Source organism: Mercenaria mercenaria, unplaced genomic scaffold (genome assembly GCF_021730395.1).
Source record: "Mercenaria mercenaria strain notata unplaced genomic scaffold, MADL_Memer_1 contig_4987, whole genome shotgun sequence".
Taxonomy (NCBI): Eukaryota; Metazoa; Mollusca; class Bivalvia; order Venerida; family Veneridae; genus Mercenaria; species Mercenaria mercenaria.
This window is the reverse complement of record NW_026463261.1, coordinates 3751-65342: the sequence shown is the minus strand read 5'-3', so window position 1 is coordinate 65342 and position 61592 is coordinate 3751. Positions and strand designations below refer to the sequence as shown.

The 61592-nt window shown below is 32.4% G+C and overlaps 1 protein-coding gene across 1 annotated transcript; it reads right to left on the bottom strand.

Moving 5' to 3' along the window:
* Nucleotides 1–858: 858 nt before the first annotated feature.
* LOC128554378 (protein KTI12 homolog) lies at nucleotides 859–18023 on the bottom strand. The gene is made up of 8 exons (XM_053535663.1): nucleotides 17817–18023; nucleotides 12155–12206; nucleotides 11091–11143; nucleotides 10491–10546; nucleotides 6704–6783; nucleotides 5877–6036; nucleotides 4249–4380; nucleotides 859–1068 (listed from the first exon to the last, which is right to left on the bottom strand). The coding sequence occupies exons 1-8, from the start codon at nucleotides 17965–17967 to the stop codon at nucleotides 925–927; spliced, it is 828 nt and encodes a 275-aa protein (XP_053391638.1). The 5' UTR covers nucleotides 17968–18023; the 3' UTR covers nucleotides 859–924.
* Nucleotides 18024–61592: the final 43569 nt, after the last annotated feature.

The following is a 61592-nucleotide window of genomic DNA, read 5'->3' as shown; positions in this document are numbered from 1 at the left end:
GTCCTTTAGCAATTTCATGTCTGCTCTGCAACTCTTGAACCCCTTTAAGGATTTCAAAGAAACTTGACAAAATGTTCAACACACCGAGATGACATGCAGATTGCATGTTTTGGATGTCTTGCTTCAAGGTCAAGATCACACTTACGAGGCAAATGCCATATCAGTTTGTTTTGTGTCCACTCTGTAATTCTTGAACTGCTTGAAAAATTTCAAAGAAACTTTGCACAAATATTCACCACACCAAGACGAGGTGCAGAGCACGTTTCGGATGACTCTTTTCAAGGTCAAACAGCTTATTTTGAAACTTTTATTATTGGCAATAGGGAAAAACCGAGACTACTTTTCCATGGTACAACATAAATGATATCGTTACATCCAATTTTTAGGTGTATTTTCACATACCTTTACCTGTTATGGATTTTTTTGTGGACTTTGGACCTTTTTTTTGTATTTCTTCCCTTTGTTGTTCCTGTCCTTTGGGCTTCAACAGTCAAGTTCTTACAATTTTGCACCCATCCTTTGATGTAACCCTTAGGGCGGATATTGCTCAGCTTGGCAGAGCTCTTGTTACAGTCTACGAGATATCAAATTAGCCTACCCTGAGCACTTTTTCTCCGGTCCAAGCTCAGCAATCTAAATTTGGAGACCAGTCTCAGATCTTCAGCATCTGACTGGTTGTTACTGAGAACAAAGATTGAAACTGACCAATCACAAGGCTGCATTCTGAGACTTCTCCCCTAATTCCTGTTAAGCTAATGCCAAATTTGTTCTGGGTAAAGACTCTTTTCTTTCCTCTATATATAGATATAATACTTTTTCAGAATCCCTTCTCTTGTTAAAAGCTACAAACCAACTGTAAATGTTTTACAAATGTATTGATAAGGAATTTCATATAAAGATAAAAATCAAGATAATCAATAAAATTCACTTCAATGTATTGTTTAAATATTGCACAAACATATTTCCAATTTTTGAAGTATCGTCCACAGGATGCATTTTTGTGTATGTTATGAACTGTCGTTTGCTGCGTTGTAATTCTGCCAGAGTAAACGGTCTGCATAAATTCAACTGAGACTGTGTTAAGGAAATAAACTTTCTTCAACAGTTAAAGGTAAGAAAAATACATGTAGGAAGACAATCTACTTCGTCAAGTCAAATAATTTTCATTACGTCGCATAATTTATCTATTTTTGAAAATCTTTGAAGAAAAAGGGCAAATACATTGCAGGGAGGGGGCACATACCTCTAAAATCTGGCCATATGTTTTTGATGACCTAAACTTCAGACGTCTCGTCATTTAAGTAAAACTTTTTCAGTCCACTCTGCTTTTGAAACAGCTTCAGTAGTAACTATAATTGCTAGAGCTGTGGGATCCGAAGACAGTCGAATAAATAATAATAAAAAGCTATCAACTCTGTCAAATTGTTTCTTTTAAAAATTAACAAATTTAAAAGATGACATTGCCTCAAATATTCATCCTCAAACTATGTCAGACATACAGCAGATTGTGCCATTTGAATTGTCAAAAAGTTGCTATGAGGGCATGCCAATATTTGATTCAGTAAAACAAAAGAACATATATAGATTTATATCTCTTTGGTCTTAGTTCAACACCTTTAAAATTCATTCAAGACAAGTTCAATTTACTGTTTATTTAAAAAAAAAGTAGTTGTGAAAAAATATTTTAGGGCCTGAATAAATGACCCTTTTCAAGCTGACACCACTAGAGGCATTAATGTTATTTAAAGGTAATAGGGTAAAAACGAGAGCTGTCCGTAAGGTAGCGTGCTCAACTTTTTTCATTGTTTGACTAAATTAGAGCTTTGCAAGTAAAAAAAAATCCAAGTTAAAAAGGGATATAACTCTGTCAAATTCAAATCAAAGAGTTATGGGAATAGTGTCTCCTGGTGTAGACTTTGATAGTATGTTAAATAACTCTTGAGTTTCAAGTCAAAAGCTTTAATAGAAACAGAGATATTTGACATTATCAAAAAAATTAAAAATTCTAAGTTAAAAAGGGATATAATTCTGTCAAAATTTAAATCAGAGTTATAGGGATTGTTTCTCCTGGTGTAGACTTTGATGGTAAACAAGTATTTTAAGTTTCAAGTCAATAGCTTTGACAGTAACAGAGATATCTGACTTTATCAAAAACTTTAACCAAAAATTCTAAGTTAAAAAGGGGCATAATTCTATCAAAATTCAAATCAGTGTTATGGGGATTGTTTCTCCTGGTGTACACTTGGATAGTAAATAACTTAAGTTTCAAGTCAATAGCTTTGATAGTAACAGAGATATTTGACTTTATCAAAAATTTTAACCAACGGCAATGCCAACGCCGGGGCAGGTACAACAGCTCTTCTTTTTCTTCGAAAAGAGCTAAAAATCTAAAGAATCCTATTACCACCCTAAGAGACCTTGAACATGCCAGAATAGTTTATATCTGGATCTTGGAAAAATTCAAGAAAACCCCTCAAACAGATTCAGTGAATCAAACAGTAAAATACTGCATATTGTGTTAACCCATATGTTTAACATGATTACCATATATTTTCACTTATAAGACACATTATTAGGAGTCATATTTCCAATTCAAAAGTAGGGAGCATCTTATAAGCCTATATTACAAGGGAATTAAAAACAAGAGGGTCATGATAACCCTGGATCACTCACCTGAGTAATATGAGCTACATGTTTCAAATGTCAAACTGATGATAAAATATTAAGAAAGTCAGCAGGTCACATTCATGGTCAATGAAATTCAGTTTTACGATTTGTGTGCAAAACTGTGAATGTCATCAAAATTTCAAGGCTGTATCTTAAAATACAAGAAAGTAGGTCAGTAGGTCAAGGTCACAGTCAAGTGACATCACCAGGTAATTATAAGTAAACAGTCTTGGAAATAGGATCAGATGATTTTTTAAGTATTTTTTCCTATATAACTCACATAATAACTAAAGTGACCCCAGGGCCTCTTTTAACCCCAGGGACATAATTCGAACAATTTTGGCAGAGGACTACTAGACAATGCATCATACCAAATATCAAAAGCCTAGGTCGTATGGTTTCAGACAAGAAGATTTTTAAAGCTTTTTTCCTATATAAGTCTATATAAAACTTTGGACCCCCAGAGCAGGGCCTCTTTTCACCCAAGGGGTACAATTTGAACAATTTTGGTTGAGCACCATAAGACAATGCTACAAACCAAATATCAAAGGTCTAAGTGTTGTGGTTTCAGACAAGAAGATTTTTAAACTTTTTTTTCCTATATAAGTCTATGTAAAACTTGGGACCCCCGGGGCAGAGCCATATTTGACCCTAGGAGGATAATTTGAAAAATTTGGTTGAGGACCAATAGATGATGCTACAAACCAAATATCAAAGCCCTAGGCCATGTGGTTTTGTACAGGAAGATTTTCAAAGTTTTCCCTATATAAGTCTATATAAACCATGTGACCCCCGGGGCGGGGCCATATTTGACCCTAGGGAGATAATTTGAAAAATTTTGGTAGAGGGCCACTAGATGATGCTACACACCAGATATCAAAGCCCTAGGTCATGTCGTTTTGTACAAGAAGATTTTTAAAGTTTTCCCTATATAAGTCTATATAAACCATGTGACCCCCGGGGCGGGGCCATATTTGACCCTAGGGGGATAATTTGAAAAATTTTGGTAGAGGGCCACTAGATGATGCTACATACCAGATATCAAAGCACTAGGCCCTGTGGTTTAGGACAAGAAGATTTTTAAAGTTTTTTCTTTCGGTTGCCATGGCAACCAGAGTTCTGCATGGAATTCAATTCTTTGAACAATTTTGAAAGGGGGCCATCCAAGGATCATTCCTGTGAAGTTTGGTGTAATTATGCCCAGTGGTTTTCAAGAAGAAGATTTTTTTAGAAATTGTTGACGGACGCACTACGGACAACGGACATCAAGCGGTCACAATAGCTCACCTTGTCACTTTGTGACAGGTGAGCTAAAAAGAAACCCTAAACTGCATATCTGGTTTCCGGGTGCCTCTTATAACTCAGTGTGTCTTAAAAGCCAAAATATATACCGGTAGTGATTCTGTCATTGCTACCAGATTAGATACTAATCAGCCTGCATATCCGTTTAGTCTAATCATGACCTGCACTGTTGGCCATTCAATCAGTAAGCTTTTTATATGCACTCCTTTTAACAGTTAATGGCACTGTCCAACAAGTTCATTAAAGAAATTAAGCAGGTTACGGGTTAATGAAGGATACTTTATCTGTTGAGCTTGGTATACTGATCTGGTCACCAGGAACGTATGTCTTTAAGGCAGCCATTATGACTTGTAGAATATCACTTGTTACTCGGTCTAACTCATATAGGAAGTTGGTGGAAGACAGTGGTTGCTGAAATAGAAAATCAGATACACATATATATACAGAAATCAAACAGTATAATATGACACGTGCTATGAGAAAACCAACATAGTTGCTTTGCGACCAGCATGGATCCAGACCAGCCTGCGCATCTGCGCAGTCTGGTCTGGATCCATGCTTGTCGCAAACCCACTATGTTGGTTTTCTCATGGCACGGCTCAAATAAAGGAATCAATGCTTCAGTGGAGGCATAGTTGTCACTCAACACTGACCGAGGTTACAGTAGTTCGAATCCCTTGTGGAAATGATGACACATCCAAGAAGGATGCCAGCAAAACAGACTCGTGAAATTCAAATAAGCCCCACAGTAATACACATAACTAGCAGGATAATACACATTTCCAGTCTTATTGTCTTAGCAGAACTGACCCTTTACTGACTTGCAAATACAACAAAACGATTTTCCAAGGTGACACTTTCATCAACTAGAGCTATATGTTTGTTTGTATACTGCACCAATTTCACCTGTCAATTCAAGGCTCTCAAACTAGGCCTAAGATTTCAATTGTATTTCACTTTTATAATGTCACCTCCATAGAATGTTGAACAGTGAAACATCGCTTATCAAGCATCGATGGCTAGAACAACTGTGCTCCCTCGAGATATTTTCCAGCCAGTATCCTTATATTTATATATATTTATATATCTCTGTATGTATATCACTTTAAAGCCTGCATTACTCCTGCCTCTCCTGCCTTTCGCACATGTCACTGTGACCTCAAATGATCATTTGTCGACAGTATTACTGAATAATAACTGACTTCAGAGTTCAGTCTCAACCTGCCCGCTTAGCTCAGTAGGGAGAGAGCATTGGTCTTCTGATCGTGGGGTCGCAAGTTCGATCCCCATTCCTCCTCCACCTCTGATAATTCCTGTTGGGAAGTTGGCAGTTACTTGCTGATAACAGGTTTGTACTGTTACAGAATCCAGAAACACTGGTTAGGTTAACTGCTTGCCGTTACATGACTTTTTTTCTTTTTTTTTTGTTTTGGATTTAACGTCACACCGACACATGATAGGTCATATGGTGACTTCCCAGCTTTAATGGTGGAGGAAGACCCCAGGTGCCCCTCTGTGTATTATTTCATCACGAGTGGGCACCTGGGTAGAACCACTGACCTTCCGTAAGCCAGCTGGATGGCTTCCTCACATGAAGAATTCAACTCTCCGAGTGAGGCTCAAACCCACATTAATGAGGGGCAAGTGATTTGAAGTCAGCGACCTTAACCACTCAGCCACGGAGGCCCTGTTTAAATACTGTTAAATATTGGTGTTAAACCCAAAACAAAGAGTCTCAACTTGCAAATTAATACATGTTGTCGCTAATCAGTGGTTTCCAGAACAGCACAGTGAAAAGTGAGAGAAGAACCCTTGGTTCCATTTTTTACCAGAAGTAGACATGATCACAGAGGATACTACAGCTGATTATGCTTACCGGTAATGATTGCCCAAGCTCTGTTACTTACCGGTAATGTAGATGCATTCTGTGGTGGGGGTTTCCGCTTCAGTAACGTGTCTGCTATAGCTTCAAATGGTAATGTATCGTCTTTCTGTACAACAAACAACGGTGAATCCCATCTGTTAGATCCATTAGGCTCCTCAAACCTCATCACTAAAGCATCAAAACTGTGAGAAAAATGGAATAAGTAAAAGCTGTTTCAGTACTGTTGAAAAATATGAAAACTGTGTAGCTAGCCATACACTTAAATTAGTATACATAAAGGTTAGAAAATGAATTCTAGCATATGTATATAAGAGTGGAGAGAACCTGTTTAATCAATCCTGCATACAATCAAATTCTGCATGACCTGAAAAGAAAGATCCATTGGGACATGGAAGAGAACACAGCCGCAGCCACATTATATAAGTAAGTGCTTTTAAATTTGCAAAAACAGAAAAACATTGGGGCAGTCATGTGGATAAATATTATCCAGTCTGCACAAATTGGAACATTTTAAAACATTTGGAAATCTTGAACAATAACTGTTCCCTGTAAAGTTTACAGTGTAAACTCAAAATCCTGGATGCATGCCTCGAAGGTGACATTTCAGTATACAAAATTGTTACAGAACACATGCAGATGAACACTACAGCAGGTATGAACTAGTAAACAAAAATTCTAGACAAGTAAAACTGAAATTAATAAAACCATGACCAGTCTAAAGGCAATAATATCTGATTGGTTGCTGCTGAACACAATTTTGAAACTGACCAATGGGAAGGCTGTATTTTGAGACTGGTTTCCAAGTTTAATTCTATTACACTGGACCTAATACTACTATGAAAAACTTACATTTCTTGTGAATACTGTTCACCAGGCTCCCTGCTGAGATTCCACTGTGATGCTGTCACTGCATCTGTGTTACAGTGTATCTGTCAGATATAAAAACATACGTCTGTGTTACAGTGTATCAAAGATAAAAGCAGCATAACATGTGTTACAAAGTATATGTCAAATACCATGTGTGTATTCTGTATTGCAGTGTACATTGTATCTTTCGAATACAAACAAAACTTAAAAGTTCAACTGTCACAAGAGCGACGAATAATAGCCCCACAATACGGCCTTGTCACAGAATTATGGCAAAACTTATTAAGTTGGAAAGGGGCCATAACTATGTCAAAAAAGAGGACCATGATGGTCCTGAATCGCTCACCTCTTCCCACATGACCCAGTTTTGAGTATGACGGCATTTTTTCTATTATTTGACATAGTGACCTAGTTTTTGAGCTCATGTGACCCAGTTTTGAACTTGACCTAGATATTATCAAGATAAGAATTCTGATCAATTTTCAAGAAGATCCATTGAAAAATATGGTCTCTAGAGTGGTCACAAGGTTTTTCTATTATTTGACCTATTGACCTAGTTTTCGAAGGTACGTGACCCTGTTTTGAATCTTACCTAGATATCATCAAGGTGAACATTCTCACTAATTTTCATGAAGATCTCATGAAAAATATGGCCTCTAGAGAGGTCACAAGGTTTTTCTATTTTTATACCTACTGGCCTAGTTTTTGACCGCACGTGACCCAGTTTCGAAACTGACCTAGATATCATCAAGGTGAACATTCAGATCAATTTTCATGAAGATCCATTGAAAAATATGGCCTCTAGAGAGGTCAAAAGATTTTAATAATTTTAGACCTACTGACCTAATTTTTGACCGCAGTTGACCCAGTTTCAAACTTGACCTAGATATCATCAAGATGAACATTCAGACCAACTTTCATACAGATCCCATGAATAGTATGGCCTTTAGAGAGGTCACAAGGTTTTTTTATTATTTGACCTACTGACCTAGTTTTTTAAGGCACGTGACCCAGTTTCAAACTTGACCTAGATATCATCAAGGTGAACATTCTGACCAATTTTTATGGAGATCCATTCATAAGTATGGCCTCTAGAGAGGTCACAAGATTTTTCTATTTTTAGACCTACTGACCTAGTTTTTGACCGCACATGACCCTGTTTCAAACTTGATCTAGACATCATCAAGATGAACATTCAGACCAATTTTCATACAGATCCCATGAAAAATATGGCCTTTAGAGAGGTCACAAGGTTTTTCTATTATTTGACCTACTGACCTAGTTTTTGATGGCACGTGACCCACTTTCGAAACTGACCTAGATATCATCAAGATGAACATTCAGACCAACTTTCATACAGATCCCATGAAAAATATGGCCTCTAAAGAGGTCACAAGGTTTTTTTATTATTTGACCTACTGACCTAGTTTTTGATGGCACGTGACCCACTTTCGAACTTGACCTAGATATCATCAAGGTGAACATTCTGACCAATTTTCATGAAGATCTCATGAAATATATGGCCTCTAGAGAGGTCACAAGGTTTTTCTATTTTTAGACCTACTGACCTAGTTTTTGATCGCACGTGACCCAGTTTCGAACTTGACCTAGATATCATCAAGATGAACATTCAGACCAACTTTCATACAGATCCCATGAAAAATGTGGCCTTTCGAGAGGTCACAAGGTTTTTCTATTATTTGACCTACTGACCTAGTTTTTGACGGCACGTAACCCAGTTTCGAACTTGACCTAGATATCATCAAGATGAACGTTCTGACCAATTTTCATGAAGATCTTTGAAATATATGGCCTCTAAGAGAGGTCACAAGGTTTTTCTATTTTTAGACCTACTGACCTAGTTTTTGATGGCATGTGACCCAGTTTCGAACTTGACCTAGATATCATCAAGGTGAACATTCTGACCAATTTTCATGAAGATCTTGTGAAATATATGGCCTCTAGAGAGGTCACAAGGTTTTTCTATTTTTAGACCTACTGACCTAGTTTTTGAAGGCACGTGACCCAGTTTCGAACTTGACCTAGATATCATCAAGATGAACATTCTGACCAATTTTCATAAAGATCCCATGAAAAATGTGACCTCTAGAGTGGTCACAAGCAAAAGTTTACGGACGCACGACGGACACCGCGCGATCACAAAAGCTCACCTTGTCACTTTGTGACAGGTGAGCTAAAAATGGTGGTTTGTTGCAAAAGTCAAACTTGACCTGTATTTTAAGATGTTACACCTGTGTACCAAAAACAATTAAAATCTGTCATGCCTTTCATGAGTTATTGTCCGGAAAGGCGGAAACTATAACAAGAGCACCGCCTTGCAGGTGCTGACGCTCATCTGATTTTTTTTTTGTATAACAGAAATATTGTCCTACCCATGATTTTGTAAGTCTAAAAAGGGCCATCATCCTTGCATTAAAGCAGGATAGAGTTATGTTTCTTGATGTACAGTGTCCACTTATGATGGTGAAAAACTGTTGCAAGTTTTAAAGCAATAGCTTTGATAGTTTATGAGGAAAGTTGACTTAAACATAATACTCAACCAAGAAAATGATTTTCTAAGTTCAAAAGGGGCAATAATTATTACAAAAAGCAGGATAGAGTTATGTTGCTTGCTGTACAGGGTCAGCTTATGGTGGTGAACAAGTGTTGCAAGTTTAGAAGCAATAGCTTTGATAGTTTAAGAGAAAAAGTTGACCTAAACATAAAACTTAACCAAGAAATCTGATATTTTCTAAGTCCAAAAGGGCCCATAAATCTTGCAAAAAGCAGGGTGGAGTTATGTTTCTTGCTGTACATGGTCAGCTTATGATGGTGAACAAGTGTTGCAAGTTTCAAAGCAATAGCTTTGATAGTTTAAGAGAAAAAGTTGACCTAAACATAAAACTTAACCAAGAAATCTGATATTTTCTAAGTCCAAAAGGGGCCATAAATCTTGCAAAAAGCAGGATGGAGTTATGTTTCTTGCTGTACAGGCTCAGCTTATGATGGTGAACAAGTGTTGCAAGTTTAAAAGCAATAGCTTTGATAGTTTAAGATAAAAGCTGACCTAAACATAAAACTTAACCAAGAAAACTGATTTTCTAAGTCCAAAAGAGGCAATCATTCTTGCAAAAAGCAAGATGGAGTTATGTTTCCTGATGTACAGGGTCTGCTTATGACGGTGAACAAGTGTTCCAAGTTTCAAAGCAATAGCTTTGATAGTTTAGGAGAAAAGTTGACCTAAACATAAAACTTAACCAAGAAATCTGATATTTTCTAAGTACAAAAGGGGCCATAAATCTTGCAAAAAGCAAGATGGAGTTATGTTTCTTGCTATACAGGGTCAGTTTATGATGGTGAACAAGTATTCCAAGTTTCAAAGCAATAGCTTTGATAGTTTAGGAGAAAAGCTGACCTAAACATAAAACTTAACCAGGCAACGCCGACGCCGACAACCGCCCGAGTGATGACAATAACTCATCTTTTTTTTTCAAAAAATCAGATGAGCTAAAAACCAAAGGATCGAGAAGAAGTTTTTTTCAGGCTGGAACAAATAAGCAGCACAATGACTAAATAAAATATAGAATTAATTTAATCAAACACTAGCATTTTATCATTTGTCACCAGTCCTGTGAGCATAATACTGCCATATGCACTGAAATACAGATGCATATATCCACCTTTTAGACTGTGACGATATGGTACTGGAAAAAAGGCAGTTAGTAAGATCTTGCAAAACCTCACAACTATATAACAAAATCTTACTTACAACACACTGAGTAGTCTGCGATTCTTTGGTAACACAATACAATTCATAACGAAACCCTGGAAGTTTAAGAAACAATGTTTAAATTAATATTATATTGGAATAAACCTTTTAACTTAACCCTGCTTAATTTCTATTATAAAGAACTTTTCTATCTTTCAGTTTGGACAGTACCATTCACTGTTAAAAGAGGTGCTAACCAAAAAATTACTGGCTGAATGGCGAACAGTGTAGATCTTGATCAGACTGCACGGATGTGCAGGCTGATAATGATCTACACTGGTTGCAAAGGCAGAAACAATTGTGTCCTGGTGAGCATGATAAGAGGTAAAAAGATTGAAATCTATCTGGCATCAATACATTTTTATGTCCAATTAATCATAACACTATTCTTGTATTTCTTTTTTAACAAACTAAATGATGCCAAACAGCAGTAGTACTAAATTTCAGTGCGGGTATCCATTAAACAGAAATGACTTGACAGGACTGTGTAGCCCTACTACAAATGTACATGCACAAAGTCAATGTAAACAAGAATCTTCATAAGCTATTAGATATTCTTGTTAAGCACAAAATGTTGTTTAGTTAGGAGTGTAAACAAACCTTTTATATAATTTAAAGAATCCAAAATTGTAATGCTGTCTTTATTCAAACATCTGCAAAATATAAAGAAAAAAAGCACATTTAAAATGTTTTGTGACAGATCAGAGCATTAATTATATGAGAGGAAAAACTTTTATATTAAAGAAAAGTTGATAGTAACAAGGAGCTGTGTTCAATAAATGCTTGATGCCTCCAGTGGCAACCTAAGTCCAATACGAGGTCAAGTTCATGGTCAAGTTCAAGGTCAAGTGATGTCTGAAGATGAGGAATGGTCACAGGTTACATCTGCATTAGTATCAAGTCATTCTAGTTAGGGGTATTGATGCTAGATGAAACGATCCCATTTGGTTAACCTCGAATGGACGGACAGGGCAATCACTATATGCCTCCTGCATCAGTAGATGCCAGGGGCATAAAAACAGTCATGCCTGTTCAAAAATGGCCTGTCCTAGTATGAAGTGTGACAATTATAGGGGAGAGTTTACTTCAGTTATGCTTCAATTGTAAGTCGGAAATTGTTTAAGTTTCCCAGCCGCAATAACCTCGAACTTTGTTTTCTGCTAACCTCATGCAACCATCAAATGAAATCTGACCACTGCAGGCCTACAGCGATCATACCATAGGTTTTACAACTGTACATCAAAGCAGTTTTCAGTTACCAAAAGCATCTTTTCACCCGCCCCCATCACCAATTTCTGTCAATTTGTTTTAAATTTTATTAGAAGTGCAAAGACTGATTAGGTTTTTAAAAAAATTAAGTGCTCTTAATTCGATTTATTAACTGTACTTTATACCATAGAAATCTTAAAGACAAATGAATAACCACCATGAGTCCTTCTTTATTAAACAGATTATTCAAAAGATCCCAAGTTACAAAAGTATTGCATTCAACCCTCCAATTTATTATTTCATGACCCTTTTACTTATTCTACATTTTTAGTTCTTATAGAAAACCACGTTAATTTTCTGTGTCCATCAAGAATCATGCCCAGTTAAATACGACTTTTATCAACTAATATATATAAAAACATCCGTAAGTGTCTGGGATTCTGACAGAAATTTACCTTTGCACTGATGATTTCAAATTCCCCCTCACAATCTTTTCTTTCTTGGAATCTGAAATATCAGTTAAAATAGAGATGCTGCTTTAATATATAAACGCTGGAAAATGAAAATTTAATAACATTTATTTCCTGTACTGAGATTCTGTATCACCATAGTAAAATATAGTTAAACCTGTATTTAACAGCCATTTAAGCTTTACCCTGCAAAATTTCTAAAATGGACTGGTCCATCATTCAATTTGACCAGTACTACTTTTTAATATTATTCAAAGGGATGTTCAGTTGTTCACTGAAAATTTACTATCTGAGTAGTGAACAGTGCAGACCATAATCAGCCCGCACAGATGTGCAGGCTGATCTTGGTCCATACTGGTTGCAAAGGCAAACTCGCTGCTAGCAGACTTAAGTTTATTGGAGTGATACAATCTGGCTGCCTTTAAGTTAGGCAAAGTTATACTTAATATATAAGTGGATACTTAAACAAACAAGAGCTGTCCATAAGACAGCCAAGCTCGACTATTCGAAATATTGTCCAAGAAGCAGGAAAATATTACCCAAAAAGGTTAAATATCAAAAGAGTTTAAAGTTCAAAAGGGGATATATCAAAAGAGTTGTAAGTTCAAAGGGGACATAATTTTACCAAAATGCATATCAGAGTTATGCGACTTGCTGCTATCAACTAGTTTTATAACCCCGAAGGCACATGTGAAGTTTCAATTCAATATTCTGCATTAGTTTTGGAGATAGTAACTTGCATGTAGAACTTTAACCAGAATTTTTTAAGTCCAAAAGGGGGCATAATTTGCTCAAAATACATGTCAGAGTTATGGGACTTGACCCAGTGAGGTTGGTAATTGACCTAGAAAAAGAAAAACTAAGTTTCAAAGCTATATGCCTTTAAATGATAGCTGTACGAGACCAAGGTGTGATGCCGACGCAGATGCCAGGGTGAGTAGAATAGCTTGACTATTCTTTGAATACATGTAGTCCAGCTAAAAATGACTCAGAATGGGAAGTTCTGTGACTGGTTGTTTTGGGCAGCTGGCTGCTAAGGGAAGTAATGCCGATTCAACAGTAAACTTCCCAAAAACCTGTAAAGCCTTAGACAAGTCTGTATGCAAGGAAAGGGCATGAACTATTATGATCATTCCAGACCTGTAGAGTCTTACAATACGAGTCATGCTAAAAGGCCACAAATCATTTTCTGGTGACCATCCTTTCTGAGTGATCTTATCCGATTTTGAAAACACTAATTTATTAAAAACCATAACCCATTATTTGAACTGTATGAAGGGCGGTCACTTCAAAGGTCCAGGAAATTTTTTTCTGAAGGTTTATAAATTAATAATTATGGAAACAAATTATATGTTTTTTATACATGTACTTGTGATACCGCTATATAATTATATACTTTAATATTCAATACAAAATTTCTGACTTATTCCTTTTGTCCACTGTTGAAATCAAGAACATAAATAATAATAATTACGTGTTAATATTGCTTCCTAATAATCTGACCTCAGAACTGATTCGAGATATTTTTTGTGATAAGGCAGAATCCCTCTCTTTATATACATCAAAACAAGTAAAGACCTTTTCTGTTGTGGAAATAGATTTAGGTAAAAACATGATCTGGCAATACACTTAAGTATATCGCCAGATCATGTTTTCACCTAAATAAATTAAATCATAAAACAAAATAAAACTGAACCATTTTATGGTTTAAATATAAAAATAAAACATGTCAATAAGACGTAAAACAGTGTCTGTTTCCTGTTTCCTGAGCTAGGCTACCATAAATTTTTATGGTGGAGAATGTGTCACGTTCGGTAAATGAGATCTCTTTCAGTTGTCACGTTTTTTTTGGCGAGATTTGCTCTATATGCCTTATTTATTTTTATAGCTCTTTGTTGTAACACATGAAAAACACTGCTTTTATCATGACGCAATTTCCCCCCTATTCAAGTGGTTTCGACGCAATTTTCCCCTCCTTACGGGTCTGACACCATTCCCCGCAAAGCTTAAAAAACACTGGATAAGCAAATTAACCACAAATACCGAAATCATCGAAAATATAGGTCCATCGAAAACGTAAGTTGTGGCACTTGTGGGGATATTTCATACATGTCATATTTTCTGCAGGAAACAGTCCATATAATCTGATGTCAAAAGGGATTCTTAGATATTTTCATGATAGGTCATAATCCCTCTTTTTACGTCAAAACCAATAACAACCTTTTCTGTGGTGAAGTTAGATTTAGGTAAAAACATGATCAGGCAATATATAAATTTACACAATGAGATGAAATCGTAAGACAAAATAAAACTGAATCATTTTATGGTTTAAACATAACAGTAAAACACATTAATAAAGCGTAAACACTATATGTATTATGTTTCAGTTTGGCTACCTCGCTGTATTTACACGTCCGCCATTACACTCAGTATACTGGGTATACCAATTACCGGGATAAACATATTACCATGAATGTCCTGTTTTGACACTTAACATGAAAATTGCTTTACAGTTTTTCTCTCATTATTCATGCTCAATGTGCTAGGATTTTTAGCAAAACTATTTTTGAAAATTGGAGTGTCTTTCTTTTTATTCACATTGATCCCAGAAATTAAGGAATTTAACTAAGTGATTGGTCATTATGGTTAATCTTTGCAATTTTTCTCCGCAAATTTTTATTAAACTTGCTTATTTCTGCCATATTTGTTTCATATTTAGTTTGGACCATTGTAAAATAGAAATGCTTTCTTTGTCTTTGATCAACTTAACAACTTCTTTAGAATGAAAGTTGAAATTCACGGTAATAGGTAGATGCATGAAAATGCTAAAATTCTCCACCTCTGTTCTTTGAATGACAGTAGTGGAACTTTTTCCTGGGGTTTTGATGATTTTTTGCCAAAAGTCTTAAGCTAAAATATAAATTAATTAAACAGAATAAAATTTATCCTTTCAAACAATCATTTTGTTATAGAGTCCACCGAATATAAGACTCATGGTAATTGGTATACCCAGTATACACGCTGGCAGTGCGGTTGGTCTTATCGATCACGTTACATGAATTGGAGCCATGTAAAATTTGTGTAAACTTTAGGGTGTGTTGTTTAAAACAGTGACAAACTCGTGTTTTACGATTTATTCACATAAACATCAATTGAATGGAAGGGTAAAATGGATATTCTTTCCAGATTTCTTAAAATTTCACTAATATTTTTGTTTTTTAGTAGAATGTGATTTAAAAATTGCCGCCTTTCCATGGAAGGCTCAACACAGAAAATGTACTTTCTATGTTGTACATGCAGGAAAGATATTGACCTATGCAAAAGTTATCAGAATATCGTGGCTCACGGATGTGTCACTTTATTAGGGTTGGATATCGTTAAGGACGAAGCGGTCCGATACCGATACCGATACCAACGAAACGATACGGTATTTTTAACGATACCGATACCGATACCATGCTTTGTAATACATTACATAAGCAATGATTTGCTTAGTATTATATACACCTATGTAAGTATATATACATGAAAATTTGCTGTGATAAATAAACATTTTAAATCTGTTAATGGAATGTTGTATGTATTAGATTATGAAAGAGTAAAAAATAAACCTATCTTACAGACTAGTTTTCCAAAATAAAAATCTAGAGCAGATACCTCGCTCACTATGCAATTTAAATCTATGAATACACTCACTGTAGTAATGCTTTTAAAGCTCAGTACTGTCTAGAACTGTTAACTAAACACTTGCTAGCTTTCAAATTACCCCTCTAACAAGTCAGACTAATTCTCACTCATGATAATCTTGGACTAGGTTGACTAGTAATGTTTTTAAAGTGAAACACTTTGCAACACATTTTTAATTGAACAATAACCTTCAAAACACTTGAAAGAACCAACATTCCAACAATAACATTATTTCTAATGGTTCGCGAAAACCGATTATTTGTTTACGTAGGTTACAGCTTAGTCTCGTAATTTTTTTATTTACATCATTTTTTTTTTCATTGGTTTTAAAAGAAAACTACAAAGAAAAATCGTGTCGTATATTTTGAAATTATGTATTGGTTTGCGTTGTTTAAAACGACGAGAAAAGAAGTATTTCAGGTAATATTTAGCATACGAAACTATTCGCACGGTTAGCTCTCCATGTCAAGGGAGGTTACTCTGAGTGAGCGGTATCACAGTAAACAATGTCGATCGCGTTATTACGCTATTTGCTTAAATTTCTGCTTTATTTTGCCGCAGATTTTGTAAGAATTTTGTTTTTACTTTTATGGAAATACCGAAATCGGAACCGGTTCTTTTACGAAACGGTATATACCGGTACTTTTCGAAGTGATTATTCGGTATTGTACAGATACCGGGAACCGGTATCCAACCCTACACTTTATGTACCAGACACTTTATGTACCACTTTGGACACCTTATGTACAACATATATCATATATAGTGGATGATCATTTTTGTACTGATTTGATGAAAATGTTACATTTTATCTTACTTGAAATGTTTTTTACTAAAATTAAAAGTTAATTTTCATAATTGATAAGGTAAAATTTAACTTTTTCCCATAGAAATGTTAACAACATTCTATGGACTTGAGCTGATTAAATCAAAGTTGTTTTCACAGGTAATTATCACATATTCACAGTGCTACACTATGAGATACAATAACTATATAATATATAGGTGGTACACTAAGTGTCTAAGTGGTACATAAAGTGTCTGGTACATAAAGTGACTGGTACATAGGTGTCGCACTCATGGCTCACATACAATTATGGCAGTGGCTACGATTACGGTACCGTAATCCTAGCCTCCGGTTCTAGGATTACGGAAGTTCCGTATTCCTAGACAACCCTATGAGGATAGGCTAGGATTACGGAAGTATTTAAGAGGCATCAAATATATGTTAGGTTATGCATAAATGACGTTGTAAACTTACTTATTTCACTATTATTTTGTGCTATCTATTCGCTGTTTTGGGTTAGAATAATCTTAATGGCGGCGCGAGGAAATATTATAGAATTATCTATGTTTCGTATATACCTGCATTTTTTTTTTCATCAAATCAACACAAATGGTCTTTAATAAAATACAATATGGTTATAAATAAAAAAAATCAAAGTATAGAATATTTTTTTAAACCTAACTTTGACACTCATATTTCTATAATATTTCCGCGCGCCGCCATTAATATAGCGTTTAAGATTATACTAACCCAAAATGGCGGATAGATAACATGAAAAAATAAGGCAGGCATGAAAAATCGCTATTGTAATTAAGTGAAATAAGAAGTTTTCAGCATCATTTATGCATAACCTAATATATATTTGATGCCTCTTAAATACTTCCGTAATCCTAGCCTATCCTCATAGGGTTGTCTAGGAATACGGAACTTCCGTAATCCTAGAACCGGAGGCTAGGATTACGGTACCGTAATCGTAGCCACTGCCTACAATTATCCCTGTTTCTCGTATTCTCAGGGTTATCATATTCCTGTATGCATACGTGTTATACCATTAAAATAAATTAATGGCAGCCTACTCTCAACATCAGTGCATATGTCATCCGCAGGATACTTTGTTTGGGAAACAATGTTTGTTTACCATTCCCCACCCACTTTTTTTGGCTTAACACTCACCGTCGTATACATCATTTCGATTAACACCAACAGAATGATCACTAATTACAGTCACATTTCTTTTATAGTCATTAGAGAAATATTCTTGTAATTCATTAGCCCTTTTTGACTTTCCGCTGGACGGAAATCCACATAGAAGGATTAGCGGCATTTCCAAACTATCCGAATTAAGCCATTTTACCGGAAGCGGATTTTGCGACTGCTTACTTTTTCTATTATCCTATGGTGCGAAATGGAGGTAAAGTGCGCAATGGTATGAAATGGAGGAAAAGTGCGCAATGGACTCAATTTTATAGGCACCTTGTCGGCTAAAGTTCGTGGAAATATCGTTAAGATACTAAGAACTGAAAATGGCACACAAACAGCAGATATTTGAGCTAAGTCAATTGCGCACAAATGGATGTAAAATGCGCAATGGACTCAATAATTAATTAAGAAAGATACTACCAGCTGTTGTTTAAAATCGTTTGATTTTATTTACTTTCGGTAAATGCTATTGCAATTAAATGATACTGCATAACAACTATAATTATAACGAATTCTAATAACCCTTTATTGTACTACCTAAAATAAGCTGCTATATGTCACCTATAAGAACTATTTAACAATATTTCACGGATACACACCCTAAAAGAATAAATAACGAACATGGATATTTCAATTTTAAAGTGATCAAATAATTGTTAGTGAGCTATTGTACGTAATTTATATATATATTTGACATAATAATGTAGAGATGTCAGTCAAAGAAAACATAGTATAAATCTTTTTACAAAGTCATATGATTTACACAAAAACATATAAGTATTTAGATCTAATAACATGATATCATGCTATATCATCTTCTTAATATATGAAATAATAAATATGGGAACATAACAAGAATATGTAAATGCATTTCAAAATTTTGTTATCTGAAATGTTTCAAAACAAGTGCTTTCTACTAATATTACAGAATAAGCCTTATGTACAAGTTATGCTACTTATATAGCACGCTTTTTCTTATCATGAACGCTCTAACAACAAATTTTGCGCTTTTCCTTGGGTAGTTGTTTATCAAATATTTGAACTTATCATCATTGTTAATATATTCTACACTATTACATATAACACATAGTCTTTCATTTGCGGGTTTTCCGATATATCGGCCAGTCTCTACTCTTAGTGGAAGAATTCCACACCTGAATTGAGCAAACATGGATCTCTCGTGTCTTTTTAAGTCTAATGATAGATAATTTTCACATCTAAATTCAGTTTTAAATGTTATATATGTTCTTAATTTCGACACGTTTTCACAATCTTGTGCCCAAATGGAGGAAAAGTATTCGTTCATTTTATCACGCGTTATATTCATATTTACCGCTCTCTGATTGTTATAGTGAGACATTAAATCGACATTGGATAATATCGTTTTTATTTCCGAACACCAGGTATTTGTATTGACTGATCTATAATCCGCCATGAATACACGCTTGGTTAGCCGTGAATTGTCAAGTTTAACTAAACGATTCCAGTACCGTATCATTATTAGCCACCGTCTGTACCTGCTTGGTAGCCACCCAGTCTCACCAATAAGTGCTAAAGTTGGTGTAAATCTGTGAACAACCAGAAAATAACGCATTGCACGATTATGAATAGTGTCGGCTGATTGGTATTGTTTATATCCCCAAATTGAAGCACAGTAGTCTGAAACTGATGTTACATATGGGAAGTAGAGTTTCTGATAAGTATTAAAACCACACTGTTTCAGATTATGGATTTTTGATATCATGCCCCCAAGAGCTCGACCAGCACCTTTTGACAGCAGCTCACAGTTATATCTAAAATCTTGCTTTTCGTGCATCAATACACCTAAGTATTTATATCTGTCGACTATTTCTAAGGTGTTAATCCCTAAAGTAAATTCGAAATTACATCTAGCGGAGCGGCCTTTTCTGAAATGTACAACTTTTGATTTATCAGTGTTCACTAGGACACGCCATCTTTTGCACCAAGAATGCATTTTAGTTAACATCCGTTGTAGATCTTGTTCTGATTTTGCAATAAGAACGATATCGTCTGCATATAGAAGCATGGATACCGATGTATTACCAACACTGATTCCAAGGTCAAGGTCACTTATTTCTTTCACAAGGTCATTCACGAAAATCGAGAATATTGTAGGGGACAAGTTATCACCCTGCTTTACGCCGGTTTTACATTGGAACCACTCCATAAGTTTTCCATTTATTCTTGTACAAGATATAGATTTGCTGTAGATGTTTTTAATAGACTGGTGTACTTTTCCATCAATTCCATTTAGGGGGAGTTTGTAGAGCATCATATCTCTGTCGATGAAATCGAAACATTTACGTAGATCATTCAAGGCTGTAAATACAGAGTTATTGTTCCTGATTATACTGTCAAGTGTAAAAACATGATCCTCACAAGATCTGTCTGACCTGAAGCCATTTTGTTCATCGGCTAAAAGCTCATTGTCGTTCAAATACTTTGTAATTCTTTTATTAAGAAATGAACTATACAGTTTGCTTAAGCACGATAATAAACTTATTCCCCTGTAATTTAGAGGTAATCTGGCGTCACTGTTAGGGTCTTTTAAGATGGGGCAAATGACTGATTTTCTCCATAGCGAAGGGATAATTCCAGTATCGAAGATCAACTGAAATAACTGATGAAGGACACTTATAACTATTGGGAATTTCAGAACAGCATAAGGTATCGCGTCTATTCCGCAGGCAGATTTTGATTTTGCACTCATAACAATAGTTGATACCTCACTGAGCGTAATATTCTGGTTTAACTAAACATTCGCTGTATACAAAGGGTCTAGCATGTTTAATTCCAATAACTGTTTATGTGTTTTGCTTCGATCGGAAAATTCCTTATCGAAGTTACTGTTTTCCTCGTGATTATACAATTTTCCAAAGTCATTTTTCCACCGCTCAAAAACCAATGTTTCGTCTGATACAGTATGTCCGTGTTCATTTACGATCAGTATAGGTATTGATTTATTTTGCCGTGGGCCCAGCCGTCGTATCTTGTCCCAGAAATATCGCGGATTTGTAGAAGACATATCCCCAATGTCCATTGCCACTGCTGTTCTGTACTGACGTTCTGTTGTGTGTAATGTTTTATCAAACAAGTTTCTAGCGGTAATGTATTGCTCACGCAATGTAGTTTTTATGTGTCTATTGCCTTTGCACCGTAAAAATGAATTCTCTTTTGCTCTCATATCATTCCACAGGTTAGCCAGGTTTTCGTCCCAGTAGGGTTTCCTGTGTTTGTATTTCTTTCTTGTTCTGGTCGAAGAATTATATTTTGGAATATAATTATTCGTTTCTGTGATAATACAATTGCACAACTTTTCATTAATAGTATCGATGTCTAACTGTGTTTCCCTACTTATTTCTATACTTGAGATGATATTTGTAAGAGCTATTCTCGTTAATTCACTGCTCATGAAGTCTTGCGGTATTCTATTCAAATTGTATCTAGATGATTTAACCTCTTGATCGCTGTTGCCGCTACAATGGTTTTCTTGGGCGTACCTTGTCAATTTAAATTCCGTTATAATTACACAATGGTCTGGCGGCCTTGATCTTATCCCTAGTAATCCGTGTAGGTCATTATCAGATATAATAGACTGCATAGTCTGTACCTTGAAAGTGATACAACACTGAAATATATCGTGGGGGACGCATATGTAATCGACTACGGAAGTGCCTTTACGTGAAACGGAAGTAAAATTATCGTCTGTAGACATGGTAGAGTTAAATCTTCCATTAAGCACACAGAATATAGAGGGGTTGTTACAGGTAACAAATATACAACTACTTGTAGACAAACTCAGATTTGAGCCATATCTACCTAGTAATCCGTGTAGGTCATTATCAGATATAATAGACTGCATAGTCTGTACCTTGAAAGTGATACAACACTGAAATATATCGTGGGGGACGCATATGTAATCGACTACGGAAGTGCCTTTACGTGAAACGGAAGTAAAATTATCGTCTGTAGACATGGTAGAGTTAAATCTTCCATTAAGCACACAGAACTTTGTATCACTAAGAAATTCTACGAATGTGTGGCCATGCTGGTTTACAGATTTGTCCAATACTTGTCTCTCTGGTATAGAATCAATTTCACTTTTGTCTAGATATTTTGAAATTTAGCACTTCATTTGCTGCATTCTGGGGCAGTTTTATGGACTAACCTGTTAAATTTGGGAAAAATGATAAAATCAAGCTTTCTTGAAGGTAAAATTCTTAGTTTTTTTAGATAAATAATATGAATTATGTCAGGGTCGTATGTAGCAGCAACCGCATATACTTTACATGCAGTCCTAATGTTGTCTTTTTCGAAAAACATTTTCTTTCCTTCTTGTCTTCTTTCCTTTTTTAAAGATTTTCCAGAGGGGGTCCGGATCCCCCCCTCCCCCCCCCCCCCCCCCCCACCCCACACCGGATCCGCGCATGGTGACATATCACGCTTTCTGTTTATGCAGGTAAACTTGTGTTTGGTTAAATTTCAACAGAGCACAATTGTCTGAACAGTGTACAAACTCATTACTGTTTTTTCAGGCAAGGGTGGAAAAAAAGTGGTAGAAAATGAAAGCAGTAACATTTTTATTAAAAAAAACAAAAAACAATGAGACAAACATTTCCAACATCTTTGGACGGTTCAAAAATCCCATGTTAAACATACGATTATGGGGGCAAGGGACAGTAAATCTGGAAGAAAAAAAGATACAACCAACCGAAAGGGCGGAAAAAATCACTAAAAATCAGTTCCTTAAAATATCTATGTTTCACTTGCGTGGACGTGTTTCATAGACCCGTCTCTATTTTCTGAAACCAGTATATCAAAGAAAAATAACTTGCATATATGATGTCTTTTTAAAACTCCCGCTTTGACCTAAATTTTCGGATAAAAATAGACGAAAATGGGTATATTTACAAGCCTCTCGCATATTACCTGCAAATGAATCAGCAATTTCAACACTGCAATGCAAAAGTTCGATATCTGACTAGTGTAAAAACGCTTAGAAAAGTATCCCTTAACCGTTTACTTTTTTCACAAAACTTTGCTGAATTACCTGCCTGTATGTAAACACTATAAACGAGCAACTTTCACTTTCAAAAGCACATGTAATTAACCTTTAACCTATTTCCGGAGCTAGCAAATAAAGCTAATCCACCATGTCATGTCATGCAGTATGCATTTCTCATTCTGGATATATGTAAATATATTAACTACTTATTACCACTTTAATTTATTTTCATATTAAACACCCCTACCCAATCTATTTAAAAAATCGACCGGGCCATTAATACGCCGGGCCATTAATACGAAACTGGCCCCTGCCACTAAAGCCCGAAACGCGTGAAAATGTTCCGAATGTAAATCGGGTGAAGTAAGCGCTCTATGTATGCGTCTAGATTGATTAAACTGGGCGAGTCTACTTACTTATTACTTGAGGATGAAAAAAAAACGTGTTTTTTAAATGTTGCTCTTAAACAAGGGTGGCGATTGAACTACTAAAAGTACAACAACAGTTAATTCACAACAAATCGTACGGTATGTTTTATAATCAGTAGAAGCTAGTCGTATTTACGCTTATGAGACCTGTTTCACCCACAAGTAAAGAATTCACAGGTCCATCATGAAATATTTTCCCCAGCACGTATATACTTGTCCTATTTCAGTATGTGACTGTCTGTGACTTTTTTGTTACTATAGTTATATAGGGTTGTTACCTTTTGTTACCTATGTTACTAAGAAAATAGAATCAGAGGTTTTGTCAAAAATCAAAAAATTTCGGTATGTGACTGTGTGTGACTTTTTTGTTACTAGAGTTATATAGTGATGTTACCTTTTGTTACCTATGTTACTAAGAAAAAAGAATCAGAGGTTTTGTCAAAAATCAATAAATTTCGGTATGTGACAGTATGTGACTTTTTTTGTTACTAGAGTTATATAGGGATGTTACCTTTTGTTACCTATGTTACTAAAAAAATAGAATCAGAGGTTTTGTCAAAAATCAATCAATTTCGTTATGTGACTGTGTGTGACTTTTTTGTTACTAGAGTTATTTAGGGATGTTACCTTTTGTTACCTATGTTACTAAGAAAATAGAATCAGAGGTTTTGTCAAAAATCAATAAATTTCGTTATGTGACAGTATGTGACTTTTTTGTTACTAGAGTTATATAGGGATGTTACCTTTTGTTACCTATGTTACTAAGAAAATAGAACCAGAGGTTTTGTCAAAAATCAATAAATTTCGTTATGTGACTGTGTGTGACTTTTTTGTTACTAGAGTTATATAGGGATGTTACCTTTTGTTACCTATGTTACTAAGAAAATAGAACCAGAGGTTTTGTCAAAAATCATTAAATTTCAGTATGTGACTTTTTTGTTACTAGAGTTATATAGGGATGTTACCGTTTGTTACCTATGTTACTAAGAAAATATAATCAGAGGTTTTGTCAAAAATCATTAAATTTCAGTATGTGACTGTGTGTGACTTTTTTGTTACTAGAGTTATATAGGGATGTTACCTTTTGTTACCTATGTTACTAAGAAAATAGAATCAGAGGTTTTGTCAAAAATCAATAAATTTCGTTATGTGACTGAGTGTGACTTTTTTGTTACTAGAGTTATATAGGGATGTTACCTTTTGTTACCTATGTTACTAAGGAAATAGAATCAGAGGTTTTGTCAAAAATCAATAAATTTCGTTATGTGACTGAGTGTGACTTTTTTGTTACTAGAGTTATATAGGGATGTTACCGTTTGTTACCTATGTTACTAAGAAAATAGAATCAGAGGTTTTGTCAAAAATCATTAAATTTCAGTATGTGACTGTGTGTGACTTTTTTGTTACTAGAGTTATATAGGGACGTTACCTTTAGTTACCTATGTTACTAAGAAAATAGAACCAGAGGTTTTGTCAAAAATTAATAAATTTCAGTATGTGACTGTGTGTGACTTTTTTGTTACTATAGTTATATAGGGTTGTTACCTTTTGTTACCTATGTTACTAAGAAAATAGAATCAGAGGTTTTGTCAAAAATCAAAAAATTTCGGTATGTGACTGTGTGTGACTTTTTTGTTACTAGAGTTATATAGTGATGTTACCTTTTGTTTTCTATGTTACTAAGAAAAAAGAATCAGAGGTTTTGTCAAAAATCAATAAATTTCGGTATGTGACAGTATGTGACTTTTTTTGTTACTAGAGTTATATAGGGATGTTACCTTTTGTTACCTATGTTACTAAGAAAATAGAATCAGAGGTTTTGTCAAAAATCAATCAATTTCGTTATGTGACTGTGTGTGACTTTTTTGTTACTAGAGTTATTTAGGGATGTTACCTTTTGTTACCTATGTTACTAAGAAAATAGAATCAGAGGTTTTGTCAAAAATCAATTAATTTCGTTATGTGACAGTATGTGACTTTTTTGTTACTAGAGTTATATAGGGACGTTACCTTTTGTTACCTGTGTTACTAAGAAAATAGAACCAGAGGTTTTGTCAAAAATCAATAAATTTCGTTATGTGACTGTGTGTGACTTTTTTGTTACTAGAGTTATATAGGGATGTTACCTTTTGTTACCTATGTTACTAAGAAAATAGAACCAGAGGTTTTGTCAAAAATCATTAAATTTCAGTATGTGACTTTTTTGTTACTAGAGTTATATAGGGATGTTACCGTTTGTTACCTATGTTACTAAGAAAATATAATCAGAGGTTTTGTCAAAAATCATTAAATTTCAGTATGTGACTGTGTGTGACTTTTTTGTTACTAGAGTTATATAGGGATGTTACCTTTTGTTACCTATGTTACTAAGAAAATAGAATCAGAGGTTTTGTCAAAAATCATTAAATTTCAGTATGTGACTGTGTGTGACTTTTTTGTTACTAGAGTTATATAGGGACGTTACCTTTAGTTACCTATGTTACTAAGAAAATAGAACCAGAGGTTTTGTCAAAAATTAATAAATTTCAGTATGTGACTGTGTGTGACTTTTTTGTTACTAGAGTTATATAGGGACGTTACCTTTTGTTACCTATGTTACTAAGAAAATATAATCAGAGGTTTTGTCAAAAATCAATAAATTTCGGTATGTGACTGTGTTTGACTTTTTTGTTACTAGAGTTATATAGGGACGTTACCTTTTGTTACCTATGTTGCTAAGAAAATAGAATCAGAGGTTTTGTCAAAAATCAATAAATTTCGGTATGTGACTGTGTGTGACTTTTTTGTTACTAGAGTTATATAGGGACGTTACCTTTTGTTACCTATGTTACTAAGAAAATAGAATCAGAGGTTTTGTCAAAAATCAATAAATTTCGGTATGTGACTGTGTGTGACTTTTTTGTTACTAGAGTTATATAGGGACGTTACCTTTTGTTACCTAAGTTACTAAGAAAATAGAATCAGAGGTTTTGTCAAAAATCAATAAATTTCGTTATGTGACTGTGTGTGACTTTTTTGTTACTAGAGTTATATAGGGACGTTACCTTTTGTTACCTATGTTACTAAGAAAATATAATCAGAGGTTTTGTCAAAAATCAATAAATTTCGGTATGTGACTGTGTGTGACTTTTTTGTTACTAGAGTTATATAGGGACGTTACCTTTTGTTACCTATGTTACTAAGAAAATAGAATCAGAGGTTTTGTCAAAAATCAATAAATTTCGGTATGTGACTGTGTGTGACTTTTTTGTTACTAGAGTTATATAGGGACGTTACCTTTTAATACCTATGTTACTAAGAAAATAGAATCAGAGGTTTTGTCAAAAATCAATAAATTTCGGTATGTGACTGTGTGTGACTTTTTTGTTACTAGAGTTATATAGGGACGTTACCTTTTGTTACCTAAGTTACTAAGAAAATAGAATCAGAGGTTTTGTCAAAAATCAATAAATTTCGGTATGTGACTGTGTGTGACTTTTTTGTTACTAGAGTTATATAGGGATGTTACCTTTTGTTACCTATGTTACTAAGAAAATAGAATCAGAGGTTTTGTCAAAAATCAATAAATTTCGTTATGTGACTGTGTGTGACTTTTTTGTTACTAGAGTTATATAGGGACGTTACCTTTTGTTACCTATGTTACTAACAAAATAGAATCAGAGGCTTTGTCAAAAAACAATAAATAAATTTCAGTATGTGACTGTGTGTGACTTTTTTGTTACTAAAGTTATATAGGGATGTTACCATTTGTTACTAATGTTACTAATGAAATGAAATCTCAGAACTTGCCAAAATAAATTAAAATTTCATTGTGTGACCATGTGTTACTTTCTTGTTACTAGACTTATATAGGGATGTTACCATTTGTTACTAATGTTACTAATGAAATGAAATCTCAGAACTTGTCAAAAATAAATTAAAATTTCAATTTGTGACCATGTGTTACTTTCTTGTTACTAGACTTATATAGGGATGTTACCATTTGTTACTAATGTTACTAATGAAATGAAATCTCAGAACTTGTAAAAAATAAATTAAAATTTCAATTTGTGACCATGTGTTACATTCTTGTTACTAGACTTATATAGGGATGTTACCATTTGTTACTAATGTTACTAATGAAATGAAATCTCAGAACTTGTCAAAAATAAATTAAAATTTCAATTTGTGACCATGTGTTACTTTCTTGTTACTAGACTTATATAGGGATGTTACCATTTGTTACTAATGTTACTAATGAAATGAAATCTTCAGAACTTGTACAAAAATAAATTAAAATTTCAATTTGTGACCATGTGTTACATTCTTGTTACTAGACTTATATAGGGATGTTACCATTTGTTACTAATGTTACTAATGAAATGAAATCTCAGAACTTGTCAAAAATAAATTAAAATTTCAATTTGTGACCATGTGTTACTTTCTTGTTACTAGACTTATATAGGGATGTTACCATTTGTTACTAATGTTACTAATGAAATGAAATCTCAGAACTTGTACAAAAATAAATTAAAATTTCAATTTGTGACCATGTGTTACATTCTTGTTACTAGACTTATATAGGGATGTTACCATTTGTTACTAATGTTACTAATGAAATGAAATCTCAGAACTTGTCAAAAATAAATTAAAATTTCAATTTGTGACCATGTGTTACTTTCTTGTTACTAGACATATATAGGGATGTTACCATTTGTTACTAATGTTACTAATGAAATGAAATCTCAGAACTTGTACAAAAATAAATTAAAATTTCAATTTGTGACCATGTGTTACATTCTTGTTACTAGACTTATATAGGGATGTTACCATTTGTTACTAATGTTACTAATGAAATGAAATCTCAGAACTTGTCAAAAATAAATTAAAATTTCAATTTGTGACCATGTGTTACTTTCTTGTTACTAGACTTATATAGGGATGTTACCATTTGTTACTAATGTTACTAATGAAATGAAATCTCAAAACTTGTACAAAAATAAATTAAAATTTCAATTTGTGACCATGTGTTACTTTCTTGTTACTAGACTTATATAGGGATGTTACCATTTGTTACTAATGTTACTAATGAAATGAAATCTCAGAACTTGTCAAAAATAAATTGAAATTTCAATTTGTGACCATGTGTTACTTTCTTGTTACTAGAGTTAAATAGGGATGTTACTGTTTGTTACTAATGTTACCAAGAAAATGACACCTGAGAGAGTCTATCATTAATGTACAAACTTATTATTGTGCCCTTTTCGTTACTATAGATAAAGAAGGATTGTTACCTTTCCATACAGGAATTTTAACAGGAACTGGTGGAATTTGTGTGGAACAAAGTTGTGACCTTCTGTTACTAGATTATAGAGGGGTTGTTACAGGTAACAAATATACAACTACTTGTAGACAAACTCAGATTTGAGCCATATCTATCCGTAGTCGATTACATATGCGTCCCCCACGATATATTTCAGTGTTGTATCACTTTCAAGGTACAGACTATGCAGTCTATTATATCTGATAATGACCTACACGGATTACTAGGTAGATATGGCTCAAATCTGAGTTTGTCTACAAGTAGTTGTATATTTGTTACCTGTAACAACCCCTCTATATTCTGTGTGCTTAATGGAAGATTTAACTCTACCATGTCTACAGACGATAATTTTACTTCCGTTTCACGTAAAGGCACTTCCGTAGTCGATTACATATGCGTCCCCCACGATATATTTCAGTGTTGTATCACTTTCAAGGTACAGACTATGCAGTCTATTATATCTGATAATGACCTACACGGATTACTAGGGATAAGATCAAGGCCGCCAGACCATTGTGTAATTATAACGGAATTTAAATTGACAAGGTACGCCCAAGAAAACCATTGTAGCGGCAACAGCGATCAAGAGGTTAAATCATCTAGATACAATTTGAATAGAATACCGCAAGACTTCATGAGCAGTGAATTAACGAGAATAGCTCTTACAAATATCATCTCAAGTATAGAAATAAGTAGGGAAACACAGTTAGACATCGATACTATTAATGAAAAGTTGTGCAATTGTATTATCACAGAAACGAATAATTATATTCCAAAATATAATTCTTCGACCAGAACAAGAAAGAAATACAAACACAGGAAACCCTACTGGGACGAAAACCTGGCTAACCTGTGGAATGATATGAGAGCAAAAGAGAATTCATTTTACGGTGCAAAGGCAATAGACACATAAAAACTACATTGCGTGAGCAATACATTACCGCTAGAAACTTGTTTGATAAAACATTACACACAACAGAACGTCAGTACAGAACAGCAGTGGCAATGGACATTGGGGATATGTCTTCTACAAATCCGCGATATTTCTGGGACAAGATACGACGGCTGGGCCCACGGCAAAATAAATCAATACCTATACTGATCGTAAATGAACACGGACATACTGTATCAGACGAAACATTGGTTTTTGAGCGGTGGAAAAATGACTTTGGAAAATTGTATAATCACGAGGAAAACAGTAACTTCGATAAGGAATTTTCCGATCGAAGCAAAACACATAAACAGTTATTGGAATTAAACATGCTAGACCCTTTGTATACAGCGAATGTTTAGTTAAACCAGAATATTACGCTCAGTGAGGTATCAACTATTGTTATGAGTGCAAAATCAAAATCTGCCTGCGGAATAGACGCGATACCTTATGCTGTTCTGAAATTCCCAATAGTTTATAAGTGTCCTTCATCAGTTATTTCAGTTGATCTTCGATACTGGAATTATCCCTTCGCTATGGAGAAAATCAGTCATTTGCCCCATCTTAAAAGACCCTAACAGTGACGCCAGATTACCTCTAAATTACAGGGAATAAGTTTATTATCGTGCTTAAGCAAACTGTATAGTTCATTTCTTAATAAAAGAATTACAAAGTATTTGAACGACAATGAGCTTTTAGCCGATGAACAAAATGGCTTCAGGTCAGACAGATCCTGTGAGGATCATGTTTTTACACTTGACAGTATAATCAGGAACAATAACTCTGTATTTACAGCCTTGAATGATCTACGTAAATGTTTCGATTTCATCGACAGAGATATGATGCTCTACAAACTCCCCCTAAATGGAATTGATGGAAAAGTACACCAGTCTATTAAAAACATCTACAGCAAATCTATATCTGTACAAGAATAAATGGAAAACTTATGGAGTGGTTCCAATGTAAAACCGGCGTAAAGCAGGGTGATAACTTGTCCCCTACAATATTCTCGATTTTCGTGAATGACCTTGTGAAAGAAATAAGTGACCTTGACCTTGGAATCAGTGTTGGTAATACATCGGTATCCATGCTTCTATATGCAGACGATATCGTTCTTATTGCAAAATCAGAACAAGATCTACAACGGATGTTAACTAAAATGCATTCTTGGTGCAAAAGATGGCGTGTCCTAGTGAACACTGATAAATCAAAAGTTGTACATTTCAGAAAAGGCCGCTCCGCTAGATGTAATTTCGAATTTACTTTAGGGATTAACACCTTAGAAATAGTCGACAGATATAAATACTTAGGTGTATTGATGCACGAAAAGCAAGATTTTAGATATAACTGTGAGCTGCTGTCAAAAGGTGCTGGTCGAGCTCTTGGGGGCATGATATCAAAAATCCATAATCTGAAACAGTGTGGTTTTAATACTTATCAGAAACTCTACTTCCCATATGTAACATCAGTTTCAGACTACTGTGCTTCAATTTGGGGATATAAACAATACCAATCAGCCGACACTATTCATAATCGTGCAATGCGTTATTTTCTGGTTGTTCACAGATTTACACCAACTTTAGCACTTATTGGTGAGACTGGGTGGCTACCAAGCAGGTACAGACGGTGGCTAATAATGATACGGTACTGGAATCGTTTAGTTTAAACTTGACAATTCACGGCTAACCAAGCGTGTATTCATGGCGGATTATAGATCAGTCAATACAAATACCTGGTGTTCGGAAATAAAAACGATATTATCCAATGTCGATTTAATGTCTCACTATAACAATCAGAGAGCGGTAAATATGAATATAACGCGTGATAAAATGAACGAATACTTTTCCTCCATTTGGGCACAAGATTGTGAAAACGTGTCGAAATTAAGAACATATATAACATTTAAAACTGAATTTAGATGTGAAAATTATCTATCATTAGACTTAAAAAGACACGAGAGATCCATGTTGCTCAATTCAGGTGTGGAATTCTTCCACTAAGAGTAGAGACTGGCCGATATATCGGAAAACCCGCAAATGAAAGACTATGTGTTATATGTAATAGTGTAGAATATATTAACAATGATGATAAGTTCAAATATTTGATAAACAACTACCCAAGGAAAAGCGCAAAATTTGTTGTTAGAGCGTTCATGATAAGAAAAAGCGTGCTATATAAGTAGCATAACTTGTACATAAGGCTTATTCTGTAATATTAGTAGAAAGCACTTGTTTTGAAACATTTCAGATAACAAAATTTTGAAATGCATTTACATATTCTTGTTATGTTCCCATATTTATTATTTCATATATTAAGAAGATGATATAGCATGATATCATGTTATTAGATCTAAATACTTATATGTTTTTGTGTAAATCATATGACTTTGTAAAAAGATTTATACTATGTTTTCTTTGACTGACATCTCTACATTATTATGTCAAATATATATATAAATTACGTACAATAGCTCACTAACAATTATTTGATCACTTTAAAATTGAAATATCCATGTTCGTTATTTATTCTTTTAGGGTGTGTATCCGTGAAATATTGTTAAATAGTTCTTATAGGTGACATATAGCAGCTTATTTTAGGTAGTACAATAAAAGGGTTATTAGAATTCGTTATAATTATAGTTGTTATGCAGTATCATTTAATTGCAATAGCATTTACCGAAAGTAAATAAAATCAAACGATTTTAAACAACAGCTGGTAGTATCTTTCTTAATTAATTATTGAGTCCATTGCGCATTTTACCTCCATTTGTGCGCAATTGACTTAGCACAAATATTTGCTGTTTGTGTGCCATTTTCAGTTTTTAGTATCTTAACGGTATTTCCACGAACTATAGCCGACAAGGTGCCTATAAAATTGAATCCATTGCGCACTTTTCCCCCATTTCATACCATTGCGCACTTTACCTCCATTTCGCACCATAGGATAATAGAAAAAGTAAGCAGTCGCAAAATCCGCTTCCGGTAAAATGGCTTAATTCGGATAGTTTGGAAATGCCGCTAATCCTTCTATGTGGATTTCCGTCCAGCGGAAAGTCAAAAAGGGCTAATGAATTACAAGAATATTTCTCTAATGACTATAAAAGAAATGTGACTGTAATTAGTGATCATTCTGTTGGTGTTAATCGAAATGATGTATACGACGGTGAGTGTTAAGCCAAAAAAAGTGGGTGGGGAATGGTAAACAAACATTGTTTCCCAAACAAAGTATCCTGCGGATGACATATGCACTGATGTTGAGAGTAGGCTGCCATTAATTTATTTTAATGGTATAACACGTATGCATACAGGAATATGATAACCCTGAGAATACGAGAAACAGGGATAATTGTAAGCAGTGGCTACGATTACGGTACCGTAATCCTAGCCTCCGGTTCTAGGATTACGGAAGTTCCGTATTCCTAGACAACCCTATGAGGATAGGCTAGGATTACGGAAGTATTTAAGAGGCATCAAATATATATTAGGTTATGCATAAATGATGCTGAAAACTTCTTATTTCACTTAATTACAATAGCGATTTTTCATGCCTGCCTTATTTTTTCATGTTATCTATCCGCCATTTTGGGTTAGTATAATCTTAAACGCTATATTAATGGCGGCGCGCGGAAATATTATAGAAATATGAGTGTCAAAGTTAGGTTTAAAAAAAATATTCTATACTTGATTTTTTTTATTTATAACCATATTGTATTTTATTAAAGACCATTTGTGTTGATTTGATGGGAAAAAAATTCAGGTATATACGAAACATAGATAATTCTATAATATTTCCTCGCGCCGCCATTAAGATTATTCTAACCCAAAACAGCGAATAGATAGCACAAAATAATAGTGAAATAAGTAAGTTTACAACGTCATTTATGCATAACCTAACATATATTTGATGCCTCTTAAATACTTCCGTAATCCTAGCCTATCCTCATAGGGTTGTCTAGGAATACGGAACTTCCGTAATCCTAGAACCGGAGGCTAGGATTACGGTACCGTAATCGTAGCCACTGCCATAATTGTATGTGAGCCATGAGTGCGACACCTATGTACCAGTCACTTTATGTACCAGACACTTTATGTACCACTTAGACACTTAGTGTACCACCTATATATTATATAGTTATTGTATCTCATAGTGTAGCACTGTGAATATGTGATAATTACCTGTGAAAACAACTTTGATTTAATCAGCTCAAGTCCATAGAATGTTGTTAACATTTCTATGGGAAAAAGTTAAATTTTACCTTATCAATTATGAAAATTAACTTTTAATTTTAGTAAAAAACATTTCAAGTAAGATAAAATGTAACATTTTCATCAAATCAGTACAAAAATGATCATCCACTATATATGATATATGTTGTACATAAGGTGTCCAAAGTGGTACATAAAGTGTCTGGTACATAAAGTGACACATCCGTGAGCCACGATATTCTGATAACTTTTGCATAGGTCAATATCTTTCCTGCATGTACAACATAGAAAGTACATTTTCTGTGTTGAGCCTTCCATGGAAAGGCGGCAATTTTTAAATCACATTCTACTAAAAAACAAAAATATTAGTGAAATTTTAAGAAATCTGGAAAGAATATCCATTTTACCCTTCCATTCAATTGATGTTTATGTGAATAAATCGTAAAACACGAGTTTGTCACTGTTTTAAACAACACACCCTAAAGTTTACACAAATTTTACATGGCTCCAATTCATGTAACGTGATCGATAAGACCAACCGCACTGCCAGCGTGTATACTGGGTATACCAATTACCATGAGTCTTATATTCGGTGGACTCTATAACAAAATGATTGTTTGAAAGGATAAATTTTATTCTGTTTAATTAATTTATATTTTAGCTTAAGACTTTTGGCAAAAAATCATCAAAACCCCAGGAAAAAGTTCCACTACTGTCATTCAAAGAACAGAGGTGGAGAATTTTAGCATTTTCATGCATCTACCTATTACCGTGAATTTCAACTTTCATTCTAAAGAAGTTGTTAAGTTGATCAAAGACAAAGAAAGCATTTCTATTTTACAATGGTCCAAACTAAATATGAAACAAATATGGCAGAAATAAGCAAGTTTAATAAAAATTTGCGGAGAAAAATTGCAAAGATTAACCATAATGACCAATCACTTAGTTAAATTCCTTAATTTCTGGGATCAATGTGAATAAAAAGAAAGACACTCCAATTTTCAAAATAGTTTTGCTAAAAATCCTAGCACATTGAGCATGAATAATGAGAGAAAAACTGTAAAGCAATTTTCATGTTAAGTGTCAAAACAGGACATTCATGGTAATATGTTTATCCCGGTAATTGGTATACCCAGTATACTGAGTGTAATGGCGGACGTGTAAATACAGCGAGGTAGCCAAACTGAAACATAATACATATAGTGTTTACGCTTTATTAATGTGTTTTACTGTTATGTTTAAACCATAAAATGATTCAGTTTTATTTTGTCTTACGATTTCATCTCATTGTGTAAATTTATATATTGCCTGATCATGTTTTTACCTAAATCTAACTTCACCACAGAAAAGGTTGTTATTGGTTTTGACGTAAAAAGAGGGATTATGACCTATCATGAAAATATCTAAGAATCCCTTTTGACATCAGATTATATGGACTGTTTCCTGCAGAAAATATGACATGTATGAAATATCCCCACAAGTGCCACAACTTACGTTTTCGATGGACCTATATTTTCGATGATTTCGGTATTTGTGGTTAATTTGCTTATCCAGTGTTTTTTAAGCTTTGCGGGGAATGGTGTCAGACCCGTAAGGAGGGGAAAATTGCGTCGAAACCACTTGAATAGGGGGGAAATTGCGTCATGATAAAAGCAGTGTTTTTCATGTGTTACAACAAAGAGCTATAAAAATAAATAAGGCATATAGAGCAAATCTCGCCAAAAAAAACGTGACAACTGAAAGAGATCTCATTTACCGAACGTGACACATTCTCCACCATAAAAATTTATGGTAGCCTAGCTCAGGAAACAGGAAACAGACACTGTTTTACGTCTTATTGACATGTTTTATTTTTATATTTAAACCATAAAATGGTTCAGTTTTATTTTGTTTTATGATTTAATTTATTTAGGTGAAAACATGATCTGGCGATATACTTAAGTGTATTGCCAGATCATGTTTTTACCTAAATCTATTTCCACAACAGAAAAGGTCTTTACTTGTTTTGATGTATATAAAGAGAGGGATTCTGCCTTATCACAAAAAATATCTCGAATCAGTTCTGAGGTCAGATTATTAGGAAGCAATATTAACACGTAATTATTATTATTTATGTTCTTGATTTCAACAGTGGACAAAAGGAATAAGTCAGAAATTTTGTATTGAATATTAAAGTATATAATTATATAGCGGTATCACAAGTACATGTATAAAAAACATATAATTTGTTTCCATAATTATTAATTTATAAACCTTCAGAAAAAAATTTCCTGGACCTTTGAAGTGACCGCCCTTCATACAGTTCAAATAATGGGTTATGGTTTTTAATAAATTAGTGTTTTGCGTCGCGGCCTCGAGTAGAATTTTCTGGTGGTAAATAACACGACGCGACTACAAAGTTATATTCGCTCGACTTATGAACAATGTTTAATATTAATATTCCACCGTATGATTTGTCTGATATGCTTATTTCATATTCTGATGAAAGCCACTTTTTAACTAGTAATCCGACACCGCCAGATCCTTTTGGAGCATTTCTATGAATGTCTACTCGATTAAATCCAAACCAAGTGTAACCTTCAACATACAAGTTTTGCTGATCTCTTAAATGTGTTTCACTAAGAGAAATAATGTCCGAATCAATGCATTGAATAATTTTTTGTCCCTAGTCCATCCACAGACGTTCAAATGGGCTATTCTTAAACACCCATTTAGACCGGATGTTTCCTATTCCATGTTGTTGCGCTGGTTCCAAGCAGTGTGTTCTTGTTGCCTCTCGCGCTGAATTATACGTCCATTTGCATTTACTCTGTTATAAGCGTCCTTGTGGCAATTCTCTCAGTACTGCACGTGCATTTAGTTCTATTAGCCTTTCAATATGTGACTTACAACTTTTAAGGTACACGTTTTTATAGTCAACAGCATTTTTCAAATTCAGTTTATTCCTGAGCACTAGAATCTTTTCTTCAACATTTTGAAAGCTGATTTTTATCAATGGTGGTCTATTCACAAATCTTGTAGGTAGTCTACAGGCTCCTGTGACCAGTACATTATGCGATACGTCTTCTCCCAATGCAGCAATTAAATTATTGGCAATTGTAATAAGGTCCTCTCCGTCATTGGCTGGTATCCCGCTTGTGGTTATCGTTAAGTCTGTATACTTTAAGGGATTACTGTGACGCCTACCATGTATAGGATCACGTGAATGACCGAGATGCCCTTGATTACCGTTATGATTATCGCCCGGAGCATTCGAGCTTGCATGCTCTAAATTGTCAAGTCGAGTCTGCATTGACTGAATTGTTGTCACTACGTTGTCTAAGCGATTGCTCTGTTGGCTAATATCCATTGACAACTCGTCACGTAAGGCCCTGACTTTCACATCAATTAATATTGTTTCTTTCATTTCGTATCGAAGTCTGTCCAATTTTGAATCTATCATTCGCCTGAGACCTTCGTGATCTTTCTGTATTTGCATTACTGTTCCAAGAATAAAATCTAACTTCTGGCTATCTGTACTCGCGGCAGTTATTTCCGGCATCTGATTCCCCGCTGTTGCGTTTTGTTTATTTGGGCTTTTTGTAGCCGACTGATTAGTCTGGGAGTTCTGAGAGTTCATACTGGAGTTATTTAGGCTGTCTCCCTGACAGTTTTGATTATCAGATTCAAAAACACTCTCACTTAGGTTATCTGCATGTTCGTTTCCATACAATATCGAATATGACTCGCTAAATATCTCACTTACATTTAGTGTCTTTGACGGGCCTCTCGTCTTTGTTATCTTCTTTGGGTTTATACACTCTCCAGATTCACTTCCACTACTGCTCGATTTATTGGTTCGAACTCGTTTTACCATTTTAAATGCATTTTGAATATGTTTGTTCTACAATGTATCCAGATTTCGCTCACAAATAACACTTAAAAAGTCACTATTATCCAGTTTTTGTTCAAGATTTTTCAACTTTTTCTCAGATTATCATTGACAATAGTGTTGAGATATTCTTCAAATTCGAACACTTTTTTAAATTTACAGTAATACTATAATTTAGGCATAGTAGTAATAGCATGATTCCATTCTTGAATGTATTGGTCCCGTAGCCTCCTTTTAAACATATGTATGTAAATAAGACGTACATTTGTAAAGCCAAGATGATCAATAATTGAATGAATTCTAGATGCCCAACAGTTGGTATTTACATGATTGCAAAGATCTTGATACATCCTATACATTGGAGTATCAGAATTTTTCATAATTTTTAACCAAAATTTTATAGATCTTTCTTTACAAATAATTGATAGTGGGAGTCGTAAGAGAGTAAATGGTTTGTTTCTTATAATCGGTGTGCCGAAAAATTATTTTTTACGGCTTCAAACAGAAAAGCAGCTGTTAAAAACCACCACCTCTTACAAACTAAAATAATGACGTGAAGAAATATTACTTTGAAGGTGTAAAATGACAGTATTTTTTTGCTATTTTGCATGAAAATGTATTAAAATCCACACATATTTTTTATATGTTTTCATCTCATTTCTTTTTATAATGCTATTCCCGTTAAAAGAAATTTAACATTTAACTGCCATTATGACTTTTTGTTGTACAATTAGTTTCAAATGTATTAAATTCACATGTTTGTATATTTTTAACATAACTGTACCCCCTCCCCCCCTTACAACTTTGTTGTCGGGGAGGGTTGGGTGTACTGGTTTCATGTTGTCTGTCTGTCCGTCTGTCTGTCTGTCTGTCCATAGACACAATCTTGTGCGCACCATCTCTCCTTATCCCCTTGACACAATTTAATGAAACTTCACACAAGTGATCAGTAACAACAGTAGTTGTGCATGGGGCATGTTAGGTTCTTTCAGAAAAAAATGCAGAGTTACGGGACTTTGTTTTTTGTTACTATACTATATACATAGACACAATCTTGTGCGCACCATCTCTCGTCATCCCCTTGACACAATTTAATGAAACTTCACTCAAGTGATCAGTAACAACAGTAGAACTTTGTGCATGGGGCATGTTAGGTTCTTTCAACAACAAAAATTGCCGAGTTATGCGACTTTGTTTCTTGTTAACATACTATGTACACACAGTCTGCATATGCAATCTTGTGCGCACCTAATCTTCCGAACTCTTGCACACAATTTAATGAAACTTCACACAAGTGATCAGTACCAACCCTAGCTGTGCATGGTGCATGTTACGTTCTTTTAGATAAATATTCTGCATAGTTATGGGACTTTGTTTTTTGTTACTATGCTGCATACATACAGTCTATATACATACAGTCCACATAATCATGCAATCCTGTGCGCGTCAAATTGCAATGTACTGTGTCAGTGCATGCGGGGGGTGGGGTGGAGGGAGGGGGGGGGGGTACATTCATCACCTTTAGTGATAGCTCTAGTTTATATCTAGTACGAAAGCTCAAAATTATTTCACTTTCGGTAAAATGTGCCTTTTATTTAACCTTTTAGATAGGACTTTCATCCCAAACTAACAATTAAGTACATTTTCCAGCAACTCTAGTACTTTTAAAAATTTCCATTCCACCACCCTAGATTTACATTTCTATAATAAGTGTATCAAACGCATTTATTTTCAAGACTAATCTTGGTTCACAAAAATACACGAATAGTGATACTCCATTACATGCTTTAAGCACTTTTTTGAAATACATTTATCTGAGTATTTTTACGTGAACATATGAATGGCAATCTCTCTCATCAAAGCACTGTCATGATGAAGGACTTTCAAACCGTTTCGTGAAACTTTTTCTTCTTCAAAAAAAAACAAAACAAAAATACTAATAATAAAATGGAATGTTGATTATCAAAATACAACGACCGAAATATACCGTGTACAACTGTAGTACAATGGATCAGTTAAAAACGCCGGTCTAGTTTACATGCCTTGTCATTCAAATCGGACTAAATCTTACTTTATTCCCAACTATATATTTAGCCTTATTCCTAGAGTTTTTCGACCGTGCAGTCATTTTATTTATTTATTTGGGTTTTACGGCGCATGATCAACACGGTATAGCTTATATGGCGCCAAACAGGACTACAAATTTTGGATTCACATCTCATTTACATCGAAATAAAAACATGAGGTATGGAGAAAACGGGCAGTCATAAAATAATCAATATTCAATATATTTAAAGTGTATCTAGTCAAAGAAGTATAAAATACATTATTTTATTGCTCTTTGATGTTACAGTAGTCAATTATATTTAAGTAAAATTAAACTAACTTGGTAATGTTAAACTAAATGTAGTTTACGTTCAAGTAGATAAAATTCCCTATAGTTATATTTCTAGAATTTAAGAGCTATGCAGAAAACCCAAGTTTAAAATAGTGCAAGGTACCCGGAGAGTAATATTACTGCATGAAAGACCTAATTAGTGCTCTAACAATCAATACTATCAAAACCCAGTGAAGAGGTTAAACATGCCGTGGAATAATTTAGAAATGTGCGTACATTATCAATACAGAGAGTGAAACACTATTCTTTTACAATGTATAGTGTATAATTTCAAAACTGAAATGTCTTTTATATACTATAGTATACACAGTGCGAGAGATCAGTCATTGGCACAAATATTAATCCTACCCTGCATTTAACTGTTCACCTGCATGGCATAAGTTAATAGAAACAAGTCAAATGGTTTATCGCGGCCAGAAATTTGTACAAACCGGATAGAAGTTGCGAAATTGTCATTTGTGCAGGAAAGAAGCGTTTACCATAATGTCCAGTACTGGACAGGTATAGTGACCATGCACGGACACAGCCAATTTTCTCAGAGGGGGTCCGATCCCCTGCCCCCCCCCCCCCTCCTGGAAATTTTGAAATTTAGCACTTCATTTGTTGCATTCTGGGGCAGTTTTATGGACTAACCTGTTAAATTTGGGAAAAATGATAAAATCAAGCTTTATGAATTATGTCGGGGTCGTATGTAGCAGCAACCGCATATACTTTACATGCAGTCCTAATGTTGTCTTTTTCGAAAAACATTTTCTTTCCTTCTTGTCTTCTTTCCTTTTTTAAAGATTTTCCAGAGGGGGTCCGGATCCCCGTCTCCCCCCCCCCACCCCACTCCGGATCCGCGTATGGTGACATATCACGCTTTCTGTTTATGCAGGTAAACTTGTGTTTGGTTAAATTTCAACAGAGCACAATTGTCTGAACAGTGTACAAACTCATTACTGTTTTTTCAGGCAAGGGTGGAAAAAAAGTGGTAGAAAATGAAAGCAGTAACATTTTTATTAAAAAAAACAAAAAACAATGAGACAAACATTTCCAACATCTTTGGACGGTTAAAAAATCCCATGTTAAACATACGATTATGGGGGCAAGGGACAGTAAATCTGGAAGAAAAAAAGATACAACCAACCGCAAGGGCGGAAAAAATCACCAAAAATCAGTTCCTTAAAATATCTGTTTCACTTGCGTGGACGTGTTTCATAGACCCGTCTCTATTTTCTGAAACCAGTATATCAAAGAAAAATAACTTGCATATATGATGTCTTTTTAAAACTCCCGCTTTGACCTAAATTTTCGGATAAAAATAGACGAAAATGGGTATATTTACAAGCCTCTCGCATATTACCGGCAAATGAATCAGCAATTTCAACACTGCAATGCAAAAGTTCGATATCTGACTAGTGTAAAAACGCTTAGAAAAGTATCCCTTAACCGTTTACTTTTTTCACAAAACTTTGCTGAATTACCTGCCTGTATGTAAACACTATAAACGAGCAACTTTCACTTTCAAAAGCACATGTAATTAACCTTTAACCTATTTCCGGAGCTAGCAAATAAAGCTAATCCACCATGTCATGTCATGCAGTATGCATTTCTCATTCTGGATATATGTAAATATATTAACTACTTATTACCACTTTAATTTATTTTCATATTAAACACCCCTACCCAATCTATTTAAAAAATCGACCGGGCCATTAATACGCCGGGCCATTAATACGAAACTGGCCCCTGCCACTAAAGCCCGAAACGCGTGAAAATGTTCCGAATGTAAATCGGGTGAAGTAAGCGCTCTATGTATGCGTCTAGATTGATTAAACTGGGCGAGTCTACTTACTTATTACTTGAGGATGAAAAAAAAACGTGTTTTTTAAATGTTGCTCTTAAACAAGGGTGGCGGTTGAACTACTAAAAGTACAACAACAGTTAATTCACAACAAATCGTACGGTATGTTTTATAATCAGTAGAAGCTAGTCGTATTTACGCTTATGAGACCTGTTTCACCCACAAGTAAAGAATTCACAGGTCCATCATGAAATATTTTCCCCAGCACGTATATACTTGTCCTATTCAAAATGATCAATAAATGTATAGCTTATAAGCCATTTCACTGTAATGACAAATTCCATCTACATCTACATTTAAAGCGTTCAGCTCTCAGGCTTGACAATGTTTTAAACTTTCAACGGCGCGCAAGACAAGAAAACATAATAGCGCAGAACAAAACAAAAGTCAGAAAATAGTAATGGTCAAGACAAAGCGGTTCCAGATATTTAAAAACAGAAAAAAACATAGATTACCCAACTACTACACTCAGTCAGTTGGACCAAATCGGCTTGCGTTGGGCTACTGGGACACATGGTCACGTCGACATAGCTTCCACTCATTTGAGAGTGTAGCGGTTCAAGCAGATAGATCTTGGCAAAATACATATCCGGCAAAAGTTAAGGATGTTACTAAGAAACGAAATATTTTCATTAGACAAAATCAATTTAACAAAATGAATATTTTAAGTGTACATAATAAATTTATGTTATGTTGATCCTGACTAATGAAATTATTTTGAATGGAATATGTTTACTACCATAAACTTAGCTTAATGGAGTTATTTAAAATGTGAGCTTGAAATGTAACTAGAAGGAAATATTGCCTTCAAGTAGTTTAACACCAAGTGTTAAACTATTTAATAAGTACATTTGAAATTTAAAGACGGATGTCTTTAAGTGTGCACAATCAAGTAAGGTATCTTGAACATGGTTTGCAGTGGGGTGGGTGAGGATGCTGAAAGATTGAACATTTTTTTCAAAAACAAAAAAGGAAAATTAAAAATTAAAAAAAAATGTTGTGAGGTGGGGGTGGGGGGGGGGTAGCATGATCGGAGTGGTGGGCATGACTGGGTGGAGTAGCGAGGTTGAGGAATGGTACAAATTTGCATGTTGATGAACATTCATGGAAGGTTTGAAAAAAAATATATATAATAAGGAATGTTTTTGTTTTTTTGTGGGGGGGGGGGGGTTGTAGAGGGGTGACCAAGGCAAGGGAATGACCAGGTGAGGGTGCATAAATTTACATGTTTATAATAAATGTTCATGAAAAGGAATAAAAGCAGTTGAAAGAAATACTACCAATTGGTTGGTGTGTTATGCACAAACATGTGGCTTTTTAAACAGTTAAAGGGCAATGACTTTTAAGTTAGTAAAGAGATCCGGACAAAATTGTGTGTGCTTAACCACATTATGGTGATCTAAATTCGATTTGAGTTTCATTGTTCTAGGTCAAATATATCAAAGTTATGAAGCAGAAATTGCCATATTTATAGTACCATGTACAGTTTACACAAGAAAATTCTAAAGGCCATAACTCTGGCGTTACATGGGCAATCTGATTGAAACTTGTCGGGCCGCATAACCTCATAGTGGTAAAAATATGAATTAAGTTTTATTTAAATATTTCCCAACCGCTTGCTAGATATGGCTCCGGACGGACGGACGGACAACGCTAAAACTATATCCCTCCGACTTCCGAATTTATATTCAAACAGTTTGAAATCTTGACACTACGTTCGTACTCGTCCGTACTCCAAATGTGGCCGTATACACAAACTCGAATGTAAAGTTATTGTTCTTGAAATTGTGCTCCTGTTCAACAAATTGTTCATTTACATGGACATTTATTAGTAATTTCATGTTTGTAATAACTAGAGATCGTTTGAAAACCTTCAGGATGTACTTCTGATGGTGTTGTTTATTTCTGGACCCTGGATACGGATATTTAAAACAGGTTTACCGTTTCCAAGAACAACCAGAATGGTAATTAGAAAATGTACCGGAATCGAAGTCATCACGTTTGAAAACGTTTTTTTTTAAATGTAAGAATAGCTACAATACACGTTTGTTTTGTGTATAAACATCTGCAGAAGCCCTTAGGATATGTTTGTGACCGAGACCGAACAATCCCGCGGTCTTCTGCAGATGTTAATACACAAAAAAAATGTATTATCCCTACATAAAAGCTTAGAAGACGGCCCTGTATTGAAAAAGTATTCATTTGCTGGATGAAAACCTCAATTATATAATTATTGTGAGAGGTAAATGAATATGTATACGCCCTTGTGCCACTATTTTGCGAGTGTATATGTTGGTAGAAAGTAGAAACCAATCCATTGATATTGGGTGGGGATATTTCTTGGCTGGATCCTATAGACTTATCAATAGTTATATATATGTGTATGTATGTGGGGGGGGGGGGGGGGGCGGGGAGGCGATCGCTACTGTTGTAAGAACTTGGGCCCAAACCCTTTTGCTTTACAATGTATCGTAAATGTCTTGTCTTTGTATATACATATATATGAGTAGTATTAGAATTACCGAAGCGAGCGTTTTTAACCCCCCCTGGCCCCTTGTCCCTATTCTATAAGTGCACTTTAACCTTACCCTAAACTTAAAATACTAACTTGGTACCCTTGATACCCTGAAAATCTTTTAAATCTTTAGTTAAACCGAATGAAAACCTTTGGTTTAACCAAAAAAAGATTTAGTCCTCGGTCCAAACTGACCAATACCGACCAATTTAAAATCCACAGGTTTTAAACCCAGCACTTAACCCAACCCTAAACTTATAATACTAACTCGCGAAGCTGAAACCTTCGGGGTCTTTGACCCAGTCAGACCTACAGTCTTCGGTTGCACTCGGTACACTTGTACCCTCAAAATCTAACGACACCGGTGTCATTTTCTTTAACAAGTTTATCAATCAATATCGTTTGTGAGCTCAATGTAAAGCGACACCGGTGTCGTTCTATTGATATTTACTTTCATTCATAAAGTTAACCGATATGTTTACATTTGTAGTGCAATTCGTTTAAACTTCCTTGTGATCGATTTACGTTTTACAGCTGATTTAATATAAGTGCCATAGGTAAATACCTAGCTGAAATCACTCAACCGTTTGAGTATGCCATAGGCATATGCATGATTGAACATACGCTTTTGAATATTGTTTATACAACATATTTGATCTTATTTTCAATTAGTAAGTATATTATCAGGGTACACATAGTAATTAAAACTTTAATTAAGCTTTTAATTAAGCTTTTAATCCAAAAGTCTGTTTCTATTAGAGGATACAGGTTCATCCGATATGTAGAATCTGATGTAACTACCTATCAAAAGCATAAATGTTAATTCTGTAGATGCTGAATCGTTATAAGGATGAATATCAAACATTGTCCCTTGTTCTAGATAAATTTTAATTTTTTCTTATACATAGATATTACCGATCAGCGTCAAAGTATAAGCTGGCCTCAGCTGTTTATATCTTACATATCAAATATATAAAAAATTAAAAATCATCTGAGGGCCTATTATTCGGCCACCTAAATATTAAAAATGTAATATTGGGCTTTTACGTCCGGTTTTACGTTCACCAGGGGAGCTCGCACCCTTTAATAAAAATTTAATATCTATTATATATGTTCCGGTTTTTCTGACTATAAACACACCACTCAAAAGCATATCTAGTATATCTATTTTATATTTTTGGTCATGAGTAATAAAATCTTATAATCTACGAAAATTCCAAGGTATTATTCAAATATATTTAAATAGTTCAGTCGGCCATATTTTTATATGTTGAATTTTTCAGGCACCACGTCAGTCAAAATACTTTTTCATTTGTATGTAATCAAAAGTTGTAATAATTAGTATTCAAAGAGAAACTCTTCATCGTCTCACTTCCTCTACCCTTTTTTCTATTTTCCTGGTCTTTCTTTTTTAAGTTTAAGAATTATTCAGCTAAATCATCAAGTGTTTGTTGGTGCAACTTCAGAAGCAGATAAATTGTCAACAACCGCCTTGATGTTTAGCTAATTGTGTTTCTTGTTTTAAGAAAACATTTTTTACTTTTGTAATTTCTTCTGCTTTATTGAGAATTTCTTCGACATAAGAGGTTATGCTTTAGTATTTGCAGTATTACTTGGGTATTAGCGTGATGTTCTCCTTGTTTATCTGATATTTTAATACAGAGGTCCAAATCAATTATTATTTTTAATTTGATCATTAATTTTCTAATTGGCTACAGTTTAGCAGTAATTACTCTCTTGTTCTTTACGATATTTTCAACTACAAAGTACAGATCATTTATTATTTTTTATTTTATCTTAAATTCATTAATATCTTCTTGTAATTTTTTTGTAATATTACTTAATTCTGCATATTTTTAAATGTGACGGTACGTCAACAATACTATCCAAATCGAAATTTGTTTTTTACAGTCCATCTATTTTAGAATTAATTTCTTTTTTAAAGTTATCTAATCTGTATTCAGTATCATCGCCTCTTTGTGCGCTGCCTTTTCCCAATTCAGCTTTATATTCTGCAAAATTTCTTTGAAATGTGTCGAGTAAATCTAGATTCCCCTTTTCGTCATTTCAGTATTTAGTTTATTGATTTCTGTTCTAATTCTAAACTGATAACATATTTTGTAACTATTTCTCAGCTTCAATATATCTTGTCTTTTAGATCTTCATGGGTAAATATACTATCTTTTATTTCTTGAACTTGGTGTATAACTTTTCAAAATTGCTTCATAAATACTTTTTTTATATTGTCATCTGTTAAAGCAGATTTTCTTCAAGTTCTTTAATAGAAATCAGTCATAGCTTTCATTTCGTCTTAATTTTTACATTGTTATTGATTAATTATAATGAATTTCTTTTTAAAATCTTTTGTAATTCTTCATCTTCTTTACTTTCTACTTCTAGTGTTTGTTTTTATACTTTTGGACATCTTCAAGTTTATAGTCATCTCTTACACTTTGAATTTTTTTATACTCAAACCGTCTTGAAACTGCATCGTTGGGTTTATCTGGATTTCCTAGGTTGATTATTTCATTTACCTCCCATATCTAATGCTCTTTCATTGTGTTATCAAGTTCCTTATATCTGTGAAGATACGATTCCGTTTACCTTTTTAGTTTTTGAATTGCTTTTTTAGTAGCATAAATCACTTAAATTCAATATCAAAATTTAAACTTTACTTATACTGTCAGGTTCATTAATTTGTTTTTACATCATTAAAAACTCCCATTATATATTATTATATAGTACCAGTAAAGTTTTTTTTCTTAAAAAACTTCCTTGGTTTGTCATATATAAGAAAATATGTTTTTGATTAGTTACATATAGCAAAAGTATCACGATCTATATTTTGTTCATTACAAATCCTATTTTATTTTCCATTTTATCTGGATATTTAAATAAAATATAATGTGAACAGTTAATTCGAATATCTTTTGGTGTTTTATAGTAAGACTGGCTTAAAGAAATAACACAACAGTTTGTGTGGGACGTACTTGAATTAAGTTTTTTGTTTATTTCATTTGAACTTTTTTATCTTCTATACAAAATCATCAAATATTACTACTTGTGTTTTTCTGATTCAAGATTCTCACAAGGTTCATATTTGGTTGGATCAGCTGACATTCAAGTATTTCATTTGGATCTACTTTAAATTTTTTTTGCAATTGACTTAAATGGTTAATTAAATCTTGATATTTAGATTGTTCAGTTTTTAGCATAAAGTAAATTGATCATAATATATAAGTGGTTTTCAGAAGTATATGCTTTAATGTATTTTGTTTTTCCAGATCAGAAGATCCAATATTAACATTCTAAAACTTGAATCTGCATAAAGGATTAAATTGGTTTAAGTTATTGGATTTATCACTTTTTGTATCCTAATTTGGAATTTCATTTATATAATTATTCATTATTTTACATTATTTTACAATATCTTACATTTATTTACATTATTTTACATTATTTTAATTATCTTACATTTATTCATATAAAGTGCAATCAAACTTAATGAAATGATAATAGAAAAAAATTAGTCGGGCAAAAAGAGAGAGATCTTAGAAGAAGAAATAATGAGAGAAAAAAATAAGAAAAAAAAAAAAAAATCTACAAATCGGGATATGTATACTGAGATTGATAAGCCTATTACTGAAAAAATAAGAAAGTCCAAAAGAAAACAATTTATCAAGTTCAGTAAAAGCATTACCTGGTATAAAACAACAATTAGCGTTACTTCAAGATAGTTTTCTAATAAGTATATGAAATAGAAAATCTAAATGGTTGCAGAGATATTGGAAGAACAACCAACTCGAACTACAACAACCATTACAACCATTAAAAGAGGTGGGGGAGCATGATACAACTGAGAATCAGAAGAAAATTGGGAACAAGACCGAAGAAAAAAAAAATACAGTACAGTAAATTTGGGGGGATGCTTTTATAGATAATGATGTTTAGGAGAATATGAATATTACAAACGTCTGAAATATTTGTATCTTTTTTTTACGGCGATGATCAATCAGTTAAAAATAAGTAAAGCCACTCTTGAAGCTACAAATAGATAGGTTACTGAAGATATTAAAAAATTAATGATGGTTCAATAAATGGCAAATCAAATTCCAAAGAATTCCAAATAAACGAGAAAAAAGCAAGAATTAAAACTGATCAAGACGAATTATTAAAGTACAAATACGATAAATCATTTCTTGGTCCGGCTTTACATATAAAAAAGGAAAAGAAATAAAAACATAATAAACATATAAGTTTTACCAAATGGACAATATGGTAAATTTAATATTAACTTAAATAAACTTTATGGTCAAAACAATTAAATTGATAAGGATAGAATAACTGGAAAAGAAGTCATAACACTAAAGTTGATGATGTTTAATGATTTGATTAATAAAAGATATAACAATAAAAAATTCATCAGTCAAGAAAAATATTTAAAGAAATTAACAGAAAAGTCAGGATTTACTATCAATAAAGACTATGAAATTTAAAAAGTAATTAGGGGACAAGGTCTATGTCGTTGTCCTGTAATCCAGAAGAATTGGTTAATGAGTTAGATTAATTTGTGGGTCAATTAATGCTGGAAATAATAATGAAGAAACTAAAAAATGAGGTATTAGAATAATTGATGAACTATATATAAATGAAAACATGTACCAGAACAACATGAGAAGTTATATAAAAATTATTTTTCTTGAATTTAAATTTTAGTTAAAAAGATATGTTAATTATATATAATGGAACAAAAAATAGTATTAAGTTTCTGAAACAGTTAAGATATAAATATACTCGAGTGATTTACTATCAGATTAGTCGTTCTTTAATTTTAGATAAAATAAACTTACGTTGTTGGTTTGGATAGTATTTAACATATGACCTTTCTTGGAATAATAGTAGTGCTGAATATGACAACAAAGAATTCGTTAACATTAATGGTAAGGATTGGAAAGATATTATATTTCCCCCCCTGGTCTTACAGTTACATGATATTAATATTTTATTAGGGAACAATTAATAAGTAATGATGATTTTGAAATTTAATAAATCAGAAAATTGCTCCAATTAAGTTTGATTTGATTTAAGAAGTTTTAGATTTTGATTTCAATTACTCCGCTTCATTATTTATAATTGATATTATTATTTAGTTGGTTTTTGGTATTTCGGCGACAAAAACTATAGGCCCCTAGCCATCACCCTCTAAAACTCTCACAACCATCTTGAGAAAGTGAGAATGAGCCATCACTACACTACTTACGCCTACCTAAACTGCACCATGGGGTACCCTACACCACCAACTATAACTAAACTCTGTGGATACATTTACATTCATAGTGATCTTATTGATAATTCGCTTGTGATGGTAGATCGTGATATTATTTATGCTTAAGTACTTGCAGATTTAAACAAGAGCTTATCCATGTACCAAAAGTACCACAAAGAGTTGGATATTTGTAACTTAATAAATATATCATAAATTCAATTAGGGGAAATATATATTATAGATTGTATTTTGGTAGAATAATAAATTTTAATGAGTTGAACAAGTTTTACAACTAAATTTTAAAGAATTTGAAATTATAAATTTTAGTTTTATATAATGTACAAAAATGTTTATGACAAAAATAAAGGAATAATTTATTTTTTTTTTTTTTTTATGTTGATGCTCACACAGGAGAAGAATATACATGGTACAGGAATCTATGACTCTTTCAACGGAAAATTGCTTTCAGCGGAGTTGCATCTTGCAATTAGCACAGCTGGATAAAAAAGCTTTGGAAACAGCAGGAAAAGCAGCACTTGAATAGTGGAACAAAAAAGGTTGGAAAACAGAAGTTGGGAAAATATAGCTTGGCTGATAAAAATTGTTGAAAAATTTAAAAAGAAATCTTCTCCGGCAGTTGGTAATTTAATTGCCCAAGGATATTAACAAGAAAAGAAATAATAAAAATAATAATAAAACTAATAATAAAATTAAATGATAATGAGGAGGAGATTATATGAGAAATAAATAGAAATATTGTCAGGATCTGGGACTTAGCTCGTGCTGGACTTAAGCTCAACAAAACGTATTATTATTAAACATGATCATTTTATAAAAAATAAGTTTTAACTTTAATAACAACTAAAATAAAATAAACTAAATAATAAATCAAAAATAACATAATATATAATATATACATTGTTTAGAACAAAAGAATATGCGAAAAAAGATAAGAACTAATCCTATTCAATTAGATACAGCTTTAATATCTGTCTTGGAAATTATGTTTAAGCAAACAAAAAACGGATATCACTTTACAATTAATGATAGACGCTCATATTTTGATTGGTTTTAATGGTTATTTTGAAGTAATTTTTTTTAAAAAAATAAAAAGTAATAAGCTTGCTTAATGGTAATGATTATGGTGGGGAGATCAATTGCTTAATTAATAATGCAGCTTCATTTAATTGGATCAGTTAGTGGTTAAACAAATGGAAAAAATTGTATATGATTGTATTTAATTTATTCAAAGTAATAAATGTAAAGAGTTTGTTGAACTATCTGAAGGTATGCAAAATCAACTGGAACAATGAATGTTTTTATTTTAGATATACTGCTTACGGCTGCGCTAATAATAATTCGAGTTTAGCTTCTAGGAAGTAATTAATCCAGAGATGGTGCTGAGGGTAAATGCTAAAATTCCATTAAATAATTTATTCTTTTTTTCAGGGTTTAGAACTAATATTTACCTCCAGTCAAATTCAAATAACACTGCAGCTGACGATGATAAATGAATAATTTTTAGAGCTAATGCTGCTGATCCTGGTAGAGTAATTGTAACAAAATTAATTCTATGGGTTCCCGTTTAATTTTCAAGAATTTGGGTTTGATCTAATTCTACTGAAAGATTTAAAAAAGAAAGTGGTCATACTTTCGGGAAATGATAACACACTCAACTGATACACGACGGGACGAACATAACTTTTAGAATAACAGCTGGTGTACAAAACCACAACATGTATTTGTTTATTTACAACGACCTGACAAAAGAATGCACAAAGACAGAATCCACATTTATTGGAAACTTTTTAAGCTAATGCAGCAGATGATGATTGTACATTGGAATCTGTCGTCTTGAAGTTGGTAATGGTGTTTTTATCCAGAAACAGAATACACAAGTATATCAAGAATATATGATGATGTAATTATTATTATTATAAACAAAATAAAAAAACTACTGGAAGTCTCTTAAATTAGATCAAATTTTCAAAGTTTGTTTGGATTTGTTCATTTTAACTTAGAATATAAAAAGGAAGCAAACAGAAGATCCTAAACACTTACATTAACAGCTAAATTAATGTTCGGCCCGGCAGCACATGTCGTGTTTATGCAATTGTATTGTATGAGGAAAACAGTTGAAATAAATATATTGGAAATAAACTTGTTATTGTTTAATAAAATAAATATAATTTATATAATGTTATCAAATTAAATTGAATATAAAGTTAACCTTACAGATGGACAAAAGAAAATTTAGCACAAGCTTATAATAATAAAATTCCACATACTTTTAGATTAAAACATGAACAATTACATGGAAACTTCCTTTACTTTTAAAACAAAAACACAAATTAATCAATTAAAAAAGCTGTTGAAAATAAAAAGGGGAAATTTAGAAATTACCAATTTCAAAACCCAATTCAGTCAAGGTCAAAAATGGTGGATTTTTAGGAGCTTTGGCTGGTTTGTTGGGAAAAACCCAATTCTTCCAATGGCAGAAAAAATAGCTCCAAAAATATTACCCCCTCTAGGCATTGGAGCCCTTTCTGGACGGGCCCAGTACTGGTGTTAGTAAAATATTTGGGAAAATTTGGTATGATTTCAGTAGCTAATGATAAGAAAAATTTATGATATCGCCATATCTTACACCTAATCAAAAAAAGCAATTAGTAGGATCTGGAGTGATTAAATTAACACAAAACAAAACAAAGAGGGTGGGTTTTTAGGTATGTTGGGCTGCTAGTCTAGGAATACCTTTGATTACATCTTTGTTAAGTGGAAAAGGATACAGATTGATTCTCAACGGAGACCTTACGGGACGAATTCCCTAAGTAAAAAAAAATAAATTTATAAATAAACCAATTTTAACTTTAAAATTGAACAATGGGGAAAACAATTAAAATTAAAAACTTTAGGGGTGTATTTAGTAGAAATAAATTTTTTAAAATTAAAGAAAAGGTTGAATGTGGAATTATAAATTGGGGTGACTCTGTTGGTCTGGAAAACCCTTGGGTTTGTTACTTAATACTTTGTATTTCGATCCATTTGGACTTCCCCCGCGAAAGAAGTAATTAATTATATACCAAATGTAAAAACAACAATGTTCAATATCAAGCAAAACAGTATGCTTTGTGGATATTATTGTTTATTTTTTATTAAAATGTTACAAAAATAAAGTACCGTTGTAGATTTATTGTATAAAATACTAAAAATTCATAATCAAAAAGTAAATGAACAAATATTATAAATTATTTTAACCAATAAGGGGCATTTATTTAACTGGGAAAAATTAAAATAATGGGAATATTCAATAATATAAAAGAAAAAGTAAATAAAAAGAAAAACAAAAAAATAAGGGAAAAACCCCCATTGTTTTTAACATGTTATACCCAAGATAACCCATAGTGGATTATTTCAATGGAAAACTGTAAATGCTAGTCCGGTTTAGTTCAAAATGGTAATAATGAAAGAATTAATTTTAATTGCATTTTAAATTATTCTTGTAAACCCCAAAAAATTTAGATGGGGGAAAAAGCTAAAATTAAAAATTTAAAAAATAAAGAAAACGAAATTCTTCAAAGTTTCATGAAAAAAATTAAAAAAAAGGGAAATCTATTTCTTTTAAATTTAATGAAAAAAAAATTTTAAAATAAAGATGTTATTTATAAAAAATTCTTTAAAATTTAATGAAAAACCGTTAAACAATTTATTTTTCTATAATTTAAAAAAAAACCTTTAATTTAAATTTAAAAATAAGCAAAATGTATAAATTTACCATTATCAAAAATTATATTTTTTAAAAGCATAAAAATGAAAAGATGTTTTTTTATAACATAAACGGGAAAGATTGTGTTTACCCAGAACGAAAAAATTTTTAAAAGGTGGGGATTATTGGGTTGAATTAAAAAAAGTATCTTTGAAAATTTTTAAATAAATTAAATTGTTTCTTAACAACAATTTTTTTAATTCCTTTCCCTTTTTTTAACATTAACTTCTTTTTTCTAATAAATAAGAATACTTTTACTTCTTTTTTGGGAAAAATTAAACAATGGGAATCCGGCATTCTTCTTTTTAAATTTTTCCCATTATTTTTTTAATTTTTAAACAAAAAAAAAATTTTTGGGGTTTTTAAAACTTTAAAAACTATTATCAAATAAATCTTTGCCCTTAAAAAAAATCCTCATATGATTTTTGGGTTTTTAAATTTAAACATAATGAACTTGTCAGTAAAAAAAAAATTTTTCCAATTACCCTGTATTTTTCCTTAAATTTAAAAATTATAATAAAAATCAACATTAAATATTTTGAAAAATCTAGAATGAAAAACCCCAAACTAAAAAGGGTCTTTTTAAATTTTAAAAAACTTTTTTTTTTCTATAAAACCCCCAAAAGGTTAAGTTAAACATCGTTAAAAAAAACAAATGAAGGTTTGGCTATGAAATTTTAAAAAAAAATTTTTTCATCATGTTTTAAAAATTTAATAAAACCCTTTACGTAAATTCCCCATCGTCTTACCGAATACAGAATTTTTCATTAAATTAAAAAAAGTCCTTTTCAAATAAATTTTTTTTTGCTTTAGATTTTTTTTGAGTTTTAAAAATCAATATTTTTTTTAAACCCCAAGAACTTTCGCCCAAAAGTTAAATTTTTTTTTTTACTTTTAACCCAAATTTGTGTATATAGTTCAAGATTTTTATAAAAACTACTTAATTTTGTTTTTTCATTAAATTGGAACTAATTTTTTTAAATTATTTTTTACCTTTTTAAATTTGTTTTAATTTTTTTACTATAATCTGAAAGAAAATTGATCTGGAATAATAATTTTTTCAGGGGGCTAAAGGATAACCCTTTTGGGGGTTTTATGTAATTCTTTTGGATATTCAAGATCAAATTCAACATAAAGTTTTTTAAACCTTTTGAAATTTAAAATTTCTTAAATTTTTTTTCGGAAAAAAATTTTAAAGTTTCCAGAGGGAAAATTTTGACACATAGCCCAACCGTAAAAAAATTTTTGGGGCGTAAAGGTAATAAGGGTATTTGCTTTCTTTTTTGAATTAAAATTTTTTTTTCATTATTTATTTTTTTGTTTTATTTTAAATACCCCCCGGGTTTGAAATATAACTTATTCCTCCTCTCCCCCCCCTTTTCAATAAAAAGTTACTTTAACAAGATCGTTTTTAAAAATCAATTTAAATTTCCCAGTTTTTTTTTAAACATTGAAACCCCAAAGCAAAAACCAGGCCCAAAACTAAAATAATGACAAGGACTTTTTTGTGGGTATTTCCCCAAAACCCTATTTTCAAAAAATTTTCCCAAAACTATAGCAGCTAAAAGTAATACTTCAGTTTTTAAATATAGATCGAAATTCCCCTTTTTTTTAAATTTTAAAAATTTTTTTCCAAAGATTTTTTTTAGCATTTTCGTTTTATTTTTCCAAAAAATATTTTTTTTTTAAAAATTTGGGAAAAAAACCCCTTTTTTAGAAGGAAAATTCTTTTTTCTTAAAATTTTTTTAAATGAATCCATGTAATCATATGGATAAAAAAATTTTGTTTTTTAAAATAATTCTATTTTTTAAAAAATTTCATTTTGAGGGGTTTTTAAAATTTTCGGGAAAATTATTTTTACTAGGTTACCCAAAATATTGAGACATAAATTGGAAGGGAAATAAATAAGACAAGTCAAAAAATTTTAAAATGCCATATTCTTTCCATATTTTTAAAGGAATAAATTAATTTCTTTTTTTAAATTTCCCTATTTTTTGCATAATAAAAATGCCCGTCAAACCCCTTTTAAAAATTATGAAAAAAAAAAGGAAATTTTTAAAAGTTTTAAATTTTTTAAAAAAAAATTTTAAAATTTAAATGAGCACTTCCCTGAATTTCCTGTTAAAAATAAAAAGCTCTTACTTGATTGAATCTTCTATATATTTTTTTTTCACAATATGACAAAATTTTGTTTTTTAAAAAATTCATTTTTCATCTTTTTTGGGGGAAAACTTTTAGTTTTTTTTAAAAAGTTAAAAACAAATATTTCTTTAAAAATTTTCCTTTCCCTCAAGCTTTTTTTTTCAATAAACTTAAAGCTGCTTTTAGGGCCTCTAAAACCCGGGTTGGTTTAGTATATTTTCGCAAAAACAAAAAAACAACTTTATAGCCGTAACCACAATCGAAAGATTTTGATATGGTAAAGTTTTAATTTTTCCGAAGACTTTGTTTTTGGGCCAGTAAATAAAAATTTCCGTTGAGGGTAAACAGTTAAAACTTTTTTAAAGTTTTAAATTCAAAATCAAAAATTAAAAAAGGTACGCAAAACCCTTTATGATAATTTTTTAAAATTGGGTCTTTATTTCCCCTTTTTTTGGGCTTTTTACACCTTGGATCCCCTTTAATACTAAATTTTTGGGAATTGTTCATTTAATATTCTTTCTTGAGTAAAAGGGTTGTAAGAAAACTTTAAAAAAATATTTTCTATTTTGGTTTTTGGGGTTTTTGTTAGTCATTAATCTATTAAAGTCTTTTTTTCCAAAAACCTAATTTTGGGATACGGGGTTTTAAAAACCCCTCTTAAACATATAAATTTTTTTTCCCATTTTTTTTTATCTTTATTTAATTAGCAACATGTAAAATGTTTTGTTTTGGATTTTTTTGATATGTAAAAAGGGATTTTTTCCTTTTTTCTTCATTTTCCAAATTATTAAATGTTTATTTCTTTTTAAAACTTCTTTTTAGGTTTTTTAAATTTAATGAAACCCGGGAAAATTTTAATTTTCCAGTTTAATCAAGACGTTTAATTTTTTTATATTTTAAAATTTTTTGGGGGGCCCTTTTTTCAACGGGAAATTTGTAAGCTAAATGACACCATTTTTAAAACTTTCCCTTATCACTTTCTTTATATTTTTTAACCCCTTTCATTTTTTTTGAAATTTGGTTTTGGGAATTTCAAAATTAACTTAAAAGCAGCCAATGGTTTTATACTTAAAATCTATTTATAAAAATGAGCATCAACTGATTTCTTCTCCAGCCACTTCCTTCAGAAACCCCTTTCCCAAATTCTTTTTTTAATTCAACCCCAAAAGCTTGATGTAAAGTTTTTTTTTATTTCGTTTTTTTTTAAAATAATTTCAAAAACCCTTGATTGAAAATAAGCTGATTTATTATTGTTCAGTTTTATCCCCTTTGCAAAAATTATTTTTTAAAAAAAAACGTTTTTTTTTATAAACCTTTTTTAAAATTTTAAAAATTAGATTTTTAAATATTTTCCCTAAAAGTCGTTTTTTAGTTAAAAAATAATTGATTCTTTTGGTCTTGTCTATATGTAAATTTTAACTTTCAAATTTCCCTTTTAAAATTGGTTTTTTTAATCTCTCAATTTTCCCTCTATTAAATTTTAAAATTTTGAAAAAAAAACTTCAAGCAAAAAAGGATTAAAAAATAATTAAAAAAAAATTAAAAAAAAAAAAAAAAAATCAAATTTTAAATTATCTTTAAAAAGAAAAAAAATATTTAAAAATTTTTTATCTTTTTCCATTTTCTTTTGATTTCCACATTTTACCGGTTTGTCCCCTTTACAAAAACATTTTTATTAACCCCATTAATACCAAATTTTTAGATCTTTGTAAGTGCTTCATATAAAATTTTTCTTCAAATTTTAAAACACAGGGTTTCAAAAATTTTTTTTTGGATTGTTTCGAAATTATTTGGTCTGGGAAAAATAATAATCTTTTAGCCCTTTTTTTCTTCAGTTAATAGACAACCCCAGTTCCCCTTCAAATAAATTTTTTTTTAAAAGATAAGGATCTATAACATTTTGGGAAAATTTTTCAATTTACGTTTGGTTTTTTTATTCATCGTAACTATTTGTTTAACCCATATTTAATAACATTTTTTTTTAAGAACTTTCTTATATGAATTTTTGTCTGGATTCATTATTTTCCTTAAAATGCTAGTAATTTTTTACATAAACATTCTTCTACCTTTCTATTAACCTCTATTATAATAACTTTTTAGAAAAAAATCTTTTTAAAAAAGCACCGAATGAAATTAAAATTTTATTTGAGAAATTTGTTTATATTTATCTATACAAAAGATTTTAAAAATCATTTTTTTTTTAAATTTTATCAACTGGGTTAAAAAATTTTAAAAATTCTTGAAACTTTTTGTGTAACCTTCTTCGTGTAATTTTTTGTAGTTTTTTTAAATAAAATAAACCACTTTGTTTTCTTCCGTTCTGTTTTTTTTTGAAAATCTTTTTTAAAAAATTTTCTGGGTCGGTTTTAACCCTTAAAAAAAATCCCTCAATTGGGTTTTTCCCATAAGGTTTTATAATAGGAAACAAATTAAGAAAAGATTGTATACTGCCCATCGGGGTCCCTTTATAACACCATTTTCGTGATGTTGTTTTTTAAAAAAACGTTTTCGTTAGTTAAATTTAAAAACGTTTTAAACAGAAACACCATCAAACTGTTTGGCAGAAGTTAAAAATTTTTATTTTACTGTTTAAAGTTGTTACTGAAAAAGGGAAAAAAAATTTGGGAAGGGTTTTTGAAGGGAGGGAAATTTTTAAAAAAGGGTTTTATGAATTATAATTAAAGTCAGAGGGTTTTTTCTTCCCCAAGGGTGTAAACCCTGTCCATAACATTTTTTTCCCTTCGTGAATTGGGTTTTGGAAAATTTTTTAAAAATTTGGGTTATATTCTTTAATAATATCAAAAAAAGTACTTTTTCCCGAGCAATATTTTCCCTTTAAAATGATATAATTTTTCTCATTTATAAAAATACTTATAGAAAAAAACTTTAAATTAAAATTAAAACAACCTTTTTTTTTTTTTTACTTTTATATCCGTTTTAATTTAAATTTCCTTTATAAACCCTTTCAAGAGGTGTTGAATTTTTTTTCTTTTGCATTTTTAAAGTAATTGTAAAAAAAAATCCTGAATAACCTTTTTCTCTTCTTCTTTATTTTCTTTTTTCCCGGATCAAGAACCGGGAAAAAAGCTCCCGGCTTTTGTTATAAGTTGTTTTATTTGGAAAGAAAGTGATTTTAAAATAAATTTTGTCGTCAAGTTTTTGTCTGTTAGTTAAAAAAGGTTTAAATTTCTGATGGAACAGCCCCCGCCAAATGCTCAAATATTGGGAAAAATGGGAAAAAGTGCAAAAGCGCTGAACAAAAAAAAAAAACACCTGCTGTAATATAAAAACCCCGTCCCTTTCTCTCCCCCAAAAAAAATAAATTTTTTTTGTAAGCAGCAGCAGTTTAGTTAAGTGAATAAATTTAAAAAATCTATTGTTTTATTCCCTTTTTAATTTGAAAAAAAGATTTTTAAATTTTCATTTATAATTAAACTTTTTTTTTTCAAATTAAATTTTTTTCAAGATCGCTTTAAAAGGAAACCCCAAATATTAAAAATTTTTTGCTAAAACCCCTTTCCCTTTTATAAAAGCTTGTTTTTTTTATAGTCTCGGGTTAAAAACCCTTTTTTTTTCAAAAACTTCTTGTGTAGTAGGGAAAAGTTTTTGTTCATAAAAGGGAAACCCTTTAATTTTTTTCATAAATTTAAAACTTTAATAGTGGATGTTTTTTGGAAATTTTTTATTATTAATTTTATAAATTATAAAAATTTTTCCCCGTCCCGTTTGGTGTATATCCCTTTTTTAAAATCCTTTTTTAATTTTTCCCTTTAAGGGGAACCGATTTACCCAAATTTTTAAAATTTTTCTTTAAATCTTTGGTTTTCTTTAAAACACCCCCCAAAAATTTAAAATAAACAGAACCTTTATTTAAATTTTTTTAGCTTCGGTTGGTGGGCATTTTTTATTTCTAGAATGTTTTTTTTTGTTATATTTATCAAACCCAAAACCTGCAAATTAAACTAAATTTAAATAAAAGTATTTTTTGCTGTAAAATATTTCCAAAATTATTCCTTTTTTAAAATTCTATTTAAAAACTTTCTATTACTTTCGGGCCTTTTCCTTCATTAAAGTATGATACATATTAATTTTATTTTTTTTTTAAAAAAGATTCAAACTTTTTAAATTTTAAAAAATTTTTTTCCTTCATCCACCCCCTTAAAATTTTTGGAATCCTTGCGTCTTCGGGGGCTTTCGTCCCGAATTCTATTTCAGAAATTTTTTTTTTCAAATGCTTTAGAAAAAATTCTCCATTTTATTCTTTAAAAGGAAAAAAAACCCCAAACAAATTTTTCTAAAAATATCAATAAAAGGTTAACAAGTACTTTACCCCCTTTATTAAATTTTGAAAAAACTTGCATGTCAACTAAATCAAACTGCCAAGTATATCAAAATCCCTTAACTTCACTCTTCGTTTCCTAAATTTCCTTTTAATTGGTTTGTGTAATTCTTCTGCTAATTCATCGCTCCAGCGGTAGCTTGGTGTAGTGATTCCGGGGTATACTCTACCCCCTTTTTCCCGTTTTTTGACTTTTGTTTTTGTCCGAGACCAAGTGTGTATTTCGTTTTGATAGCTGGTTTTACAACTAAATGTTTTGCAATCTTTTCTCCAAATGTTTTTGATTTAGTTTTATTTAAATTGGAAAGCATTTGCTTATCACATGTACCCTTTTTTTACACCACTATCATAACAATAATCATGATTCATACATACTGCATCCAGTTCATTGACAGGGGGTCCATTATCTAGGGGATTTCCTGGCCCACAATAATTATATCCTGGAAGTGTTAAACCTTTCTTAGGTAATAAAGGTAACATTGTTTTGTGAATATCTAAATTACCCCCTGTACTTTTAACAAACTTTGATTTCATTTTTCCACAAGATGAACAAGTAGCCCTTATCATTTTTCTCCCGTTTTTTGTTGTAACATAATGAGGATTTATATTATCAGTAAATCTTCTTTCTTTCAAACAATATATTTTATTCTGTAAACTCATCTATATCATATGTATTTAAAACTTTTTAGTTGGTTTTTAATTGGGTTTAAAACCTGTGGATTTTAAATTGGTCGGTATTGGTCAGTTTGGACCGAGGACTAAATCTTTTTTTGGTTAAACCAAAGGTTTTCATTCGGTTTAACTAAAGATTTAAAAGATTTTCAGGGTATCAAGGGTACCAAGTTAGTATTTTAAGTTTAGGGTAAGGTTAAAGTGCACTTATAGAATAGGGACAAGGGGCCAGGGGGGGTTAAAAACGCTCGCTTCGGTAATTCTAATACTACTTATATGTAACCAATAAAATATGCTAAAACTGAATATACATACCTACTAAATGAAACTATCAACGCTTCGCTGATATTTTTTTTGCAAAAATTTTCACAGAACAGAACACATCGGAAATTAAACAAAAGGCCATGATGGCACATATATCGCTCAGCTGAGTTAAGTTGCATGCTTGAACAAATTTCTTTGCTAAAGCTTCAAAACCAAGAAAATAGGTCAGTAGGTCATATTCATGGTCACTGGAAGTCAGTTCTAAAATTAATGTGCAAAACTGTACATGTCATCCATTCAAAGCTGTGTCTTAAACAAGAGGGCCATGAAGGCCCTGTATCGCTCACCTGACCTAGGAATCATGAAAGATCAACATTATAACCAAATTTCATTAAGATATGGTCATAAATGTGGCCGCTAGAGTGTTAACTAGCTTTTTCTTTGATTTGACCTGGTGACCTAATTTTTTACCCTTCATGATCCATATTCAAACTAGACCTTGAAATTATCCAGATTAAAATTCTGACCAAGTTTCATGACGATACCGTCATAAATGTGGCCTCTACAGTGTTAACAAGCTTTTTCTCTGATTTGACCCCTAGTTTTTGACCCCAGATGACCCAATATCAAACTCGTCCAAGATTTTATTGAGGGTAACATTCTGACCAAGAAGTTTCATTACGGTTGGGCCAAAATTGTGACCTCCCTAGTTTTTGGCCCCATCTGACCCAGATGTGAACTATACATCATCAAGATTAACATTCTGACCAAGTTTCA

Excerpts from the sequence above, each read along its gene's own strand:
- LOC128554378 (XM_053535663.1), bottom strand. The coding sequence starts at position 17,967 with ATGCCGCTAATCCTTCTATGTGGATTTCCGTCCAGCGGAAAGTCAAAA. Across the intron at positions 11,144-12,154 it reads TTGAAATCATCAGTGCAAAG|ATGTTTGAATAAAGACAGCA; the intron begins GTAAATTTCTGT and ends TATATTTTGCAG. Across the intron at positions 6,037-6,703 it reads GAACAGTATTCACAAGAAAT|TTTTGATGCTTTAGTGATGA; the intron begins GTAAGTTTTTCA and ends TTTTTCTCACAG.